The sequence below is a fragment of the Phocoena phocoena genome, chromosome 1, assembly GCF_963924675.1.
Source record: "Phocoena phocoena chromosome 1, mPhoPho1.1, whole genome shotgun sequence".
NCBI classification, from domain to species: domain Eukaryota; kingdom Metazoa; phylum Chordata; class Mammalia; order Artiodactyla; family Phocoenidae; genus Phocoena; species Phocoena phocoena.
Genome location: NC_089219.1, coordinates 118,774,476 through 118,846,564, shown reverse-complemented (window position 1 = coordinate 118,846,564; position 72,089 = coordinate 118,774,476). Strand labels below are relative to the sequence as shown.

The window sequence follows — 72,089 nt, the reverse complement described above, 5'->3', positions numbered from 1 at the left end:
CTGCATCCTGTACATTTTGGTTCATTGTGTTTTCATTTTCATTTGTCTCCAGGTATTATTTTAATTTCTTCTTTGATTTCTTCAGTGATCCATTGGTTGTTTAGTAGCATATTGTTTAGCCTCCACATGTTTTTTGTTTTTTGCAGTTTTTTTCTCATAATTGATTTCTAGTCTCATAGCACTGGGGTAGGAAAAGCTGCTTATATGTTTTCAATTTTCTTAAATTACCAAGGCTTGTTTTGTGGTCCAGCATATGATCCACCCTGGATAATGTTCCATGTGCACTTGAAATGAATGTGTATTTTGCTGTTTTTGGATGGAAAGCTCTGTAAAGATCAATTAAGTCCTTTGGTCTAAAGTGTCATTTAAGGCCTGTGTTTCCTTGCTGATTCTCTGTCTGGATGATCTGTCCATTGATGAAACTAGAGTGTTAAAATCCCCTATTATTACTGTGTCACTGTTAATTTCTCCTTTTATGCTTGTTAACATTTGCCTTATATACTGAATTGTTCCTGGGTTGGGTGTATATATATATATATATATATATATATATATATATATATATATATATTTAAATTTGTTATATCTTCTTCTTGGATTGATTCCTTGATCATTATGTTGTGTCCTTCTTTGTCTCTGGTAACATTCTTTTTTTAAAGTCTATTTTGTCTGATATGAGTATGGCTACTCCAGCTTTCATCTGATTTCCTTTCGTGTGGAATATCTTTTTCTGTCCTCTCACTTTAAGTCTGTATGTGTCTCTAGATCTGAAATAGGTCTCTTGTAGAGAGCATATATACTGTTCTTATTTTTGTATCCATTCAGCCAGTCTGTGTCTTTTGGTTGGGACATTTAATCCATCTACATTTAATGTAATTACTGATATGTATGTTCTTATTGCCATTTTGTTAATTGTTTTGGATTTGTTTTTATGGGTCTTTTTCTTTTCTCTTTTCTCCTCTCTTGTTATTTGATGTTTATTTTTAGTGTTGTGTTTGAATTTCTTTTTGTCTTTATATCTATTATAGATATTTGGTTACCATGAGGTTTTGATATAGCTCTCTCTCTCTATATATATATATATATACACACACACACACACACACACACACACACACACACACGATTGTTTTAAGTTGCTGATGTCCTAAGTTCAAATGCATTTCAAATAGTCTGCATTTGTACTATCATCCTCTCACAATTACTCATTTAGATATATATTTGTGTGTGGATGATTTTCTACCTTTACTGTATATTTGCCTTTACCAGTGAGATTTTTCCTTTCATAATTTTCTTTTTTCTAGTTGTGGCCATTTATTTTCCACCTAGAGAATTTCCTTTTAGCATTTGTTGTAAAGCTAGTTTGGTGATTCTGAATTTTTTTAGCTTTTGCTTGTCTGTAAAGCTTTTGATTTCTCCATCAAATCTGAATAAAAGCCTCACTGGGTAGAATATTCACAGTTGTAGGTTTTTCCCTTTCATCACTTGAAACATATCTTGCCACTCCCACTGGCTTGCAGAATTTCTGCTGAAAAATCATCTTATAACCTCATGGGGATTCCCTTGTGTTATCTGTTGCTTTTAATATTTTCTCTTTATCTTTAATTTTTGTCAATTTGGTTACTATGTGTCTCTGTATGTTCCTCCTTTGGGTTAATCCTTTATGGAACTCTCTGCACTTCTTGGACTTGGGTGACTGTTTCCTTTCCCATGTTAGGGAAGTTTTCAGCTATTATCTTTTCACATATTTTCTCAGACCTTTTCTCTCTCCCTTATCCTTCTGAGACCCCTATAATGCAATATTGATGTGTTTCACTTTGTCCCAGAGGTCTCTTAAACTGTCTTTTCATTCTTTTTTCTTTATTCTGCTCTGTGACAATGATTTCTACCACTCTGTCTTCTAGCTCACTTATTCATTCTTCTGACTCATTTTTTCTGCTATTGATTCCTTCTAGTGTGTTTTTCATTTCAGTTATTGTATTCTTGAGCTGTGTTTGGTTGTTCTTTATATTTTCTCTTTGTTAAAACTTCTTGTAACTTCTTGTTCTGTGCATCCATTCTTTTCCTGAGTTCTTGGATCATCTTTATGATCATTACTCTGAAGTCTTTCTCAGGTAGATTGCCTATCTACACATCACTTACTTGCTCTAATGGGGGTTTATCTTGTTCCTTCATCTGGAACATATTCCTCTGCCAACTCATTTTGTCTAAATTTCTTATTTGTATTTTTATGTATGTGGAAGGTTAGATGTTTCTCAACCTTGAAGAAGTGGCCCTCTATATGGGGTGTCCTACTTGCCCCAGCAGTGCACTCCCTTCTCATCACCCAAGGGCCAGGCACCAGCTGGTCCCAGTGTAGTTTCTGATCTACATTTGCAGCCATGTTCTTCAGTCTGCAGGATTGTAGTTTTCTTGCTTCTGTGTCTTCCCCAAGGTGAGTGAGGCTGGTCTAGAGGCTTGTGGAGGCTTCCTTCTGGGAGGTGCTGGTGGCTGCCCACTGGTGGGTGGAGCTGGGTCTTGGCTCTCTGGTGAGCAGGGCCATGTCAAGGGGGATGTCTAGAGGCAGCTGTGGGCTCAGGAAATCTTTAGGCAGCCTGTCTGTTGATGGGTGGAGCTGTGTTCTTGCCCTGTTGGTTGGCTGGCCTGAGGTGTCCCAGCACAGGAGCCTACAGGCTGTTGGGTGGGACCTGGTCTTGGTGCCAAAATGTTGGCTCCAGGAGACCTCATGCCAGTGTATACTCCCTGGTACCTCTGCCAGCAGTGTCCTGTCCTCACAGTGAGCCACAGCCATCCTCCACCTCCTCAGGAGACCCTTGAAGGCCAGCAGGTAGGTCTGGTCTAAGATCCTATGAAGTCACTGTTTTTGCCCTGAGTCCCAGTGTGCGTGAGAACTTGTGTTCTCCCTCCAAGAGTGGAGTCTCTGTTTCCTCCAGTGTTGTGGAGCTCATGCACTCCAGCCTCACTGGCCTTCCAAACCAAATGCTCTGGGGGTTTCTCCTTCCAATCCAGAACCCCAGGCTGGGGTGCCTGCAATGGGACTCAGAACTCTCACTCCTGTGTGAGAACTTCTGTGATATAATTGTTCTCCAGTTGGTGCATCACCCACCCAGGGGGTGTGAGATTTGATTATATCACAACTGTGTCCCTCCTACCATCTTGTATCTATTTTTTTCAAATGCCCATACATTCATCTTGGCTTAGAACTAACGTGTGAGATAGGATTTTTTTAATAATATTGTTTTACATGATAAGTAGTGAATTCTTACTCATAGGCCCCAAAGAAAACATAATTTTTTTCTTTCTAAAAGTTTCAGAAGTGAGAAAATGAGTGTTTTTGACTATGCATTTTTTCTAAATACAGAATGTAAATGATAGCCATAAATGGAAATCATTTTGCAATCAGAGAGAAAATATAGCACCGTTACAGCTACTAAATAGAATAAAGTGGAATAGAGTTACTTCCTTGCCCAAAAAAGAAAAGAAATCTAAACATTGCCTATATCTAAAACTGTATTTATAGTACCTATCCACATTTAAACCCATTCACGTGTCACTACCAAAGGAAAAAAAAATGTGTGTTTCTTGAACACCAAGAGTCTTGGGGATTTTTCTTTTCCACTACAAATCCTCCAGAAAACCTCTTAGAATTCCTGTCCTTGAAGAAGGAGTCAAATTAGACAGTGAGAAATAACCCTCAATGAAGGTGAGATGGGCCCTCTCTAATCTAGTAGTTTACTGTCCATTTCTAACAGTACCTGTCTATATTCTCATAGCTATAAAAAATGAGATTTATCAGGTAAAGAAAATCATTCAGATTTTCAGGTGCCAGATAAAAAACATGGTTATTCTCTGGAGTTTCTTTACTAGGAATAAGACTAGTATTACTAGGAAAGACTAATTTCTTTACTAGGAATAAGACTCATTCTACATTCTGGTGGTTCTCAGTAATTTTTAGCTGTTTTCCATGAGAAGGAATTGTATGTATCAGCACAAGGCAGTCTTCTGAAATGATGGTAACAGCAGACAGAGTCTCAATAAACTCTGGCTTGGTACTCCCAACACCATTCTAAATTAAGAGCATGACATTGTCATACAGCAATTTTTTAAAAAATAAATCAAGTAAGGCTATAAAACAGACATATCAAAGGGCAAGATATTTTTATTCAAATAAACCTGTTTAATGAATTGTTCAGATATTTATTTATGCAACAAGTATTTATCAAGAAACTTCTATGTGCCAAACATTGATTTAGTGGTGGGGATACAATAATGAACAATGAAAAATGACCCCACACAAGTCCCAACCCTTTTGGAGTGCATTCTTTGGTAGGGTTGACTGGCAATAAACGAGGTAAAGAAGTGAAAAACACATGATAGTAATAAGTGGTAAAAGAAAAAAAAATGTAGATGAGAAAACTTGAGGGCCATGATGAAATTTTAGATTAGGTGATCAGAGAGGACCTCATTGAAAAGTCAAGAAAATGAAATGAGAATCAAAACACTTCAGCTAACTTCATAATTACCCCCTCTCCCACCTTCAAGGACACAACTGCAAGGGAGAAGAAAACTATAACACAACATACTAATTTGAACTATGCACATGTGTGCACAATACAACTTAAGAAATAAAACCTTACAGATACTAATATAAAATCCCATATAATTAATGTTCTACCACTGTTTTATCCCACACTAAAAAGTAATCAGTATTCTTAATTTGGTGTTTATCACATCTATAATTTTTACTTTTTCTACATAGGATTGTATTTCTAAGCCACAAGTGAAATCAAACTGTATGCATCCTTCTGTAACTTGTCTTTATTCAACATTACATATTTTCAGGGTTATCTCTATCAACAAAAATATTTCTAAGTCATTAATTTTAAACTGCTCTATAGACTTTTGTGGAATGACCATCTATTCTCTTGTTAGTTAATGGTCATTTAACTGTTTATTTCTGATATAGAGAGTGCAGTTGACTTACTTGAAAAGTTAATATGTATCTCTACCTTATTGATCATTTTAATTTTCAGTATAGACAATCATGTCATCTATAATACTTTGTTACTTCCTTTCTGATCAATGTGTATCTCTACCTTATTGATCATTTTAATTTTCAGTATAGACAATCATGTCATCTACAATACTTTGTTACTTCCTTTCTGATCATTAGACATTTTATTTATCTGTCATGTTTTACTCTTCTGGCTAAAACTTCTGGTACAGTGTTGAAAAGAAATGGGCATAACAGTCATACATGTTTTGTTCCTATCTTTAAAAGAAATGCTTCAATATTTCATCATGTGATGTTATGGTTATTTGCTAGTTATGTTTGGTTTAGGAAGTTCTCTTCTTTTTTGAATTGAAGTATAGTTGGTTTACAATGTTGTGTCAATTGCTGCTGTACAGCAAAGTGATTCAGATTATACACATATATATATAATTTTTCATATATTTTTCCCATTATGGTTTATCACAGGATATCAAATATAGTTCCCTGTGCTATACAGTAGGACCTTGTTGTTTATCCATCCTATATATAATAGTTTGCATCTGTGAACCCCAAACTCCCAATTCATCCCTGCCCCAGCACCCCCCTGACAACCTCAGGTCTGTTCTCCATGTCTGTGAGTTTGTTTCTGTTTCATAGATAGGTTCATTTGTGTCATATTTAGGTACCACATATAAGTGATATGATATGGTATTTATCTTTCTCTGTCTGACTTATTTCACTTAGTATGATAATCTCTATGTCTATCCACATTGCTGCAAATGGTATTATTTCATTCTTTTTTTATGTCTGGGTAGTATTCCATTGTATATAGGCACCACATCTTCTTTATCTATTCATCTGTTGATGGACATGTGGGTTGTTTCCATGTCTTGCCTATTGTAAATAGTGCTGCTATGAACATTGGGGTGCATGTATGTGTCTTTTGAATTATAGTTTTGTCCAGATATATGCCCAGGAGTGGGATTGCTGGATCATATGGCAACTCTATTTTTAGTTTTTTAAGGAACATACATACTGTTTTTTATAGTGGCTGCACCATCTTACATACCCACCAACAGTGTAGGAGGGTTCCCTTTTCTCCACACCCTCTCCAGCATTTGTTATTTGTAGACTTTTTAATGATGGCCATTCTGACTGGTGTGAAGTGTTACCTCATTGTAGTTTTGATTTGCATGTCTCTAATAATTAGTGATGTTGAGCATCTTTTAGTGTGCCTATTGGCCATCTGTATGTCTTCTTTGGAGAAATGTCTATTTAGGTCTCCTGACCATTTTTTTTTGATTCAGTTGTTTGTTTTTTGCTATTGTTGTTGAGTTGTATGAGCCTTTTACATGTTTTGGAAATTAAGTCATTTTCAGTTGCATCATTTGCAAATATTTTCTCCCTGTCTATAAGTTATGTTTTCATTTTGTTTATAGTTTCCTTTGCTGTGCAAAAGGTTGTTTGATTATGTCCCATTTGTTTATTTTTGCTTTTGTTTCTATTACCTTGGGAGACTGACCTAAGAAAACATTGCTATGATTTATGTCAGAGAATGTTTTCCCTATGTTCTCTTGTAGGAGTTTTATGGTGTCATGTCTTATATTTAAGTCTTTAAGCCATTTTGAGTTTGTGTGTGTGTGTGTGTGTGTGTGTGTGTGTGTGTATGGTGTGAGGGTGTTCTAACTTCCTTAATTTATATGGGGTTCTCCAGCTTTCCCAACACCACTTGCTGAAGAGGCGTTTTTCCCATAGTATATTCTTGCCTCCTCTGTCAAGTGTTAATTGACCCTATGTGTGTTTGTTTATTTCTGGGCTCTCTAATCTGTTCCATTGATTCCTATGTCTGTTTTTGTGCCAATACCATGCTGCTTTACTTACTTTAGTTTTGCAGCATTGTCTGAAGTCTGGGAGGGTTATGCCTCCTGCTTTGTGCTTTACCCTCAGGATTGACTTGGCAATTCTGGGTCTTTTATGGTTCCATATAAATGTTAGGATTATTTGTTCTAGTTCTGTAGAAAAATGTCATGGTTAGTTTGATAGGGATTGTATTAAATCTGTAGATTGCTTTGGGTAGTACGACCATGTTAATGATGTTAATTCTTCCTATCCAAGAGAGTAGAATATCTTTCCATTTCTTTGAATCGTCTTCAATTTCCTGTATTAATGTTTTATCATGCTCAGATCTTTCACCTCATTGGTCAGGTTTATTCTTAAGTATTTAATTTTTGGATGTGATTTTTAGAAGGATTGTTCTTTTACATTCCCTTTCTGATATTTCATTGTTAGTGTAAAGAAATGCAATCAACTTCTGTATGTTAATCTTGTATCATGCTACCTTTTTGAATTTGTTTATCAGTTCTAGTAGTTTTAGTTTGGAGTCTTTAGGGTTTTCTTTATATAGTATCATGTCATCTGCATGTAGTGACAATTTTACCTCTTCCCTTCCTATTTGGATACCTTTTCTTTCTTTTTCTTGTCTGATTGCTGTGTCTCAGACTTCCATTACTATGTTGAATAGAAGTGGTGAGAGTGGGTATCCTTGTTCCATATTTTAGCAGGAAGGCTTTCAGCTTTTCACCATTGAGTATTAAGTTGGCTGTAGGTTTGTCATAAATAGCTTTTATTATGTTGAGATATGTTCTCTCTATATCTACTTTGGTAAGAGTTTTTAAAAACTTTTTATCATGAATGGATGTTGGATTTTATCAAGTGCTTTTTCTGCCTGTACTGAGATTATTGTGTGGTTTTTGTCTTGTCTTCATGTGGTTCATCACATTGGTTGATTTCAATATGTTGAACCATCCTTGTGACACTGGGATGAATCCAACTTGGTTGTGGTGTATGATCTTCTTTATATGTTGTTGGATTCAGTTTGCTAATATTTTGAGGATTTTTGCATCTATATTCATCAAAGATATTGGCCTGTAATTTTCTTTTTTGATAGCGTCTTTGGTTTTGGTATCAGGGTGAAGGTGGCTTCACAGAATGTTTTTTGGAGTGTTCCCTCCTCTTTAACCTTTTGGAAAAATTTGAGAAAGATCGATACAAGTTCTTTTTTTATCTGTTTGGTAGAATTCGCCTTTGAAGATATCTGGTCCTGTACTTTTGTTTGTAGGGAGTTTATTTATTTTTTTTATTACAGATCCTATTTCACTTCTAGTGATTGGTCTGTTCACATTATCTGTTTCTTCTTGATTCAATTTTGGTGAGCTCTTATGTTTCTAGAAACTTGTCCATTTCTTCTAGGTTGTCAAATTTGTTGGCAATTAATTGCTCATAATATTCTCTTATGGTTTTTTGTATTTCTGTGATATCGGTTGTTATTTCTCCTTTTTCATTTCTTTTGTTTATTTGGGTCCTCTCTCTTTTCTTCTTGTTGAGCCTGCACAGAGTTTTGTCAATTTTGTTTACCCTTTCAAAGAATGAGCTCTTGGTTTTATTGATTTTTTTCTATTGTTTTTTAAAACTCTATTTTCTCTCTGATTTTGATTTCCTTCCTTCTACTGACTTTAGGTTTTGTTTATTCTTCTTTTTCCAATTCTTTTAGGTGGTTATTTATTTGGCCTGTGTCGCTATGAACTTCTTTCTAAGAACTGCCTTTGCTGAAACCCATACATAGAGTTTGTATGGTTCTGTTTTCATTGTCATTTGTCTCAAGGTATTTTTTAATTTCTTCTTTGATTTCATCATTTACCCATTGGTTTTTTAGTAGCATGTTGTTTAGTCTCCATGTAATCGTCTTTTCTAATTTCTTTTTCTGTGGTTGATTTCTAGTTTCATACAATTCTGGTCAGAAAAGAGGATTGAAATAATTTCTATAGTCTTAAAAATGTTGAGGCATGTTTTATGTCCTAGTTTGTTGTCAATCCTAAAAAATATTCCGTGTGCACTTGAAAAGAAAGTGTGTGCTGGATTTTTTTTGTGTGTATGGTGGGGGTGTGGGGGTGTGGATGTAATGTCCTGAAAGTATCAATTAAGTCTAACTTCTATTGTGTCATTTAGGATCTCTGTTGCCTTACTGATTTTCTGTCTAGAAGATCTCTCCATTGATGTGAGCAGAGTGTTAAAGTCTCCTACTATCATTGTATTCCCATAAATTTTTTCCTTTATGTCTGTTAGTATTTGCTTTACTTATTTTGGTGCTCCTATATTGGGTGCATATATGTTGACAACTGTAATATTCTCTTTTTGTATTGATCCTTTTATCATTATACAGTGTCCTTCTTTATCTTTCTTTATGGCCTTTCTTTTAAAGTCTACTTTGTCTGAGTATTGCAACCCCCACTTCTTGTCATTTCCTTTTTATGAAATATCTTTTTACAACCCCAAATTTTCAATCTATGCGTGTCCTTTGTCCTAAAGTGAGTATCATTTAGGCAGCATATTGTAGGCTCTCTTTTTTTTTAAAATCCAGTCTGCCACTCTTTGTCTTTTGATTGAAGCATTTAGTCCATTGACATTTGAGGTAATTATCAATAGATACGTATTTGTTGCCATTTTATACCTTGTTTTCCAGTTGATTCTGTATTTCTACTTTTATCCTTTTTGTTTTTCCATTTGTGTTTTAATGACTTCCTTTTGTATTATGTTTGTGTGTTCTTCTTTTTGGTTTTTGTGAATCTGTTATATGTTTTTGATTTGTGGGTATGCTATTTTTCAAGTATGCTAACCACTTCCTATTTCTACTTGCTTTAAATTATAGTCATTTGGACTCAAATGCATTCTAAAAGAAAGAAGAAAAAAATCTACGTTTTCTTACTATCTTCCTCCAGATTATATTATTTTGATGTCTTGTTTTACATTTTCATGTTTATCCTTTTGCTGTTCATTGTGATCATCATTGCTTTCAAAAAATTTTTATTTAAGAAAAATCTGTATACTGGCTTATTTAAGTGATTTACTTTCCAATTGTGATTTTCTCTTTCCTATAGCTTCTTCTTTTCTGTTTAGAGAAGACCTTTCAATATTTCTTTTAGGATAGGTTTATTATTGCTGTATTCTTTTCATTTTTGCTTGTCTGAGAAATTCTTTATCTCTCCTTCTATTCTAAATGATAATCTTTACTGGGTAAAGTATCCTAAGTTTCAGATTTTTTCCTTTCAGGCCTTTGAATATATCTTGCCACTCCCTTCTGGCCTGCAACATTTCTGTAGAGGAATCAGCTGATAACCTTATGGGGGGGGTCCCTTGTAATTAACTCTTCTTTTATCTCTTGCTGACTTTAGAATCCTCTCTTTATATCTTTTGCCGTTTTAATTATAGCACATCTTGGTGGAGGTCTGTTTGGGTTCATCTTGTTTGGGACCCTCTGTGCTTCCTGTCCCTGGATATCTGTTTCCTTCTTTAGGTTTGGGGGTTTTCAGCCATAATTTCTTCAAATACATTTTCAATCCCCTTTTCTCTTCTTCTCCTTCTGGAATTCCTATTTCGCACAGATTGACCCACTTTATATTATCCAATAGTCTCCTATGTTGCTTTTGTTTGTTTGTTTTTGGCATTCTGTCTGCTGTTATTGGGTGATTTCCATTATTCTATATTCCATATCACTTATTCATTCTTCGGCATTATTCATTCTGCTATTCATTGCCTTTAGCTCAGCTTTCATTTCATCTCAGCAAAAGAGTTTTCTAATTCTTCTTTGCTCTTTATAGTTTCTAGTTCCTTTTCATAATAATCTGCATTTCTACTGATAGTCTTTCTTAATTCCTTCAGTATTTTCATTATCTCCTTTTCAAACTTGGTGTCTACCAAACTAAAGATGTCTGTTTCATTTTTTTACAAGGGAGTTCTCTTGACCTTTTAACTCAGAGTGGTTCCTCTAATTCTTCATTTTACTTATTTCTCTTCCTCTGTAATTTTAGGAGAAATGGTTATCTACTGTGGTCTTAGAGGGCTATTTATATGTGGGAGCATCCCTGTGTATCCTCTGTTGGTTTAGTATTTTGGTTCAAGGGCTGTTTTTAGTATGGTTGTCTGCCAACTCTTTCCTCAGTGTGTCATGGCCATTATCCCCTTGATAAGGGGAGTATGACTGGTGTTGTGGTGACCAGAGCCTACACTAGATGTTGATCAGGTCATCCTCTTTGCTCTGTGGTTGTCACAGCCCTGTCTCAGGTAGGGTCTGCTCCCTAATTGTTGGAGTAGAAGCCCCCAGATTCATTTCTGAGCCGTGTTTCTGATCTGCAGTGTGAGGTAAGTGGTATCGGAGGGCTCCCACTGGGAAAGAAACTACTGAGTATTCCTCCACCGGAGCTGTCCACTGGGGAGTGCACTCTGCTGTGCCACCTGTCACAAAGTACACTGTTGTTGGTGCTTCCCTTCGCCCCTCCTCAACGCCAGTAATTGGCCCTTGTGTCACTCAGGTATTGTTTTCACAAGGCCGCCAGTGAATATCCGCTGATGTCAAGTCCCTGGACTGCAGTCGTCGTGCACCTGGACCCACTATGGGAGGTATGGAAGCAGCTCAGACCCTGGCCCAGCCTAGCCCAGCCCCCATGTGCACACACCCACAATGTCCACACCTGCTAAGGCCAAATCCATCTCAGCCACAGGAGCACCTTTTGTCTGCTCTGATGCCCCGCAGGCACCTAGTTCACAAAGCCAGTGGTGGCTTGCACAGCTGTGGGGAGAGATTTCAGTTCTACTTCCTAAATTGTGTGGCCCCTGGGACTCAGCTATGATTTCAGCCCAGCCTCTCTCTGTGGGCCACCCGCTGGCACCTGCTTCAGGAGCCTGCTGAGGCGGCAGCTGGTACGTACACTCCCAGAGCCCACTGAGGTGGTGACTGGTGTGCAAAGAGGCTGCTGACGTGGGCTCCACCCCTCCCTTCATGTGCCACTTAACAGTGGTGCTTCACTTCTGTGGCAGGCCCTGGCTTCTTCCGTGTACACCCCTGGTTGCAGCCATACCATGCTCCAGCCCCTTCAGGCTGTCTCCGTGCAGCCAACCCCAGTCCTCTCCCTGGGTCTGTCCTCTAAACCCCGAGTTTCAGCACCCAGCCCCTGCCCTTACCAGGTGGACGCACATCTGCTGTTGGGAGCACAGGAGAGTGGCACAGACCATCTGTGCAGGTCTCTCTTGTTCTGCCTGCTGCAAACTTATTGTTGTGCTCTCCACTGAGCCTCTGAAGCTCTCCCTCTGTCCTGGTTGATCTCCCCACTGATGAGGGGGCTTCTCAGTGATTGGGAAACTTTCCTCTTTCTCACCTCCCTCACAGGGGAGCAGTTCCCATCCTGCTTCTTTTTTTTTCTTTCATCCTACCCAGTTATGTGGAGATCTTTCTTGTCCTTTCAAGTTTTTAACATCTTCTGCCTGTGTTCAGTAGGTATTCTGTGAGAATTGTTCCATATGTAGATGTATTTTCCATGTATTTGTGGGAGGAGGCAAGTTCCACATCCTTCTACTCTACCATCTTGATTTCAATTCCAGAAGTTTCCTTCTATTACTGATTTGTTAAGATGATTTTATTATACATGAGTGTAGAATCTTATTACATGTGTATCTGCATATACCAAAAGGATCACATTACTTTTCTTCCTTATTCTTTCAACATAATAAATTATATTATTAGCTCTACTGGTGCTGAGCTACCCTTGCATTTTTAGTACAATTACAACTTGGTCATGTTTAGTTGTGTTTGTTAATATATTGCTATATTCAATAATGAGATCTTTGTATTAAGTAAACTTAGCCTACAAATTTCTTTCTTTTTTCTTTTTTTAACATCTTTATTGGGGTATAATTGCTTTACAATGGTGTGTTAGTTTCTGCTTTATAACAAAGTGAATCAACTATACGTATACATATATTTCCATATCTCTTCCCTCTTGTGTCTCCCTCCCTCCCACCCTCCCTATCCCACACTTACAGGTGGTCACAAAGCACCGAGCTGATATCCCTGTGCTATGCGGCTGCTTCCCACTAGCTATCTACCTTACGTTTGTTAGTGTATATATGTCCATGACTCTCTCTCGCTTTGTCACAGCTCACCCTTCCCCCCCCCATATCCTCAAGTCTGTTCTCCAGTAGGTCTGTGTCTTTATTCCTGTCTTACCCCCAGGTTCTTCATGACATTTTTTTTTAATTCCATATATATATGATCACATATGGTATTTGTCTTTCTAGTTCTGACTTACTTCACTCTGTATGACAGACCCTAGGTCTATCCACCTCATTACAAATAGCTCAGTTTCGTTTCTTTTTATGGCTGAGTAATATTCCATTGTGTATATGTGCCACATCTTCTTTATCCATTCATCCGATGATGGGCTCTTAGGTTGTTTCCATCTCCAGGCTATTGTAAATAGAGCTGCAATGAACATTTTGGTACATGACTCTTTGAATTTTGGTTTTCTCAGGGTATATGCCCAGTAGTGGGATTGCTGGGTCATATGGTAGTGCTATGTGTAGTTTTTTAAGGAAACTCCATACTGTTCTCCATAGTGGCTGAACCAATTCGCATTCACACCAGCAGTGCAAGAGTGTTCCCTTTACTCCACACTCTCTCCAGCATTTATTGTTTCTAGATTTTTTGATGATGGCCATTCTGACTGGTATGAGATGATATCTCATTGCAGTTTTGATTTGCATTTCTCTAATGATTAGTGAAGTTGAGAATTCTTTCATGCGTTTGTTGGCAGTCTGTATATCTTCTCTGGAGAAATGTCTATTTAGATCTTCTGCCCATTTTTGGATTGGGTTGTTTGTTTTTTGTTATTGAGCTGCATGAGCTGCTTGTAAATTTTGGAAATTAATTGCTTCATTTGCAAATATTTTCTCCCATTCTGAGGGTTGTCTTTTGGTCTTGTTTATGGTTTCCTTTGCTGTGCAAAAGCTTTGAAGTTTCATTAGGTCCCATTTGTTTATTTTTGTTTTTATTTGCCTTTCTCTAGGAGGTGGGTCCAAAAGGATCTTGCTGTGATTTATGTCATAGAGTGTTCTGCCTGTGTTTTCCTCTAAGAGTTTGATAATTTCTGGCATTACATTTAGGTCTTTAATCCATTTTGAGCTTATTTTTGGTTATGGTGTTAGGGAGTGATCTAATCTCATACTTTTACATGTACCTGTCCAGTTTTCCCAGCACCACTTATTGAAGAGGCTGTCCTTTCTCCACTGTACATTAATGCCTCCTTTATCAAAGATAAGGTGTCCATACGTGCATGGGTTTATCCCTGGGCTTTCTATCCTGTTCCATTGATCTATCTTTCTGTTTTTGTGCCAGTACCATACTGTCTTGATTACTGTAGCTTTGGAGTATAGTCTGAAGTCAGGGAGCCTGATTCCTCCTCCGTTTTTCGTTCTCAAGATTGCTTTGGCTATTCGGGGTCTTTTGTGTTTCCATACAAATTGTGAAACTTTTTGTTCTAGTTCTGTGAAAAATGCCAGTGGTAGTTTGATAGGGATTGCATTGAATCTATAGATTGCTTTGGGTAGTAGAGTCATTTTCAAAATGTTGATTCTTCCATTCCAAGAACATGGTATATCTCTCTATTTGTATCATCTTTAATTTCTTTCATCAGTGTCTTATAATTTTCTGCATACAGGTCTTTTGTCTCCTTAGGTAGGTTTATTCCTAGATATTTTATTCTTTTTGTTGCAATGGTAAATGGGAGTGTTTTCTTGATTTCACTTTCAGATATTTCATCATTAGTGTATAGGAATGCCAGAGATTTCTGTGTATTAATTTTGTATCCTGCTACTTTACCAAATTCATTGATTACCTCTAGTAGTTTTCTGGTAGCATCTTTAGGATTCTCTAGGTATAGTATCATGTCATCTGCAAACAGTGGCAGCTTTACTTCTTCTTTTCCGATTTGGATTCCTTTTATTTCCTTTTCTTCTCTGATTGCTGTGGCTAAAACTTCCAAAACTATGTTGAATAAGAATCGTGAGAGTGGGCAAACTTGTCTTGTTCCTGATCTTAGTGGAAATGCTTTCAGTTTTTCACCATTGAGGATGATGTTGGCTGTGGGCTTGTCATATATGGCCTTTATTATGTTGAGCAAAGTTCCCTCTACGCCTACTTTCTGCAGGGTTTTTATCATAAATGGGTGTTGAATTTTGTCAAAAGCTTTCTCTGCATCTATTGAGATGATCATACGGTTTTTCTCCTTCAATTTGTTAATATGGTTTATCACATTGATAGATTTGCGTATATTGAAGAATCCTTGCATTCCTGGAATAAACCCCACTTGATCATGGTGTATGATCCTTTTAATGTGCTGTTGGATTCTGTTTGCTAGTATTTTGTTGAGGATTTTTGCTTCTATGTTCATCAGTGATATTGGCCTGTAGTTCTCTTTCTTTGTGACATCCTTGTCTGGTTTTGGTATCAAGGTGATGGTGGCCTCTTAGAAGGAATTTGGGAGTGTTCCTCCCTCTGCTATATTTTGGAAGAGTTTGAGAAGGATGGGTGTTAGCTCTTCTCTAAATGTTTGGTAGAATTCGCCTGTGAAGCCACCTGGTCCTGGGGTTTTGTTTGTTGGAAGATTTTTAATCACAGTTTCAATTTCAGTGCTTGTGACTGGTCTGTTCATATTTTCTATTTCTTCCTGATTCAGTCTTGGCAGGTTGTGCATTTCTAAGAATTTGTCCATTTCTTCCAGGTTTCTATTTTATTGGCATAGAGTTGCCTGCAGTAATCTCTCATGATCTTTTTTATTTCTGCAGTGTCAGTTGTTACTTCTCCTTTTTCATTTCTAATTCTATTGATTTGAGTCTTCTCCCTTTTTTTCTTGATGAGTCTGGCTAATGGTTTATCTATTTTGTTTATCTTCTCAAAGAACCAGCTTTTAGTTTTATTGATCTTTGCTATTGTTTCCTTCATTTCTATTTCATTTATTGCTGGTCTGATTTTTATGATTTCTTTCCTTCTGCTAGTTTGGAGTTTTTTTGTTCTTCTTTCTCTCATTGCTTGAGGTGCAAGGTTAGGTTGTTTATTCGAGATGTTTCCTGCTTCTTAAGGTGGGCTTCTATTGCTATAAACTTCCCCCTTAGAACTGCTTTTGCTACATCCCATAGGTTTTGGGTCATTGTGTCTCCATTGTCATTTGCTTCTAGGTATTTTTTTATTACTTTGATTTCTTCAGTGATCACTTCATTATTAAGTAGTGTATTGTTTAGTCTCCACGTGTTTGTATGTTTTACAGATATTTTCCTGTAATTGATATCTAGTCTCATGACATTTTGGTCGGAAAAGATACTTGATACAATTTCAATTTTCTTAAATTTACCAAGGCTTGATTTGTGACCCAAGATATGATCTATCCTGGAGAATGTTCTATGAGCACTTGAGAAAAATGTGTATTCTGTTGTTTTTGGATGGAGTGTCCTATAAATATCAATTAAGTCCATCTTGTTTAATGTATCATTTAAAGCTTGTGTTTCCTTATTTATTTTCATTTTGTATGATCTGTCCATGGGTGAAAGTGGGGTGTTAAAGTACCCTAATATGTATGTGTTACTGTCGATTTCCCCTTTTATGGCTGTAAGTATTTAGCTTATGTATTGAGGTGCTCCTATGTTGGGTGCATATTTACAATTGTTATATCGTCTTCTTGGATCGATCCCTTGATCATTATGTAGTGTCCTTCTTTGTCTCTTCTAATAGTCTTTATTTTAAAGTCTATTTTGTCTGATATGAGAATTGCTACTCCAACTTTCTTTTGGTTTCCATTTGCATGGAATATCTTTTTCCATCCGCTTCCTTTCAGTCTGTATGTGTCTCTAGGTCTGAAGTGGGTCTCTTGTAGACAGCATATGTATTGGTCTTGTCTTTGTATCCATTCAGCCAATCTGTGTCTTTTGGTGGGAGCATTTAGTCCATTTACATTTAAGGTAATTATCAATATGTATGTTCCTATTCCCATTTTCTAAATTGTTTTGGGTTCATTATTATAGGTCTTTTCCTTCTCTTGTGTTTCTTGCCTACAGAAGTTCCTTTAGCATTTGTTGTAAAGCTGGTTTTGTGCTGCTGAACTCTCTCAGCTTTTGCTTGTCTGTAAAGGTTTTAATTTCTCCATCAAATGTGAATGAGATCCTTGCTGGGTAGAGTAGTCTTGGTTGCAGGTTTTTCTCCTTCATCACTTTCAGTATGTCCTGCCACTCCTTCTGGCTTGCAGAGTTTCTGCTGAGAGATCAGCTGTTAACCTTATGGGGATTCCCTTGTGTGTTATTTTTCCCTTGCTGCTTTTAATATGCTTTCTTTGTATTTAATCTTTGACAGTTTGATTAATATGTGTCTTGGCATATTTCTCCTTGGGTTTATCCCGTATGGGGCTCTCTGTGCTTCCTGGACGTGATTAACTATTTCCTTTCGCATGTTATGGAAGTTTTCAACTCTAATCTCTTCAAATATTTTCTCAGTCCCTTTCTTTTTCTCTTCTTCTTCTGGAACCCCTATAATTTGTATGTTGGTGTGTTTAATGTTGTCCCTGAGGTCTCTGAGACTGTCCTCAGTTCTTTTCATTCTTCTTTCTTTATTCTGCTCTGCAGTAGTTATTTCCACTCTTTTATCTTCCAGGTCACTTATCCATTCTTCTGCCTCAGTTATTCTGCTATTGATCCCATCTAGAGTCTTTTTCATTTCATTTATTGTGTTGTTCACTATTGTTTGTTTCATGTTTACTTCTTCTAGGTCCTTGTTAAATGTTTCTTGCATTTTGTCCATTTTATTTCCAAGATTTTGGATCATCCTTACTATCATTATTCTGAATTATTTTTCAGGTAGACTGCCTATTTCCTCTTCATTTGTTAGGTCTGGTGGGTTTTTATCTTGCTCCTTCATCTGCTGTGTGTTTTTCTGTCTTCTCATTTTGCTTATCTTACTGTGTTTGGGGTCTCCTTTTTGCAGGCTGCAGGTTCGTAGTTCCCGTTGTTTTTGATGTCTGTCTCCAGTGGCTAAGGTTGGTTCATTGTGTTGCATATGCTTCCTGGTGGAGGGGATCAGTGCCTGTGTTGTTGTGGGTCAGGCTGGATATTGTCTCTCTAGTGGGTAGGTCCACGTCTGGTGGTGTGTTTTGGGGTGTCTGTGGCCTTATTATGATTTTAGGCAGCCTCTCTGCTAATGGGTGGGGTTGTGTTCCTGTTTTGCTAGTTGTTTGGCATAGGTTGTCCAGCACTGTAGCTTGCTGGTCGTTGAGTGAAGCTGGGTGCTGGTGTTGAGATGCAGATCTCTGGGAAATTTTCACCATTTGATATTATGTGGAGCTGGGAGGTCTCTTGTGGACCAGTGTCGTGAAGTTGGCTCTCCCACCTCAGAGGCACAGCACCGACTCCTGTCTGCAGCATCAAGAGACTTTCATCCACATGGTTCAGAATAAAAGGGAGAAAAAGTAGAGAGAAAGAATTAGTAGAAGTAGGAAGAAGGAGAGAAAAAGAGAAAGAAAGAAAGAAAGAAAGAAAGGAAAGAAAGAAGGAAAGAAAGGGAGGGAGGAAGGAAGGAAGGAAGGAGGAAAGGGAAAAAAGACAAAGAAAGAAGATACAGTAAAATAAAATAAAGCATAATAAAGTTATTTAATTAAAAATAATTAGGAAAAAAAGAGGGGGGGGATGGATAGAACCTTAGGACAAATGGTGGAAGCAACGCTATACAGACAAACACACAGAAGCATACACCCTCACAAAGAGAGGTAAAGGGGAAAAAATCATAAATCTTGCTCTCAAAGTCCACCTCCTCAATTTGGGATGATTCATTGTCTAAAGAAGGGAAGGGAGGAAAGAAAGAAAGAAGGTAAAGTATAATAAAGTTATTAAAATTAAAATTAATTATTAAGAAAAAAAGAAAATGGACGGATAGAACCCTAGGGCAAATGGTGGAAGCAAAGCTATACAGACAAAATCTCACACAGAAGCATACACAAACACACTCACAAAAAGAGGAAAAGGGGAAAAAATCATAAATCTTGCTCTCAAAGTCCACCTCCTCAATTTGAGATGATTCATTGTCTATTCATGTATTCCACAGATGCAGGGTACATCAAGTTGATTGTGGAGCTTTAATCCGCTGCTTCTGAGGCTGCTGGGAGAGATTTCCCTTTCTCTTCTTTGTTCTCACAGCTCGCAGGGGCTCAGCTTTGGATTTGGCCCCGCCTCTGCGTGTAGGTCACTGGAAGGCATATGTTTTTTGCTCAGACAGGACGGGGTTAAAGGAGCCGCTGATTTGGGGGCTCTGGCTCACTCAGGCCAGGAGAAGGGAGGGGCGCGGAGTGCAGGGCGAGCCTGCGGCGGCAGAGGCCAGCATGACGTTGCACCAGCCTGAGGCCCACCATGCATTCTCCCGGGGAAGTTGTCCTTAGATCCCAGGACCCTGGCGGTGGCGGGCTGCACAGGCTCCCCGGAAGACGGATGTGGATAGTGACCTGTGCTCGCACACAGGCCCCTTGTTGGTGGCAGCAGCAGCCTTAGCATCTCGTGATTTTAGCCGCAGCTCGCACCTGTCGCTGGGGCCTGCATTTTTAGCTGCAGCTCACGCCCATCTCTGGGGTCCGCGTTTTTAGCCGGATGCTCACGTGCATCTCTGGAGTTCTTTTAAGCAGCGGTCTTAAATCCCTCTCCTTGCGCACCAGGAAACAAAGAGGGAAGAAAAAGTCTCTTTCCTCTTCAGCAGCTCGAGACCTTTTCCCGGACTCCCTCCCGGCTAGCCATGGTGCACTAACCCCTTCAGGCTGTGTTCACGCAGCCAACCCCAGTCCTCTCCCTGCGCTCCGACCAAAGCCCGAGCCTCAGCTCGCAGCTCCACCCACCCCGGGGGGTGAGCAGACAAGCCTCTCGGGCTGGTGAGTGCTGGTCGTCACCGATCCTCTGTGCAGGAACCTCCCCGCTTTGCCCTCCGCACCCCTGTTGCTGTGCTCTCCTCCACGGCTCCGTAGCTTTCCCCCTCTGCCTCCCGCAGTCTCTGCCCGTGAAGGGGCTTCCTAGTGTGTGGAAACCTTTCCTCCTTCATAGCTCCCTCCCACTGGTGCAGGTGCCGTCCCTATTCTTTTGTCTCTGTTTTTTCATTTTTTCTTTTGCCCTACCCAGGTACATGGGGAGTTTCTTGCCTTTTGGGAGGTCTGAGGTCTTCTGCCAGCGTTCAGTAGGTGTTCTGTAGGAGTTCTGTTCCACGTGTAGATGTATTTCTGGTGTATCTGTGGGGAGGAAGGTGATCTCCGCGTCTTTCTCTTCTGCCATCTTCCCCTCCGCCCCTACAAATTTCTTTTAAAGTATTATATTTGTCTGGTTTTGATATAAAAGTTATGCAAGCTTCAGAAAATGATCTTGGAAAAGGTATTCCTTTACAAATGTCTGGAATAGTTTGTGCAGGATTGAGATGATCTGTTTTTGATGTTTGGAGGAAATAATCAATATTCCTGACATTTGGGGATGATATATATATATATATTTTTTTTTTTTTTTGCGATATGCAGGCCTCTCACTGTTGTGGCCTCTCCCATCGCAGAGCACAGGTTCCGAATGCGCAGGCTCAGTGGCCATGGCCCATGGGCCCAGCTGCCCCGTGGCATGTGGGACCCCCCCTGGACTGGGGCATGAACCCGCATCCCCTGCATCGGCAGGTGGACTCAACCACTGCGCCACCAGGGAAGCCCTGATGTACTTTTTAATTGAAATTTTTATTGAGATAATTGTAAGGTTGTAGGAAGGAGTAAGAAACAGTAGAGATCCCAGATACTCTTTTTCTAGTTTCCCCCACTGATAACATCTTGCAAAATTGTAATTCAATATCAACCATAATATTGACATTGATATAATCTTTTTCAGATTTCCTGTTTTGCTTGTATGCATTTATAAGCCTGTCTGTGTATGTGTCTATGTGTTTTTTGTTTCTATAGACAATTATTCATATTTATAGGTCTTATGTATCCACCACAATAGTCTAGATACAGAACAGTCCCATAATCACAAAGATCTCTTGTATTGCCCTTTTATAACCACACAGAAAACGAGTGTATTCTTAAAGCATGGTATTTCTTTAATCGTTGTAGGTCTATTCAGGTTTCCTATTCCTGCTTGTGTCCATTTTGGAAGAATACATTTTTTTTCTAGGAAACATTTTCCAAATATTTCAAACAATTTTATGTTTTTCATAGTTTCCTCTGATTTTAAAAAGCTCTACTTCTGTAGTTATGTTCCCCTTTTGGACTTAAATTGTCATTAGTGCCTATTCTTTTTTCATATATCCATCTCACCATAAGTGTGCCTGTTTTTCTTCAAGTGAATCAATTCTCATTTAGTTCTTCTCTTTTCCAATTCATTATATTCTGCTTTTTATCTTTTCATTCCTTCTACTTGTTTTGAATTTGTTCTTTTCTCTAACTTGAGTAGAATGAAGTCAATGTTCAGTCTTTTTTCTAAGCTATTCATGTAAGAATTTCTCTTAGTCATTCTCAGGTGAGTTTCACTCATTAATATGTAGAATTTTCATTGTTGTTTAGTTGCTAATATTTTCTAATTTTCAATATTAACCCTCCCTTGACCCATGAATTAAAAAGTGGTAAAACAGGAGGTTTCATTATCATTTTTTTTCTTTTGGTTATATTTTTGGAAATGATCTGTGGTCAGAGAAGATGGTTTGAATAATACACATTCTTTAATACTTGTTGAGACTTACTTTGAGGTCTAGTATTCTATTAGTTCATAAATTGTTACATGTTAATTTGAAAATAACATGGTTATCCAACTGGTGACTTGTGGATACATATTCATCAGATCAAGCTTATTAACTGTATTCTTATCTTCCATATGCTTACCATTTTTTTGTGATTAATAAAACAATAAGTGATGTCTATTATCTATTAAAATTGTGGAATTGTCAATTTCCCCCTTATAATTCTGTAAACTACGTTTTATATTCTAAGCATTAAAGGTACATATGGATTTATAACTATAATACCTTCACGGTGTTTTTTTCCTTGTCATTTAGTCCTTAAAAATGCATTTGCATTTTATGTGGTATCAATATTGCTATACAAGCCTACTGACTTTCATTAATATTTCCCAAGTGTATATTTTCTCATCCTTTTACTTTCAACCTTTACATATCCTCATGTTTTAGTAGTTGGCCATGTTTAAAAAAAAAAATTAACCGGCTCTAGTAATTGTTCCTTTAATTAGTTTATTCCATTTATATTCATCTTGGTCTATTTGAATATATATGTATATTTTTTTACATTCTTGTACCTTTTATTTTTTTAACATCTTTATTGGGGTATAATTGCTTTACAATGGTGTGTTAGTTTCTGCTTTATAACAAAGTGAATCAGTTATACATATACATATGTTCCCATATCTCTTCCCTCTTGCATCTCCCTCCCTCCCACCCCTCCAGGCGGTCACAAAGCACCGAGCCAATATCCCTGTGCCATGCGGCTGCTTCCCACTAGCTATCTACCTTACGTTTGTTAGTGTATATATGTCCATGACTCTCTCTCGCCCTGTCACAGCTCACGCTTCCCCCTCCCCATATCCTCAAATCTGTTCTCCAGTAGGTCTGTGTCTTTATTCCTGTCTTACCCCTAGGTTCTTCGTGACATTTTTTTTCTTAAATTCCATATGTATGTGTTAGCATACGGTATTTGTCTTCTTCTTTCTGACTTACGTCACTCTGTAGGACAGACTCTACGTCTATCCACCTCTTTAAAAATAGCTCAATTTCGTTTCTTTTTATGGCTGAGTAATATTCCATTGTATATATGTGCCACATCTTCTTTATCCATTCATCCGATGATGGGCTCTTAGGTTGTTTCCATCTCTGGGCTATTGTGAATAGAGCTACAATGAACATTTTGGTACATGACTCTTTTTGAATTTTGGTTTTCTCAGGGTATATGCCCAGTAGTGGGATTGCTGGGTCATATGGTAGTTCTATTTGTAGTTTTTAAAGGAACCTCCATACTGTTCTCCATAGTGGCTGAACCAATTCACATTCCCACCAGCAGTGCAAGAGGGTTCCCTTTTCTCCACACCCTCTCCAGCATTTATTGTTTCTAGATTTTTTGAAGATGGCCATTCTGACTGGTGTGAGATGATATCTCATTGTAGTTTTGATTTGCATTTCTCTAATGATTAATGATGTTGAACATTCTTCCATGTGTTTGTTGGCAGTCTGTATATCTTCTTTGAAGAAATGTCTATTTAGGTCTTCTACCCATTTTTGGATGGGGTTGTTTTTATTTTGTTATCGAGCTGCATGAGCTGCTTGTAAATTTTGGAGATTAATGCTTTGTCAGCTGCTTCATTTGCAAATATTTTCTCCCATTCTGAGGGTTGTCTTTCGGTCTTGTTTGTGGTTTCCTTTGCTGTGCAAAAGCTTTGAAGTTTCATTAGATCCCATTTGTTTATTTTTGTTTTCATTTCCATTTCTCTAGGAGGTGGGTCAGAAAGGATCTTGCTGTGATTTGTGTCAGAGTGTTCTGCCTATGTTTTCCTCTAGGAGTTTGGTAGTTTCTGGCCTTACATTTAGGTCTTTAATCCATTTTGAGTTTATTTTTGTGTATGGTGTTAGGAAGTGATCCAATCTCATAGTTTTACATGTACCTGTCCAGTTTACCTAGCACCATTTATTGAAGAGGCTGTCCTTTCTCCACTGTATATTCCTGCCCCCTTTATCAAAGATAAGGTGACCATATGTGCGTGGGTTTATCTCTGGGCTCTCTATCCTGTTCCATTGACCTTTCTGTTTTTGTGCCAGTACCATACTGTCTTGATTACTGTAGCTTTGTAGTATAGTCTTCAATCACGAAGCGTGATTCCTCCAGCTCCGTTTTTCGTTCTCAAGATTGCTTTGGCTATTCAGGGTCTTTTGTGTTTCCATACAAATTGTGAAACTTTTTGTTCTAGTTCTGTGAAAAATGCCAGTGGTAGTTTGATAGGGATTGCATTGAATCTATAGATTGCTTTGGGTAGTAGTTTCATTTTCAAAATGTTGATTCTTCCAATCCAAGAACATGGTATATCTCTCCTTCTATTTGTATCTTCTTTAATTTCCTTCATCAGTGTCTTATAATTTTCTGCATACAGGTCTTTTGTCTCCTTAGGTAGGTTTATTCCTAGATATTTTATCCTTTTTGTTGCAATGGTAAATGGGAGTGTTTTCTTGATTTCACTTTCAGATTTTTCATCATTAGTGTATAGAAATGCCAGAGATTTCTGTGCATTAATTTTGTATCCTGCTACTTTACCAAATTCATTGATTAGCTCTAGTAGTTTTCTGGTAGCATCTTTAGGATTCTCTAGGTATAGTATCATGTCATCTGCAAACAGTGGCAGCTTTACTTCTTCTTTTCCGATTTGGATTTCTTTTATTTCCTTTTCTTCTCTGATTGCTGTGGCTAAAACTTCCAAAACTATGTTGAATAAGAATCGTGAGAGTGGGCAAACTTGTCTTGTTCCTGATCTTAGTGGAAATGCTTTCAGTTTTTCACCATTGAGGATGATGTTGGCTGTGGGCTTGTCATATATGGCCTTTATTATGTTGAGGAAAGTTCCCTCTATGCCTACTTTCTGCAGGGTTTTTATCATAAATGCGTGTTGAATTTTCTCAAAAGCTTTCTCTGCATCTATTGAGATGATCATATGGTTTTTCTCCTTCAATTTGTTAATATGGTTTATCACATTGATAGATTTGCGTATATTGAAGAATCCTTGCATTCCTGGAATAAACCCCACTTGATCATGGTGTATGATCCTTTTAATGTGCTCTTGGATTCTGTTTGCTAGTATTTTGTTGAGGATTTTTGCTTCTATGTTCATCAGTGATATTGGCCTGTAGTTCTCTTTCTTTGTGACATCCTTGTCTGGTTTTGGTATCAAGGTGATGGTGGCCTCTTAGAAGGAATTTGGGAGTGTTCCTCCCTCTGCTATATTTTGGAAGAGTTTGAGAAGGATAGGTGTTAGCTCTTCTCTAAATGTTTGATAGACTTCGCCTGTGAAGCCACCTGGTCCTGGGGTTTTGTTTGTTCGAAGATTTTTAATCACAGTTTCAATTTCAGTGTTTGTGACTGGTCTGTTCATATTTTCTATTTCTTCCTGATTCAGTCTTGGCAGGTTGTGCATTTCTAAGAATTTGTCCATTTCTTCCAGATTGTCCATTTTATTGGCATAGAGTTGCTTGTAGTAATCTCTCATGATTTTTTTTATTTCTGCAGTGTCAGTTGTTATTTCTCCTTTCTCATTTCTAATTCTATTGATTTGAGTCTTCTCCCTTTTTTTCTTGATGAGTCTGGCTAGTGGCTTATGTATTTTGTTTATCTTCTCAAAGAACCAGCTTTTAGTTTTATTGATCTTTGCTATTGTTTCCTTCATTTCTTTTTCATTTATTTCTGATCTGATTTTTATGATTTCTTTCCTTCTGCTAGTTTGGGGTTTTTTGGTTCTTCTTTCTCTCATTGCTTGAGGTGCAAGGTTAGGTTGTTTATTCGAGATGTTTCCTGCTTCTTAAGATGGGCTTGTATTGCTATAAACTTCCCCCTTAGAACCTCTTTTGCTACATCCCATAGGTTTTGGGTCATTGTGTCTCCATTGTCATTTGTTTCTAGGTATTTTTTTATTTCTTCTTTGATTTCTTCAGTGATCACTTCATTATTAAGTAGTGTATTGTTTAGCCTCCACGTGTTTGTATTTTTTACAGATCTTTTCCTGTAGTTGATAACTAGTCTCATGGTGTTGTGGTCGGAGAAAATACTTGATACAATTTCAATTTTCTTAAATTTACCAAGGCTTGATTTGTGACCCAAGATATGATCTATCCTGGAGAATGTTCTATGAGCACTTGAGAAAAATGTGTATTCTGTTGTTTTTGGATGGAGTGTCCTATAAATATCAATTAAGTCCATCTTGTTTAATGTATCATTTAAAGCTTGTGTTTCCTTATTTATTTTCAGTTTGGATGATCTCTCCATAGGTGAAAGTGGGGTGTTAAAGTCCCCTACTATATATGTGTTACTGTCGATTCCCTGTTTTATGGCTGTTAGTTTTTGCCTTATGTATTCAGGTGCTCCTGTGTTGGGTGCATAAATATTTACAATTGTTATATCTTCTTCTTGGATCGATCCCTTGATTATTATGTAGTGTCCTTCTTTGTCTCTTCTAATAGTCTTTATTTTAAAGTCTATTTTGTCTGATATGAGAATTGCTACTCCAACTTTCTTTTGGTTTCCATTTGCATGGAATATCTTTTTCCATCCGCTTCCTTTCAGTCTGTATGTGTCTCTAGGTCTGAAGTGGGTCTCTTGTAGACAGCATATGTATTGGTCTTGTCTTTGTATCCATTCAGCCAATCTGTGTCTTTTGGTGGGAGCATTTAGTCCATTTCCATTTAAGGTAATTATCGATATGTATGTTCTTATTCCCATTTTCTAAATTGTTTTGGGTTCATTATTATAGGTCTTTTTCTTTTCTTGTGTTTCTTGTCTAGAGACGTTCCTTTAGCATTTGTTGTAAAGCTGGTTTTGTGGTGCTGAACTCTCTCAGCTTTTGCTTGTCTGTAAAGGTTTTAATTTCTCCATCAAATGTGAATGAGATCCTTGCTGGGTAGAGTAGTCTTGGTTGCAGGTTTTTCTCCTTCATCATTTTCAGTATGTCCTGCCTCTCCCTTCTGGCTTGTAGTGTTTCTGCTGAGAGATCAGCTGTTAACCTTATGGGGATTCCCTTGTGTGTTATTTTTCCCTTGCTGCTTTTAATATGCTTTCTTTGTATTTAATTTTTGACAGTTTGATTAATATGTGTCTTGGCGTATTTCTCCTTGGATTTATCCTGTATGGGACTCTCTGTACTTCCTGGACTTGTTTAACTATTTCCTTTCCCATGTTATGGAAGTTTTCAACTCTAATCTCTTCAAATATTTTCTCAGTCCCTTTCTTTTTCTCTTCTTCTTCTGGAACCCCCATAATTTGTATGTTGGTGTGTTTAATGTTGTCCCAGAGGTCTCTGAGACTGTCCTCAGTTCTTTTCATTCTTTTTTCTTTATTCTGCTCTACAGTAGTTATTTCCAGTATTCTATGTTCCAGGTCACTTATCCGTTCCTCTGCCTCAGTTATTCTGCTATTGAGCCCATCTAGAGTACTTTTAATTTCATTTATTGTGTTGTTCATCATTGCTTGTTTCATCTTTATTTCTTGTAGGTCCTTGTTAACTGTTTCTTGCATTTTGTCCATTCTATTTCCCAGATTTTGTATCATCCTTACTATCATTATTCTGAATTCTTGTTCAGGTAGACTGCCTATTTCCTCTTCATTTGTTAGGTCTGGTGCAATTTTATCTTGCTCCTTTATCTGCTGTGTGTTTTTCTGTCTTCTCATTTTGCTTATCTTATTGTGTTTGGGGTCTCCTTTTTGCAGGCTGCAGGTTTGTAGTTCCTGCTGTTTTCGATGTCTGTCTCCAGTGGCTAAGGTTGGTTTAGTGGGTTGTGTAGGCTTCCTGGTGGAGGGGACTAGTGCCTGTGTTGTGGTGGATGAGGCTGGATCTTTTGTCTCTAGTGGGCAGGTTCACGTCTGGTGGTGTGTTTTGCTGTGTCTGTGGCCTTATGATTTTAGGCAGCCTCTCTGCTAATGGGTGAGGTTGTGTTCCTGTTTTGCTAGTTGTTTGGCATAGGTTGTCCTGCACTGTAGCTTGCTGGTCGTTGAGTGAACCTGGGTGCTGGTTTTAAGATGGAGGTCTCTGGGAGATTTTCACCATTTGATATTATGTGGAGCTGGGAGGTCTCTTGTTGACCAGTGTCCTGAAGTTGGCTCTCCCACCTCAGAGGCAGAGCCCTGACTCCTGGCTGGAGCATCAAGAGCCTTTCATCCACATGGCTCAGAATAAAAGGGAGAAAAAGTAGAGAGAATTAGTAGAAGTATGAAGAAATAAAGGAAGGAAGGAAGTAAGAAAGAAAGAAAGAAAGAAGCAAAGAAGGAAAGAATGGAGGGAGGTAGGCAGGAAGGAAGGAAGCAAAAAAGAAAGAAGATACATTAAAATAAAATAAATTATAATAAAGTTATTGAATTAAGAAATAATTATTAAGGGAAAAAAAGGGACAGATAGAACCTTAGGACAAATGTTGGAAGCAAAGCTATACAGTCAAAATCTTACACAGAAGCATACACATATACCCTCACAAAAAGAGGTAAAGGGGAAAAAATCATAAATCTTGCTCTCAGAGACCACCTCCTCATTTTGGGATGATTCGTTGTCTAAAGGAGGGAAGGAAGGAAAGAAAAGAAAGAAAAGAAGGAAGGAAAGAAAGAAGGTAAAGTATAATAAAGTTATTAAAATTAATTATTAAGAAAAAAATTAAAACCAAGGACGGATAGAACCCTCGGACAAATGGTGGAAGCACAGCTATACTGACAAGATCTCACACAGAAGCATACACATACACATTCACAAAAAGAGGAAAAGGGGAAAAAATCATAGATCTTGCTCTTGAAGCCCGTCTCAATTTGGGATGATTTGTTGTCTATTCATATATTCCACAGATGCAGGGTACATCAAGTTGATTGTGGAGCTTTAATCCCCTGCTTCTGAGGCTGCTGGGAGAGATTTCCCTTTCTCTTCTTTGTTCTCACAGCTCACGGGCTCAGCTTTGCATTTGGCTCCGCCTCTGCGTGTAGGTCGCTGCAGGGCGTCTGTTATTTGCTCAGACAGGACGGGGTTAAAGGAGCCGCTGATTCGGGGTCTCTGGTGCACTCAGGCCAGGCGGAGGGAGGGGCACTACGTGCGGGGCGGGCCTGCTGCGGCAGAGGCCAGCATGACGTTGCACCAGCCTGAGGCCCGCTGTGCACTTTCCCAGTGAAGTTGTCCCTGGATCCCGGGAACCTGGCAGTGGCGGGCTGCACAGGCTCCGCGGAAGAGGGGTGTGGATAGTGACCTGTGCTCGCACACAGACCCCTTGGTGGCGGCAGCAGCAGCCTTAGTGTCTCCCGCCTGTCCCTAGGGTCTGTGCTTTTAGCCGTGGCTCACGCCCGTCTCTGGGGTTCGCGCTTTTAGCCGCGGCTCGCACCCGTCTCGGGTTCGTGCTTTTAGCCGTGGCTCGCGCCCATCTCTGGAGTTCCTTTAAGCAGCACTCTTAAACCCCTCTCCTCGTGCACTAGGAAACAAAGAGGGAAGAAAAAGTCTCTTGCCTCTTCGGCAGGTGCAGACGCTTCCCCGGACTCCTCCCGGCTAGCTGTGGTGCACTAACCCCTTCAGGCTATGTTCAAGCCGACAACCCCAGTCCTCTTCCTGCGCTCTGACCGAAACCCGAGCCTCAGCTCGCAGCCTCGCCCGCCCCGGCGGGTGAGCAGACAAGCCTCTTGGGCTCGTGAGTGCCAGTCAGCACCGATCCTCTGTGTGGGAATCTCCCCGCTTTGCCCTCCGCACCCGTTGCTGTGCACTCCTCCGTGGCTCCGAAGCTCCCCCCTCTGCCTCCCGCAGTCTCCGCCCGCGAAGGGGCTTCCTAGTGTGTGGAAACCTTTTCTCCTTCACAGCTCCCTCCCACTGGTGCAGGTCCTGTCTCTATTCTTTTGTCTCTGTTGTTTTCTTTTTTTGTTTTGCCCTACCCAGGTAAGTGGGGAGTTTCTTGCCTTTTGGGAGGTCTGAGGTCTTCTGCCAGCATTCAGTAGGTGTTCTGTAGGAGTTGCTCCATGTGTAGATGTATTTCTGGTGTATCTGTGGGGAGGAAGGTGATCTCCACGTCTTACTCTTCCGCCATCTTCCTCTTGTAGCTTTTTTAAAAAGTTGAGGCTATTGTTGTACAGTATTATATAAGTTTCTGGTATACAATGTAGTGAGTCATAATTTTTAAAGGTTATGTTTCATTTACTATTATAAAATATTGGCTGTATTCTCTGTTGTACAATATATCCTTGTAGTTTATTTTATACATAGTAGTTTGTATCTCTTAATCCTCTACCTCTATCTTGACCCTCCTCCCCCTTCCTTCTCCTCACTGGTAACTGCTAAAACTAGCAGTTCTCTATATCCACGAGTCTGTTTTGTTATAATCACTAGCTGTTTCTTTTTTAGATTCCACATATAAGTGATATCATATTGTATTTATATTTTCTCTCTGTATGACTTATTTCACATAATATAATACCCTCTAAGTCCATCCATCTTGTTACAAATGGCAAAATCTCATTATTTTTTATGACTGAGTAGTATTCCATTGTATATATCTTCCTTAGCCACATCTTCCTTATCCATTAATCTGTTGATGGACATTTTGGTTGCTGCAATATTTTGGCAATTGTAAATAATGCTGCTATGAACATTGGAAGTATAGTATCTTTTTGAATTAGTGTTTGGGTTTTTTAGATATTTACCCAGGAGTAGAAATGCTGGGTCATATGGTAGTTCTATTTTCAGATTTTTGAGAATATTAGAATATATTTTAAAAATTGAATTGGGGAATTTTTATTTATGTTTTTTTCTATCATCTTCTCCTTTCCATTTTATTTTTTTGGATGGCTTGTATTTTTTTATACCTCTGTTGGTTTGGAAATTGTATATTTTATTTCTGTATAGTAATGTTATGATTAAAAATGTAAAAAGTACATCAGATATGTTAACGTCTAAAGGGTCTATGTTTTGTTCTCTATTTTAGGGAAATTGGATGTAATGACTCAGAAAATATATAGAGCACCAACCTACTGACACATCATAAATGACTTGAAATCAGGATTTAGTTCATGTTTAAAATCTCCTTTTGTGTACTTCATGTGGGACAGAATGAAATGTTATATTAACTGAGAGTACATTAGGCTATAATATCACAATTCTGCAAGGGAAGCATCAGTATCTTTTATAATTAAGTTGAAGTATAAATTGAAGCAACTTGCCAGAACTCATGCTAGTTAATGGCTAAAATTTGATTCAATGTCTGCCCAGTCCCAGAGCCCACACTCTTCCCCCCACATGCTCACACTTGACCTGATGCTGCTCCTAGGTGATGGATGACTCAATATTCGGAAAACAGAGTGGGGAGAGTGGCCATGATGGAGAATACAGAAAGACCCTGAGCTCACTTCCTCTCAAAAGCACATGAAAATCACAACTATATGCAGAATAACCATCAATGAAAAAGAAGACAGGCACCTACCAGAAAAGATATTCTATAACTAAAGACATAAAGAAGGAACCACAATGAGACAGGTAAGAAGCACAAGCTCACGATATAATCAAATCACATAATGCCTGGGTGGATGACTCACAAACTGTAGAATTATATTGCAGAGGTTCTCCCACAGAAGAAACAGTTCTGAGCCCCACATTAAGCTCCCCAGGCCAGGGTTCTGGCACCAGAAAGATGAGCCCCCAGAGCATTTGGCTTTGAAGGCCAGCAGAGTTTAATTGCAGGAGCTCCACAGGACTGGGGAAAATAGATACATTACTCTTAAAGGGCACACACAAAATCCAGCATGCACTGGGACCCAGTGCAAAAGCAGTAATTTGATAGGAGCCTGGGTCAGACCTGCCTTCTGGTCTTGGAGAGTCCTGGAGAGGCAGGGGGCAGCTGTGGCTCATCCTGGGGACACAGACACTGGTGGCAGCCATAGTGAGGAACATTCAGCCACATTAACACTCCTGGATGCTGACATCTTGGATCATTAGTGCCAAGACCTGACCCCGCCCAAAAGCCTATAGGTTCCAGTGCTGGGACGCCTCAGAGCAAAACAACTAACTGGACAGGGACCCAGTCCCAGCCATCAGCATACAGGGTGCGTTAAGACTAAAGAGTCCACAGCAACCTCTGGAAATGCCCCTAGACATAGCCCAGCCCATCAGAGGCCCAAGACCCAGCTTTACCCACCAGTGGACAGGTACAGGCCTGTCCTGCCAGGAAGCCTGCACAAGCCTCTAGACCAGCCTCAACCACCAGGGGGCAGACACCAGAAACAAAACTATGATACCACAACACAGGCCCTACCCTACCCTGGGACCAGCTGGACCTGCCCACTAGCAAGCCAAAGCAAACTTCCAGACATCCTGCTGCATCAGGAACACCCTCTCCCTGCAACGATCTGAAAAAAGCTCTGGGGTCCCTGGGACCTGCAGCCAGACTCCAGAAACCAACTCCGCCTGCTAGTGGTCTGGCACTAACCCCAGGATGTGGCTTCACCTGCCAGTGGATTGGCAACAGCACCAGAGTCTTCGGGACCCTGCCTTGCCCACCAGTGAGCCAGCACTAGCTCCACAGCCCCCTAAGATTCCACAGCCAGTCACATTATGACCAGGCCCCACAAAACAACATCCAGCAGCACCTGCACAAGGCAGGTCCTGGCAACCAACAAGACTAGGGGCCAACCAAGCCTACCAGGCTGCCCACAAAGTCAGCCGCCACAACACAAGGACCTATGCAGACCTCTTAGGGGGAACCCCCAGCACATAGAGCTTGGGTGACAAGAGGGGAGTGCACTGCTGGGACTCACAGGATGCCTCCTGTGGAAGACCACATCTCCAAGGTCGAGAAACATAACTTACCACATACATAAAAATACAACCAGCAACTTAGACAAAATGAGGAAGGAATGAAGATAGAACTCCAGAAGAACTAGGTGGAGATGGGCAATCTACCTGAGAAAGAGTTCACAGTAATGGTCATAAAGATGATCAAAGAACTTGGGAGGAGAATAGATGCACGGAGAGAGAAGTTAGAAGTTTTAAACGAAGAGTTAGAAAATATAAAGAACAACCAAACAGAGATGAAGAATACAGTAACAAATGAAAAATAAACTAGAAGGAATCAATAGTAGACTAAATGATTCAGAAGAAAGAATATGTGACCTGGAAGACAGAAGTGGACATCACTGCCACTGAAAAGAAAAAAAAAATGAAAAGAAATGAGGACACTTTAAGAGACCTCTAGGACAACATCAAGTACACTAATATTTACATTAGAGATTCCCAGGAGAAAAGAGAGAGAAAGGGCCCAAGAAAATATTTGAAGACATAACAGCTGAACACCTCCCTATCCTGGGAAATGAAACAGTCACCCAAGCCCAAAAGTGCAGAGTCCCATAGAGGAACACACAAAGACACATTGTAATCAAAATAACAAAGATTAAAGATAAAGAGCCACAAGGGAGAACAACAAATTACAGGGCAACTCCCATAAGGCCAGCACAAAATCTATAGGCCAGAAGGGAGTGGCATGATATACATAAGGTGATGAAAGGGAAAAACCTACAATCAAGAATACTTACCCAGCAAGGCTCTCATTCAGATTTCATGGAGAAATTAAAAGGTTTACAGACAAGCAAAAGCTAGAAGAATTCAGTACCACAAAACCACTTTACAAAAAATGCTAAAGGAACTTCTCTAGGTGGAAAAGACAATGTCACATATAAAAACAAAATTAGGGAAGGACAAAGCTCACCAGTAAAGGCAAACATACAGTCAAGGTATAAAATCATCCACACACAAAACTAGTAGTGAGGTTCAAAGACAAAAGTAGTAAAATCATCTGTATCAACAAGCAGTTATGGGATACATGAAACAATTAGATGTAAAATATATCAAAAACAGTAATAGTGAGGGCAGGAGAATACAAATGAAGGGTATGTAAAACATCTTTGAAATGAACAGACCACCAAAAACAATCACATATATAGAGACTGCTATATAAAAAATCTCATCATAACTACATACCAAAAATATACATAGAAAACAAAGAAAAAGGAATCCAAACATAACACTAAAGTTGGTCAACAAATCATAAAAGAGAACACAAGAAAAGGGAAAAAAGATCTACAAAAACAAATCCAAAACAATTAACAAAATGGCAATAAAAACATACATATTGATAATTACCTTAAATATAAATGGACTAAATGTTCCAACCAAAAGACACAGACTGGCTGAATGGATACAAAAAAAAGATCTGTAAATATGCTGCCTACAAGAGACTCACTTCAGATCTAGAGACACATACAGATGGAAAGTGAGGGGATAGAAAAAGGTATTCCACACAAATGGAAATGAAAAGAAAGCTGGAAGAGCAATACTTATATCAGACAAAATAGACTTTAACATGAAAACTGTTACAAGAGACATGGAAGAACACTACATTATGATCAAAGGATCAATCCAAGAAGACATAACAATTATAAATATATATGGACCCAACATAAATATTTACATATAGGTCATTCTGGGACTCTCTAATGTGAATATTAGTACACTTGATGTTGTCCCAGAAGTCTCTTAAACTGTCCTCATTTCTTTTCATTCTTTTTTTCTGTTCAGTGGCAGTGCAACTTAACATACAAGGCAAATATTAACAGATATAAAAGGAGAAATTGACAGTAAGACAATAATAGGGGCCTTTAAAACCCACTTACATCAATGGACAGATCATCCAGCCAGAAAATCAATAAGGAAATGCAGGCCTTAAATGACACATTAGGCCAAAGAAGTTAACTGATATTTACAGAGCATTCCACCAGAAAGCAGCAGAATACACATTCTTTTCAAATGCACATGGAGCATTCATTCTCCAGGATAGATCACAAGCTAGGACATAAAGCAAGCCTCAGTGAATTTAAGAAAATTGAAATCATATCAAGCATCTTTTCTGACCAAAACACTATGATACTAGAAATCAACTACAAAAATAAAACTTAAAAAATAAAACTAAAACACATGGAGACTAAACAATATGCTACTAAACAACCAATAGATCACTTAAGAAATCAAAGAGGAAATCAAAAAATACTTAGAGATAAATGAAAATACTACAATCCAAAACCTATGGGATGCAGCAAAAGCAGTTCTAAGAGGGAAGTTTATAGCGATACGAACTTACCTCTCAAACAATCTAACCTTACACCTAAAGGAACTAGAGAAAGAAGAACAAACAAAACCCATAGTTAGTACAAGGAAAGAAATCATAAAGATCAGAGCAGAAATAAATACTGAAAAACAGTAGTAAAGATCAGTGGCATTAAAAGCTGTCTCTTTGAAAAGAAACAAAATTGATAAACCTTTATCCAGACTCAACAGGAAAAAAAAAGAGGGTCAAAATCAACAAAATCAGAAATGAAAAAGAAGTTACAAATGGCCATAAGAGACTACTTCAAGCAATTATATGCCAATAAAATGGATAACCTAGAAGAAATGGAAAAATTCTTAGAAATGTACAATCTCCCAAGACTGAACTAGGAAGAAATAGAAAATATGAACAGACCAATTACCAGTAATGAAATTGAATCAGTAATTAAACTAACAAACAAAAGTCCAGGACCAGATACCTTCATAGGTGAATTCTACCAATCATTTAGAGAAGAGGTACCACCTGTCCTTCTGAAACTATTCTAAAAGAACTGCAGAGGAAGAAACACTTTCAAACTCATTCTCTGAGGCCACCATCACCCTGATACCAAAACCAGACAAAGATGCCACAAAGAAAATTACAGGCCAGTATCAGTGATGAATATAGATGCAAAAATCCTCAACAAAATATAAGCAAACTGAATCCAACAATACATTAAAAGGATCATACACCATGATCAGCTGGGATTTATCCCCAGGATGCAAGGATTTTTCAATATCTGCAAGTCAATCAACCTGATATACCACATTATCATGTGGTTTTTATCCTTCAATTTGTTAATCTCAATAGACACAGAAAAAGCTTTTGATAAAATTCACCATCCTTTTATGATAAAAACTCTCCAGGAAGTGGGCATAGAGGGAATATACCTTAACATAATAAAGGACATATATGACAAACCCACAGCTAACATACTCAACTGTGAAGAGCTAAACACATTCCCTTTAAGATCAGGAATAAGACAACGATGCCCACTCTTGCCACTTTTATTCAAAAGTTTTGGAAGTCCTAGCCATATCAGAGAAGAAAAAGGAATAAAAGGAATCCAAATTGGAAAGGAAGAAGTAAAACTGTCTCTGTTTGCAGATGACATGATACTATATATAGAAAATCCTAAAGATGCTACCAGAAAACTACCAGAGTTCATCAATGAATTCGGTAAAATTACAGGATACAGAATTAATACACAGAAATCTGTTGCATTTCTATACACTAACAATGAAATATCAGAAAGAGTAATTAAGGAAACAATCCCATTTACTATTGCATGAAAAAGAATAAAATACCTAGGAATAAACCTACCTAAGGAAGCAGAAGTCCTGTACTCCAAAAACTATAATATGCTGATGAAAGAAATTGAGAATGACACAAACGGAAAGATATAATGTGTTCTTGGATTGGAAGAATCAATATTGTAAAAATGACCATACTTCCCAAGGCAGTCTACAGATTCAGTACAATCCCTAGCAAACTACCAATGGTATTTTTCACAGAACTAAAACAAAAAAAAAAATTTTAATTTGTGTAGAAACATAAAACCCTGAAATGCCAAAGGAATCTTGAGAAAGAAAAACGGAGCTGGAGGAATCAGGCTCATTGACTACAGACTATACTACAAAGCTATAGTTATCAAAACAATATGGTACTGACACAAAAACAGACACATAGATCAAGGAAGAGGATAGAAAGCCCAGAAATAAACCTATGCAGCTATGGTCAATTAATCTATGACAAAGGAGGCAAGGATATACAATGGAGAAAAGACAGTCTCTTCAATAAGTGGTGCTGGGAAAACTGGACAGCTACATGTAAAATAATGAAATTACAACATTCTGTAATAACCTATACAAAAAAAAAAAACTCAAAATGGATTAAATGCCTAAGAGTGGATACTATAAAACTCCTAGAGGAAAATACAGGCAGAACACATAAATTGCAGCAATACTTTTTGTATCCATCTCGTAAAGTAAAAGAAATAAATAAAAGCAAAAATAAACAAATGGGACCTAATTAAACTTAAAAGCTTAAAAGCAAAGGGAACCATCAATAAAATGAAAAGACAACCTACAGAATGGGAGAAAATATTTACAAATGATGTGATTGACAAGGGGTTAATTTCTAAAATATACAATAGCTTATACCACTCAATGTTGAAACAAAACCAAATACCCCAATCAAAAAAAAAAATGAACAGAAGACCTAAATAGACATTTCTCCACAGAAGACATACAGATGGCCAAAAAGCACATGAAAAGATGCTCAACATTGCTAATTATTAGAGAAATGCACATCAAAACTACAACAGGTATCACCTCACACTGGTCAGAATGGTCATCATCAAAAAGTCTACAAATAGGGACTTCCCTGGTGGCACAGTGGTTAAGAATCCACCTGCTAACGCAGGGGACATGGGTTTGATCCCTAGTCCAGGAAGATCCCACATGCCGTGGAGAAACTAAGCCCATGCGCCACAACTACTGAGCCTGCATGCCACAACTACTGGAGCCCGTGCTCTGCAACAAGAGGAGCCACTGCAGTGAGCAGCCCATGCACCGCAACAAAGAGTAGCTCCCGCTCGCTGCAACTAGAGAAAGCCTGTGCACACAGCAATGAAGACCCAACACAGCCAAAGCAAATTAAAAAAAAAGGTCTACAAATAGTAAATGCTGGAGAGGGTGTGGAGAAAAGGGAACCCTCCTATGCTGTAGGTTGGAATGTAAATTCGTAGAGCCACTATGGAGAACAGTCTGGAGGTTCCTTAAAAATATAAAAACAGTTACCATATGATCCAGCAATCCCACTTCTGGGTATATATCTGGAATAAGATGAAAACTCCAGCTGGAAAAGATACAAGCACCCCTATGTTCATAGCAGCACTATTCACAATAGCCAAGACATGGAAGCCACCTAAATGTCCATAGACAGATGAATGGATAAAGAATACATGATACACAGACACACACACACATACAATATACAATGGAATACTACTCAGCCATAAAAAAAGAATGAAATAATGCCATTTGCACCAACATGGATGGACCCAGGGATTATCATACTAAGTGAAGTAAGTCAGACAGAAAGACAAATATCACACGATATCACTTATACATGGATTCTAAAAATATGATACAAATGAACTTATTTATAAAACAAATAGGCTCACAAAGAAAACAAGCTTATGGTTACCAAAGGGGATAGCAGGGCTGGGGGAGATAAATTAGGAGTTTGGGATTAACAGATACATGCTACTATGTGTAAAATAAACAACAAGGAACTACTGTATGGCACAGGGAACTATATTCAATATCTTGTAATACCTATAATGGAATAGAATCTGAAATATACATATATATAAATAACTGAATTACTTTGCTGTACATCTGAAACACTGTAAGTCAACTGTACTTCAATTTAAAACAAAACATTCGGGAAACAGAACCAACTCTCAGTTAGGTGGGACGTGGTCACTCAGTGCCTTACACAGTAATATTTCAACTATGACACTCTGGCTTATTAATCTCTAATAAAAACTTTGTAGTCATCATTCTCAAAAAATGCTCTTTATTCATTCACATATTATTGCATTTAATGCTCACTTCATACCCATGAACAGAGGAAGCAGAAAGATAATACCTTCACAGATGAAGAGTTTGAGATCCATAACAAAGTCCTTCTTCGCAATTAACAGCAAGTGAACAGAAGATCAAAAACCAGCTCTGCTTTCAGCTCTCCAACTTTACCCTTCTTTCTTGAAGACAGTGTTCAGCCCTCATTTTCACATGTTTATTGTTATTAAAAATATCTTTAGCAACAAACTTAAAGTATAACCAAAAATCCATACTTTAGAAATGTAAAGAAATTATATTTACATATAATTTTTCACATTAACTCATTCAAACTGTAACTGTTATATTACAGGTGTTGGTTGAAACATCTAAGCATCTTAGCATTTTGTCTTCATATCATGCAAACTAAGTCCTAACCACTTTCGACCACTACTGATACCAGGAGACATTCCACCAGTAATTATTCAATTGGAAAATTTCATTGAAACAATCTGAATAAATCATTTTTGCTGCAAGATTACATCCACTAAAATGTCATGAAAACGAGTGGGTAAGAAACAAATTTGCAAATTGTGTTAAAGGTCAGGCCCACTATTAACATGGACTAAATCAATCTCAAAAGACATTTTTAAAATAAGAAAAAAATAATTCAAGTGGCCCAAATACATATACTTTGTTACTATGATTAATTACATGGGCATCTGTATTAGGATTGGTAAAAGCAGCATGTGGAAGAAGAAATAAGGTACAAGACCTAGGAAAACTACTTGAAAGGAACAAGGCTAAGATGGTCACTCAGAGAATGGGCAGTATTTCCTCCTGCTGGGGCAGGTGAAAAGGAGAACCAGTGTGTGTCTGTGTCACGATTATTCAAGTCTACACCTCATTCCATGAAGTGTAGCTTTGGCTGCAGTTCACAGAATAAACAAATTGTGACTAGCACAATTTTTTTTTTTTTACATCTTTATTGGAGTATAATTGCTTTACAGTGGTGTGTTAGTTTCTGCTTTATAAAAAAGTGAATCAGTTATACATATACACATGTTCCCATATCTCTTCCCTCTTGTGTCTCCCTCCCACCCCTCTAGGTGGTCACAAAGCACTGAGCTGATCTCCCTGTGCTATGCGGCTGCTTCCCACTACCTATTTTACGTTTGGTAGTGTATGTATGTCCATGCCACTCTCTTGCTTTGTCACAGCTTACCCTTCCCCCTCCCCATACCCTCAAGTCCATTCTCTAGTAGATCTGTGTCTTTATTCCCATCTTACCCCTAGGTTCTTCATGACATTTTTTTTCTTAAATTCCATATATATGTGTTAGCATATGGTATTTGTCTTTCTCTTTCTGACTTACTTCACTCTGTATGACAGACTCTAGGTCCATCCACCTCATTACAAATAGCTCAATTTCGTTTCTTTTTATGGCTGAGTAATATTCCATTGTATATATGTGCCACATATTCTTTATCCATTCATCCAATGATGGACACTTAGGACAATTTTGATATAACACCATTCTTAAGAATATATTATATTTTATCAATCTTTTTCTCACACGCACAAACACACACACAGTCATAGAGGTAATTCTGAAACAAAGAGAAAATCAGAACTCACAGTTTACCACAAATGCACACCATCCAACTCAGAAACCCAGGTGCTCCAGAATCCAGAGAAGGCATGAAAATGGTGCTCAGAGAGCACCATTTTCAGCTCTGGTTTTTGCTTTTTTGAATGGTGACCCTAATATCCTTTTCCAGTTCCAGTAAGTTTTGGTAAAATTTTTCAGCAGTGTCTTCATCTAGGTCTATCTGGAAAAGAAACAAAGATAGGGATGACTATGAAGGAAAAATGAAATGAATAGTATTTGAATAAAAGGGAGCCATTTAAATAACACAGGTAAGAGAACCCAAAATAGGGCCAGTTGGAATGGGCTGTGGTGGCAGCCATGTGGGGAATGTCAGGAATCCTGAGGACACATTAACTCTCCATCCAAACTCCAACACTCACCAAGCCAACTGATGCTTCCCTTAAATAGCAAGACTGAAAGATCTGAGCTTTGCTGTCTCCCCTAACTGCTGTGTACCTAGTAACAGAAGACACCAAACATCTGTGATATAAAAAAGGCCAAGAGAGGAAAATCAAGAAATTTTTTTTAAATTCCAACTGCTACTTACTTCCTAATATCCACATTCTTTAGTAAAAGAACCCTGATCTTAGCTGAGCTCACTGCCCTGCAGATGAAAGACTACATTTCCAGCCTACACTGAAGTTAGTGGTACCAGGTGACCATGTTCTGGCCAATGAGATGGAAGTGGAAGTGTTGTATGGTACCTATCCAGGACTCTCTTTAAAAGGAATGGGGCACCCCTTTCTTTCTCCCTTCTTCCATGCTGCTCCCCTGAGCTATAAGGATGAGGGCCACACCTCAGGGATGACAGAAGGAACCTGGGCACCTGACAATTTGCAGAGCTGCCAGGCCAGCCTAAGGTTGCCTCTCCAAACTACTTTACATGCGAGAAACCTAAGCTTTTATCTTGTTTAATCCACTATTATTTTACACTCTTCTGTTTTATGTAGAAAATCTAATTTTAATTTACACACTGTATGTAAAAGCAAACTTTCAGCCCCTATAAAGTGTTTGTTATCTCTTTCTAAGTCAACACAGAGCCTAAACTTAAAAAAAAAAAAAGCCTCTTTCTTCATGAAGCTAAAAGGCTAAAAAATGAAAGAAAACTTTATAACATTTTGGAAAAAATATTTCTATTCGTTCAATCATCTTAGTGTTTTTTCATGTTGTAACTGGAAAAGACATTATAGCTCTCTTTAGTTCAACCCAACCTTTAAACAGAGCAGAGAGCTGACTTTCCAAAATTAATCAAAGGTTAAAACATATTCTGCAGTGCTGGGGAAATGGCGGAAGAGTAAGACGTGGAGATCACCTTCCTCCCCACAGATACACCAGAAATACATCTACACGTGGAGCAACTCCTAAAGAACACCTACTGAATGCTGGCAGAAGACCTCAGACCTCCCAAAAGGCAAGAAACTCCCCAAGTACCTAGGTAGGGCAAAAGAAAAAACAGAGACAAAAGAATAGGGACGGCACCTGCACCAGTGGGAGGGAGCTGTGAAGGAGGAAAGGTTTCCACACACTAGGAAGCCCCTTCGCGGGCAGAGACTGCGGGAGGCGGAGGGGGGAGCTTCAGAGCCGCGGAGGAGAGCACAGCAACAGGGGTGCGGAGGGCAAAGTGGGGAGATTCCCGCACAGAGGATCGGTGCCGACCGGCACTCACCAGCCCGAGAGGCTTGTCTGCTCACTGCCGGGGTGGGCGGAGCCGCAAGCTGAGGCTCCGGCTTCGGTCGGAGCAGCGCAGGGAGAGGACTGGGGTTGTTGGCTTGAACATAGCCTGAAGGGGTTAGTGCACCAAGGCTAGCCAGGAGGGAGTCCGGGGAAAAGTCTGCACCTGCCGAAGAGGCAAGAGACTTTTTCTTCCCTCTTTGTTTCCTGGTGCGCAAGGAGAGGAGTTTAAGAGCGCTGCTTAAAGGAACTCCAGAGACGGGCGCGAGCCGTGACTAAAAGCGCGGGGCCCAGAGACGGGCGCGAGCCGCAGCTAAAAGCATGGACCCCAGAGATGGGCAGGAGACGCTAAGGCTGCTGCTGCTGCCACCAAGGGGCCTGTGTGCAAGCACAGGTCACTATCCACACCCCTCTTCCAGGGAGCCTGTGCAGCCCGCCACTGCTAGGTTCCCGGGATCCAGGGACAACTTCCCCGGGAGAACACACGGCTGGCCTCAGGCTGGTGCAACGTCACGCTGGCCTCTGCCGCCACAGGCCCACCCTGCACGCAGTGCCCCTCCCTCCCACCGGCCTGAGTGCACCAGAGCCCCCGAATCAGTGGCTCCTTTAACCCCGTCCTGTCTGAGCAAAAAACAGACGCCCTGCAGCGACCTACACGCAGAGGCGGGGCCAAATCCAAAGCTGAGCCTCTGGGAGCTGTGAGAATGAAGAAGAGAAAGGGAAATCTCTCCCAGCAGCCTCAGAAACAGCGGATTAAAGCTCCACAATCAACTTGATGTACCCTGCATCTGTGGAATACATGAATAGACAATGAATCATCCCAAATTAAGAAGGTGGACTTTGAGAGCAAGATCTATGATTTTTTCCCCTTTTCCTCTTTTTGTGAATGTGTACGTGTATGCTTCTGTGTGAGATCTTGTCAGTATAGCTTTGCTTCCACCATTTGTCCTAGGGTTCTATCCGTCCATTGTTTTTTTTAAATTTTTTCTTAATAACTAATTCTAATAACTTTATTATACTTTACCTTCTTTCTTTCTTTCTTTCTTTCTTCCCTTCCTTCCCTCCTTTAGACAACGAATCATCCCAAAATGAGGAGGTGGACTTTGAGAGCAAGATTTATGATTTTTTCCCCTTACCTCTTTTTGTGAGGGTGTATGTGTATGCTTCTGTGTAAGATTTTGTCTGTATAGCTTTGCTTCCACCATTTGTCTAAGGTTCTATCCATGCCTTTTTTTTCCTAAATAATTATTTTTTAATTCAATAAATTTATTATACTTTTATTTTACTGTATCTTCTTTGTCTTTTTTCCTTCCTTCCCTCCTTCCTTCCATCCTCTCTCCCTCCCTCCTTTCTTTCCCTCTTGCCTTCTTTCCTTCTTTCTTTGTTTCCTTCTTTCTTTCTTTCTTTCTTCCTTCCTTCCTTCCTTCCCTCCTTTCTTTCTTTCTTTCTTCCTACTTCTACTAATTCTCTCTACTTTTTCTCCCTTTTATTCTGAGCCGTGTGGATGAAAGGCTCTTGGTACTCCAGCCAGGAGTCAGGGCTCTGCCTCTGAGGTGGGAGAGCCAACTTCAGGACACTGGTCCACAAGACACCTCCCAGCTCCACATAATATCAAACAGCAAAAATCTTCCAGAGACCTCCATCTTAAACCCAGCACCCAGCTTCACTCAACGACCAGCAAGCTACAGTGCTGGACAACCTATGCCAAACAACTAGCAAAACAGGAACACAACCCCACCCATTAGCAGAGAGGCTGCCTAAAATCATAATAAGGCCACAGACACCCCAAAACACACCACCAGACGTGAACCTGCCCACTAGAGAGACAAGATCCAGCCTCATCCACCACAGCACAGGCACTAGTCCCCTCCACCAGGAAGCCTACACAACCCACTGAACCAACCTTAGCCACTTGGAGACAGACATCAAAAACAACGGGAACTACGAATGTGCAGCCTGCAAAAAGGAGACCCCAAACACAGTAAGATAAGCAAAATGAGAAGACAGAAAAACACAGAGCAGATGAAGGAGCAAGATAAAAATGCACCAGACCTAAAAAATGAAGAGGAAATAGGCAGTCTACCTGAACAAGAATTCAGAATAATGATAGTAAAGATGATCCAAAATCTTGGAAATAAAATGGACAAAATGCAAGAAACATTTAACAAGGACCTAGAAGAACTAAAGATGAAACGAACAACGAAGAACAACACAATAAATGAAATGAAAAAGACTCTAGATGGGATCAATAGCAGAATAACTGAGGCAGAGGAACGGATAAGTGACCTGGAAGATAAAAGAGTGGAAATAACTACTGCAGAGCAGAATAAAGAAAGAAGAATGAAAAGAACTGAGGACAGTCTCAGAGACCTCAGGGACAACATTAAACACACCAACATTCGAATTACAGGGGTTCCAGAAGAAGAAGAGAAAAAGAAAGGGACTGAGAAAATATTTGAAGAGATTATACTTGAAAACTTCCCTAATATGGGAAAGGAAATAGATAATCACGTCCAGGAAGCACAGAGAGTCCCATACAGGATAAATCCAAGGAGAAATATGCCAAGACACATATTAATCAAACTGTCAAAGATTAAATACAAAGAAAGCATATTAAAAGCAGCAAGGGAAAAATAACACACAAGGGAATCCCCATAAGGTTAACAGCTGATCTCTCAGCAGAAACTCTGCAAGCCAGAAGGAGTGGCAGGATATACTGAAAGTGATGAAGGAGAAAAACCTGCAACCAAGACTACTCTACCCAGCAAGGATCTCATTCAGATTTGATGGAGAAATTAAAACCTTTACAGACAAGCAAAAGCTGAGAGAGTTCAGCACCACCAAACCAGCTTTACAACAAATGCTAAAGGAACTTCTGTAGGCAAGAAACACAAGAGAAGGAAAAGACCTATAATAACAAACCCAAAACAATTTAGAAAATGGGAATAGGAACATACATATCGATAATTACCTTAAATGTAAATGGACTAAATGCTCCCACCAAAAGACACAGATTGGCTGAATGGATACAAAGACAAGACCAATACATATGCTGTCTACAAGAGACCCACTTCAGACCTAGAGACACATACAGACTGAAAGGAAGCGGATGGAAAAAGATATTCCATGCAAATGGAAACCAAAAGAAAGCTGGAGTAGCAATTCTTATATCAGACAAAATAGACTTTAAAATAAAGTCTATTAGAAGAGACAAAGAAGGACACTACATAACGATCAAGGGATTGATCCACGAAGAAGATATAAAAATTGTAAATATTTACGCACCCAACACAGGAGCACCTCAATACATAAGGCAAAAACTAACAGCCATAAAAGGGGGAATTGACAGTAACACATACATAGTAGGGGACTTTAACACCCCACTTTCACCCATGGACAGATCATCCAAAATGAAAATAAATAAGGAAACACAAGCTTTAAATGATACATTAAACAGGACGGACTTTACTGATATTTATAGCACATTCCATCCAAAAACAACAGAATACACATTTTTCTCAAGTGCTCATGGAACATTCTCCAGGATAGATCATATCTTGGGTCACAAATCAAGCCTTGGTAAATTTAAGAAAACTGAAATTGTATCAAGTATCTTTTCCGACCCCAACACCATGAGACTAGATATCAATTACAGGAAAAGATCTGTATAAAATACAAACACATGGAGGCTAAACAATACACTACTTAATAACGAAGTGATCACTGAAGAAATCAAAGAAGAAATAAAAAAATACCTAGAAACAAATGACAATGGAAACACAACGACCCAAAATCTATGGGACGCAGCAAAAGCAGTTCTAAGGGGGAAGTTTATAGCAATACAAGCCCATCTTAAGAAGCAGGAAACATCTCGAATAAACAACCTAACCTTGCACCTCAAGCAATTAGAGAAAGAAGAACAAAAAACCCCCAAAGTTAGCAGAAGGAAAGAAATCATAAAAATCAGATCAAAAATAAATGAAAAAGAAATGAAGGAAATGATAGCAAAGATCAATAAAACTAAAAGCTGGTTCTTTGAGAAGATAAACAAAATACATAAGCCACTAGCCAGACTCATCAAGAAAAAAAGGGAGAAGACTCAAATCAATAGAATTAGAAATGAAAAAGGAGAAGTAACAACTGACAGTGCAGAAATAAAAAAGATCATGAGAGATTACTACAAGCAACTCTATGCCAATAAAATGGACAATCTGGAAGAAATGGACAAATTCTTAGAAATGCACAACCTGCCAAGACTGAATCAGGAAGAAATAGAAAATATGAACAGACCAGTCACAAACACTGAAATTGAAACTGATTAAAAATCTTCCAACAAACAAAATCCCAGGACCAGATGGCTTCACAAGCGAATTCTATCAAACATTTAGAGAAGAGCTAACACCCATCCTTCTCAAACTCTTCCAAAATATAGCAGAGGGAGGAACACTCCCAAATTCCTTCTAAGAGGCCACCATCACCTTGATACCAAAACCAGACAAGGATGTCACAAAGAAAGAGAACTACAGGCCAATATCACTGATGAACATAGAAGCAAAAATCCTCAACTAAATACTAGCAAACAGAATCCAACAGCACATTAAAAGGATCATACACCACGATCAAGTGGGGTTTATTCCAGGAATGCAAGGATTCTTCAATATACGCAAATCTATCAATGTGATAAACCATATTAATAAATTGAAGGAGAAAAACCATATGATCATCTCAATAGATGCAGAGAAAGCTTTTGACAAAATTCAACACCCATTTATGATAAAAACCCTGCAGAAAGTAGGCATAGAGGGAACTTTCCTCAATATAATAAAGGCTGTATATGACAAGCCCACAGCCAACATCATCCTCAATGGTGAAAAACTGAAAGCATTTCCACTAAGATCAGGAACAAGACAAGGTTGCCCACTCTCACCACTGTTATTCAACATAGTTTTGGAAGCTTTAGCCACAGCAATCAGAGAAGAAAAGGAAATAAAAGAAATCCAAATCAGAAAAGAAGAAGTAAAGCTGTCACTGTTTGCAGATGACATGACAGTATACATAGAGAATCCTAAAGATGCTACCAGAAAACTACTAGAGCTAATCAATGAATTTGGTAAAGTAGCAGGATACAAAATTAATGCACAGAAAACTCTGGCATTCCTATACACTAATGATGAAAAATCTGAAAGTGAAATCAAGAAAACACTCCCATTTACCACTGCAACAAAAAGAATAAAATACCTAGGAATAAACCTACCTAAGGAGACAAAAGACCTATATGCAGAAAATTACAAGACACTGATGAAAGAAATTAAAGATGATACAAATAGATGGAGAGATATACCATGTTCTTGGATTGGAAGAATCAACATTGTGAAAATGACTCTACTACCCAAAGCAATCTATAGATTCAATGCAATCCCTATCAAACTACCACTGGCATTTTTCACAGAACTAGAACAAAAAGTTTCACAATTTGTATGGAAACACAAAAGACCCCGAAAAGCCAAAGCAATCTTGAGAACAAAAAACAGAGCTGGAGAAATCAGGCGCCCTGATTTCAGACTATATTACAAAGCTACAGTAATCAAGACAGCATGGTACTGGCACAAAAAACCGAAAGATAGGTCAATGCAACAAGATAGAAAGCCCAGAGATAAACCCACACACATATGGACACCTTATCTTTGATAAAGGTGGCAGGAATGTAAAGTGGAGAAAGGACAGCCTCTTCAATAAGTGGTGCTGGGAAAACTGGATAGGTACATGTAAAAGTATGAGATTAGATCACTCCCTAACACCATACACAAAAATAAGCTCAAAATGGATTAAAGACCTAAATGTAAGGCCAGAAACTATCAAACTCTTAGAGGAAAACATAGGCAGAACACTCTATGACATAACTCACAGCAAGATCCTTTTTGACCCACCTCCTAGAGAAATGGAAATAAAAACAAAAATAAACAAATGGGACCTAATGGAACTTCAAAGCTTTTGCACAGCAAATGAAACCATAAACAAGACCAAAAGACGACCCTCAGAATGTGAGAAAATATTTGCAAATGAAGCAACTGACAAAGGATTAATTTCCAAAATTTACAAGCAGCTCATGCAGTTCAATAACAAAATAACAAACAACCCCATCCAAAAATGGACAGAGGACCTTAATAGACATTTCTTCAGAGAAGATATACAGACTGCCAGCAAACACATGAAAGAATGCTCAACATCATTAATCATTAGAGAAATGCAAATCAAAACTACAATGAGATATCATCTCACACCAGTCAGAATGGCCATCATCAAAAAATCTAGAAACAATAAATGCTGGAGAGGGTGTGGAGAAAAGGGAACCCTCTTGCACTGCTGGTAGGAATGTGAATTGGTTCAGCCACTGTGGAGAACAGTATGGAGGTTCCTTAAAAAACTACAAATAGAACTACCATATGACCCAGCAATCCCACTACTGGGCATATACACTGAGAAAACCAAAATTCAAAAAGAGTCATGTACCAAAATGTTCATTGCAGCTCTATTTACAATAGCCCGGAGATGGAAACAACCTAAGTGTCCATCATCAGATGAATGGATAAAGAAGATGTGGCACATATATACAGTGGAATATTAGCCATAAAATGAAATGAAATTGAGCTATTTGTAATGAGGTGGATAGACCTAGAGTCTGTCATACAGAGTGAAGTGGGAAAGAGAAAGACAAATACCATATGCTACCACATATATATGGAATTTAAGAAAAAAAAATGTCATGAAGAACCTAGGGGTAAGACAGGAATAAAGACACAGACCTACTGGAGAACGGACTTGAGGATATGGGGAGGGGGAAGGGTGAGCTGTGACAGGGTGTGAGAGAGGCATGGACATATATACACTAACAAACGTAAGGTAGATAGCTAGTAGGAAGCAGCCGTATGGCACAGGGATATCGGGTGGGTGCTTAGTGACCACCTGGAGGGGTGGGATAGGGAGGGTGGGAGCGAGGGAGACGCAAGAGGGAAGAGATATGGGAACATATGTATATGTATAACTGATTCACTTTGTTATAAAGCAGAAACTAACACACCATTGTAAAGCAATTATACCCCAATAAAGATGTTAAAAAAAAAAACATTCTGCAATGCATTTCTATGAAATGCTAATAAAATACTTTGGTTTATAGAATTAAACATTTTCTCCCCTCGGTAAACCAGTTATTCCTTCGAGATCAATAGATAGTAAGTCCAAACTAATTCTGAGGGCCTAAAAGTAAGCTCATTAGTTTACAACAGAGTTCCCAAAGTGTGTTCTTTGGGATGATGTTAAGCATTATGTAAAATTTAAAGAGAAAAGAAAAAGTTGTATAATCAAGAATAGCTTGCAAGCAGCAGGATGAAACACGTCACGCATATTTCTTAACTGTATCAACTTCTCAAAGCCTTTACTGGGTTAATGTGCATTGTGCATGTCTCTGAAAGAGGGACATATAATATGAAGCATTTCTCAAATTTACTTGGCTGACAAACTGCTTTCTGCAAATCTTCTCAAGGAACTATCCCACAAAAGGTATTTTGGGAAACACTGGAGGTTCATAGGTTCATTTTCAGTAAACGTATACCACGGGAAGCAGAGATCCTGGTTCCCCTTAGACCTCAAGCTACTGACATAGACAAGATCACTGACAATTTTGACTCTGACTTAGCTAACTTATTTGCTTCAATCTAAGTTTATTTTATGCCGATTCCTCCTCACAATAAGATAGGCAGTGAAAAATGGGAAGCTAAAGTAAACCTTACTCATGACAAAAATACAACAAAATTAGGACTTCACTGGTGGCGCAGTGGTTAAGAATCCGCTTACCAATCCACCTACCGATGTGAGGGACACGGATTCGAGCCCTGGTCCAGGAAGATCCCACATGTCTCAAAGCAACTAAGCCCGTGCGCCACAACTACTGAGCCTGTGCTCTAGAGCCCGTGAGCCACAGCTACTGAGGCCCGCGCACCTGGAGCCCGTGCTCTGCAACAAGAGAAGCCACTGCAATGAGAAGCCCGTGCACTGCAAGGAAGAGTAGACCCCGCTCGCCGCTACTAGAGAAAGCCCACGTGCAGCAACGAAGACCCAATGCAGCCAAAAAACAACAACAACAACAACAACAAAATTAATCCTTACAGGGTCGAAATAAAACTTTTTTCATTTTTCTAATATGTAACTATGTTTATTTTTATTATTTATTTATCTAGCTGTGCCGCATCTTGGTTGCAGCAGAAAGGATCTTCGTTGCCGCGTGTGGGATCTTTAGGTGCAGCATATGGGATCATTTTTAGTTGTGACATGCGAGACCTAGTTCCCTGACCAGGGATCGAACCCCGGCCCCCCTGCATTGGGAGTGCTGAGTCTTAACCACTGGGCCACCAGGGAAGCCTCCTGTAACTATGTTTAATTTCATTTTAGGTTACACAGAGTCTACAAAACACAGCATTCATTTTTTTCCCAAACTCCATCCCGTACCTCTTCAAAACACCAGTCTATTAAAGCTAACAGTTGTCATAAGTGGAACTGAACACTCAAAGGGAAGCTAACTTCACTCAGAAAGATGCTTTATATTTCATCCAACTTGTGACACATTTCTTGAGCACCTGCCATGTGCAAGGGAACATGCTAGGAAAGGGGGTGCAATCCCCCCCTCCTCATGGAGCTTATCCTTGGACAAGGGGGCCCGCTACTGAATGAATACTACACAGAACTGGCATAAGAGGTCAAAAAAGCCTAGCATGAAAGCATCTGACCTGATGTAAAAGGTCACGTGAAAGCTGTGATCTTAAACAGTAGAAATGAATCAGTAGAAAGAAGGGTAAGAGCAGTTTAGGTGGAGAGAAGGTGTGCCATGGCTGAGAGGCAGGAGAGAGCAGAAAGAAATGAAAACAGGCCCATGTGATACCAGCGAGCGGAGACGGAAGCCCCAGGAGAGAGAAGCTGGGCAGCTGGTAGGGCTGGTCAGGAACCCAGCAGCAACCTCTTCAGTGAAACAAAGGAAACATTTACCTTTTTGGACGTTACGTAATTGCTTCCAAAGCCAGTGGTGGCACTCAGATATTTCACCAGAGGATCGAGAGACTCGGGCTTTTGGTGGAAAAGCCAGACCTGGAAAAGAAGAGGGTGTCAGTGATTCTTCTCTTCTGCCCAAGGTGAGTGAGGCTGGAGGGGATGTACAATCAGCACTTTACAGAGCCCCAGACAAATTCTAAAAGTCCTCCTGAACAGCATCAGCTCACTGTGATGCCTTCATGAACCACTACTATAATTCGAAGGAAGACAGTAGGGAAGCCTGCTTAATAGCATCCTGTGAAATTTTTATTTAAAGCAAAAAACCATATTTTAGCTGTCTCTTCTCTTAATCCCCAGATTAAAGTTCATGGCATGTGGTCTGGAGCTTATTCAGAGTGGATACTCAGCTCACGCCACAGTAAAGTATGGGTCACTGATGTGATATTCTATTAATAGATAAGCACACACACGTACAACTTTCAAAAGATGTACGTGGTAAAAAGTCTTCCTCCCCAATTTTCTAGCCACCCAGTTCTCCTCTCTGGAAGCAAACACTCATGCTACTGTTTTGTATATTCTTCTAAGGAAATCTATTTGCTTAAAAACATACATATCCATTTCTCTTATGCAAACGGAAGCAAAATATACACACTACTCCACACTTTGCATTTTTCACTTGAATAGGCCTTGGAGATACTTTCAAATCAGTATATGAAAATTTTATTCTCTTTTAAAGTAGCACAGTATTCCATTTCATGGATGTGCCATACTTTATATAATCAGTTTTCAACTGCTAGACCTAGAGGTTCTTTCCAGTTTTTGCTATTACAAACCTCACTGTGATGAATGATGAATACATCATTCCATATAAATTTGAGTACATCTATAAGATAAATATCAAAGATGGAACTGCTGGGTTAAGGGTATGTGTGTTTATTATTTTGAATGATCTTGTCAAAGAGTCCTTGATAGAGGCTATAGGAGTCTACTCTCCCCCAGCAATGTAGAAGAGTGCTTATTTCCCTAGACCACTGTCAATATAGTACATTATCAAACTTTCTAATCTTTGCTAATCAGAGTTGAAAAACAGTTTTCCATTATAGTTTTAATTCGCATTTCTCTTAGTAGGAGTAAGATTAGGCATCTTTTCATATGATTAAAACAGTTTCAAAACTCTCTGTTCATGTCCTTTGCCTATTGTTCCAATAGGTTGTTTCTCTTGATTTGTTGAAGCTCCTTAGATATTAAGAAAATGTAACCCTTTATCTATGGTATGAGTAGCAGGTGTTCTTCCACTTTGTGGTTACTCTTTCGAGTATATGTGTAGTGAGAATTTTAGTCATGTAAAATTTTTTTACTTTTATTAAATCAAAATTTTCAGTCTTTTCTTTTATGGTTACTGGGCGTAGCTAAGCCTCCACACTCTTAAATTATTTTATAACTTCCCCGTTTTTTCTTTTTTGGCAGCACCAAGCAGCCTGTAGGATCTTAGTGCCCCACCCCCCGTATTTTTTTCTAGTAACTATATATTTTAATTTTTATGGATCTTTTAACTTACCTAGAATTTTATTTGACAGTAAGGTAAGAAGAAAAGATCCTATTCTATTATTTTCTGAATAAACCATCTTTTCCCCATTGTTTTGGAAGGCCATCATTATCATATACCAAATCCCAGTATGCTATGGGCCTATTCTCAACTTTCTATTCTGTTCCATTGATCTGTCAGTTCACATGCCAGAACTATACTTTTTTCATTAAGATGGTCTTCTTTAAAATCTCAAATGCTGAAATACACAGAATCCTTTACAATAAGCCTTCTCTCATTGACTCCTATAATTCCTATTTTATAGTTAATAGTAAAAGGCTTAGATGAGTGAAAAACATGTGCCCAAGGGTTCACAGCCAGAAACTGGAGAAATGGAATTTGAACAGAATTACTATAATTCTATAGTAATAGAATTATATATAGCACATTCTTAACCACTGTGCTTTAGGCCACTCAGGTTCAAACCATTTAAGGAGATAAAACTTATCCAAAGATTGAAGAGATTCTTGCTACACATGTGGTGTGCTCAAACCCTCATTTGCATCCACCAGCATATATAACCATCACTAAGTGGTAATTACGTCCTACCCATCCACACTGAAGGAAATTACAGCAGGGTCACAACAAACTTTTAAAACTGTGACACTGGGGTCATGCTGCTCATCTCATCCAAATCCAACCTATCCTTCAGAGCCCGGATTAAGCCCCACTCAGCAAGCAAAGCCTCCTCCGACTAGTCCAGCCCCACTGTGATCCTCCTTTCTGATTATTCCTCCAGTACTTGCCACCAGATGACAGAACGTCTTACTTTCTTGTCTATTTTCTCTATTCATTCTTTTTTTCTAAACATGACTCTAAGCTCCTTAGGAACTTCTAACTATTTTGACTTCTAACTAGATTTTGACTTCTATTTCCACACCACCGACACTCAATATATACTTGACCTCTAGACTTGATTTTCAGTGACATAAATGTGCGGAATGAGTGCCCTAAAGGACTATTCATTATCTTAAATAGTTTGACATATACATTAAGAAATCATTAAAATGAGTTTAAAAGTACTTGCTTCTACTGTGTGTCTCTACAATCAATGCATTTGCTTCTGCAATGTTTACCAAAAGAAGAGTGCCAAGTCAATTCCCTTAACGTTTGCCTTAATTTCAATTCAGCTACGATTTAAGAATCTGTTAAGTATGAGCACTACAGTGCTAGGCTCTCGGGTTTTCAAGATGCCTAGCAAAGACCCTGAGGGAGCTAAATGGAGTGAGGGAGACACACATACACACAGAACTGACTTTCATACAATAGAATTTCAACCAGATGGTGTAAAGCACAGAGGACAAATAAATTTCATCTTGTATGATGATTCTGATCCATTAGTAGTGGATGTCTTTGGGCCTTGAGTTGAAAAACACTCAGAGACATCATTTATGTAAACAGAACAGAGTATTATGATCCATTACTAATGTCTGCCATTGATGAGGAAACACATGCAATCCACACATGTGCGATTTAAGGAAACGAACTTGTTTTCTAATAAAGTAACAACTCGATTCTCGAATATTAACAAAGAGAACCTTCCCATAAGGAAATGGAGCTGGACGTCTTTGCCTCTACTCTTGACCCATGAAACACACCTTCTCCACAGGAAATCTCACACTGACTGCCCAGCCACCGTCTTGCTTTGCCTGCCGCTGCAGTATTCCACGCTGTGCTCTCCTCCAGCTGCTCATGTATTTTGCTTCTACAGAAGTGCTGTCCCCACAACCATGGTATCCAGTGCCATGAAACATACTAAACTTTCAAAGTTCACGCCTAATGCTCAGAACTTAGTCCTAAACAGGACCTTGATTATTCAGAGCTTGTTCTCTTATCTTTTCTGTTAAGATTGTTTCTAAACCAGTGAACTTACAGTCTACATCTGTGAATACATTGTATTCACAATATATTAAAACTCTAGTAACATACCAATGCTTCTGTTCCATTGTATGGTGTCAACGTGAAAGCATTTGCGAAAAAGCGGAACTAAGAAAAAGAAAACCATAGTCATTTCGTGGTGGTTTAGAGTCACAAAAGCATTATTCATTTAAATATTAATAAAAGACAACTTGCATTTCTTATTATAGAGCATTTTTTAAGTTTCAAAAGATAAAGAAATCTAAATAAGAAATATCACTTAATCTCCATTACTCCAATCAACCACTGTTAACATGAAGGCATATTTCCTTCTCATCTTTTTTCTCCGCCTGCTATAATGGAGGGATATTTTTTTCCTGAGCTCTACAAGGGAGGGACATTTCCTAAAAGCAACATTTTCTAATGTGTGCTGGAGAACACTGGTCCTGCAAGATGCTCAAAATACAAAACAAACAAGCAAAAACACGATTCTATGATCATACAATGCACAATCATACACTTTTGGGGAACTTTTAATGCATCTGACTAGATTAAAAGCTCAGAGAAATCCAGTTTGATATCGTTTAACTCATTATTGACCAGGGGATTTTTGCAGAAACTAATGCCCGTAGCCAGCAATTTGTTATGAATATTGAAACGTCTCTAGTCAATGACGCTTGGGTAACAGAAGACGTATTAATATGTCTCTGAGACGTATATAACATATTACTGAGACATAATATACGTCTCAATAATATGTGAACACAGGTTTCCCAAAATTATATAATCATAGAACTCTTGGGATCTATGGTACATGACCAAAGAAACATTCCCTTATAGAAAAGTGGACACTCAGATGGTGGTACAGTCAGAATATCAGGTAGTATGAAGCAGAGAGATTACATGCTAAGTAACGCCAAAACCCTTGAATGAAATGGAATTCTGCCACCTTTAGATTCAATTTCTTATTTCCCAACCCTTAAACACAACTTTTTGGTTCCAACTCGAACAGCTTAAGTAAACTAAGACAAGAAGTGTTCATCACTTACCAGCCATATGATTGGCATGATCAACATCCACACAAAGGGAGGCATAATTCCATATGTCAAATTGGTCAACACCGTACCTGGGCACGCTACACTGGAATACAGACCCTGGGAACACAAAGAGGGGTAGCAATTAATTTTAATTCAATATACTTTGAGTCACCTATGTGCTAGTTAATAAAGGAGATACACAAATGAGCCAGCAAGCCAGGGCATCAAGGATTTATGCTCTAAGTTGTCCTTGAAGCTGGGTAGACCATTTCAGTTTAAGAATCATGTACTGAGAACTCACTATGAGAGGCACTCAGGGTGCAAGAAATAGTAAGATAAAGTCTCTATTCTCAAGAAACTTAGAGAACAAAGAATAACCAAGCTTGAAGCTGGCCGAGAAAAGTAGGACCTGGTTACCTGAGTTTTCCATGTTATTAGCTTAATTGAAGATCAGCTGACCAATCAAAATAAGCTGTGACAAAGCGAGAGAGTGGCATGGACATATATACACTACCAAACGTAAGGTAGATAGCTAGTGGGAAACAGCCGCATAGCACAGGGATATCGGCTGGGTGCTTTGTGACCGCCTGGAGGGGTGGGATAGGGAGGGTGGGAGGGAGGGAGACGCAAGAGGGAAGAGATATGGGAACATGTGTATATGTATAACTGATTCACTTTGTTATAAAGCAGAAACTAACACACCACTGTAAAGCAATTATACTCCAATAAAGATGTTAAAAAAAAATAATAAGCAGTTAAGATAAAAAAAGACATACACAGTAAAGTCTTTGCCTGCAAGAAGTTTCTGATCTAGTAAATACAGACAACTAAACCTCAACTGTGTCTGTTTCCCTGCAGGTATAGAAGGTCCATATCTCCAGCTTGAGTTGGGAGCTCCTGGCATCAGAGAGGAATGAGGGCTGTGTGTGGTTCCACAAAGACCTCCTCCAACTGAAGATCTCTAAATCAGGTTCTTAGCCCAGGACTCATCATTTTAGAAAGATCTGTTCTATAAAGAGAGCCCCAGTTAACATACGACACGTATTAGTAATAGAAGAGGCCCTGGGTGGTCTTTAGTAATCCTTGGAGCACTGGGATTTGTTTTACTAGTTTATTTGGTTTAATTTTCACTGCATTTTACCTTATTTTGATGTTGACCATTTTAATTCATATTTTTATTACTTTTAATCTTATTATTTTTCTTTTAAACAAAAATAGAAAATGCCAGTGTAGCACAGTCAGTTCAGTGGACAGAAAGTACCCTGAGCATCAAAAGCTGGAAGGTCTTCTTCCTTTATTCAGTGCTGCAAGGGCCTGGAGGTACCTGACACAGATAATCCAGCCCCCGAGAGTCCCCCTGATTTACCAACAGTCCTCTGAAAAAAGTCAGGAGTCTTAGAGACCAAAAATTCTTCCCAAGAATATTTTGCCCCAAAGATAGCTAAGGAAAATTTCTTATTCTGGGAACTAGCCAGGAACAGTTAGGGTCTTTTCAGCCCTAAATGAAGACATCTGTGAACTAAAATCCAGGGCTTCCAACACATACAACTTTCTGACATTAAGCAACAAAAGAAACAAGCAAGGAGGCCGTCTTATCTAAGACTACAGTCACCCCACATGTTTAATCCTAGGGAATGTGTGTGACGACCCTGAGTACTTCCACAAGGCCTGTGTGAGGGGCCATTCATGGATGGTTAGTCTTTCAGGTAGCTTGTACAGACCTAACAACATTTCCAGTCATACAAGCCTTCAAAGGGAGGTAGTTCTTTATTAGCTACTTCTCTATTCATAAAAGCCAAGGAGAAAAAGCACAGGCTGCAAAACAATCACACAGATTTTAGGAGGTGGCAGCATTAGCTAAATCTCCCTTTTCTGTAAAAGATGAAATCCCAAAACTTATTTGACAGTTGAGACAAGCAAAATCCTAGAGCTTATTATGAAAAGAGAAGCTAATCCACTCTGACCTTACCCCTAAAAGGGAGTTTCCAGAGGACAAGCAGCTGTGACAAGTTTTTAAACATCTCAAGAAATCTGAGGAGGAGGCTCACAACTGGACCAACACACTGAGCTCAAATAATAACAAGAAGAAGAACAGTCAACACACAAACACACATAAGCACATACACACACAGGTGCAGACCACGTGACCACAGACACCCACACCCAAGCACACACACCACATATACAATCACGTTCATATACACATGCACACACCAAAAAAACCCACACGTGTGCATGTGGATAGGCACACTCACACACGTATGCATGCACACAAGCACACACCCTCCCACCCCCCACGCATTCGCGCCCACATGTGTGCAGACACATGCACACACGCACGCAAGCACACACACACACATATTCTGAGCACAAAGCATGGCTGTGACTGCTTCATACTAATCCCATCATTCAAGCCTCCCAACAAATCTGAGGCAGGCACTATTATTATCCCTGTTTCTCAGATAAGGAAACTAAAGTACAAGGAGATTAAATAATTTGTCCAGGTTTACAAAGCTGGTGACAAAGCAAGGATTCAAATGCATTTCTAGAGAATATGCTCATAGCTTCTACTTTTATACCACCCTCTTCACTAAGAGGCTTGATTCCAAGAGCCAGTTCTCAGAAGTGAGAATTCCACCTGATGAAGGTCTCCACTGCAGAATCAACCAGGTCTAGACCATTACGTAAGGCTTAGATTGCTGTACCTAAAGTGTGATCAAAGAACGTCCCTTAAGGGCAGATAGTTTCTGCACTGTCTTTTTATTTTTCCTTCCTCCTCGATTCTGAGCCTGAGCCAGTACCCTAAAAATGGTCAGTCTTTTGTAAATATTAGTGGAATTAAATTTCTCCCCAGTCCCACACTCAAAAAACACAGTCAAAGCAAACAAAGGAAAATGCCCATGGGAAAGACCAGAGATTTCCAGTTAAGATTTTAGACCTGGGCAAGAGAGACACACAAAGAAGCACTAAGTTCCAGACCACAGAGGACACAAGGAGCCAGCATGACTGACAACAGCTGCTCTCAAAACCCGGGTCCTCACAGAGACAGAGCTCTGCAGCCTCACCAAAGGTCACCAGTCTCCAGAAGGCTTTCTAAGTACCAACTGTCCTATAACATCAGATATAATAAACACTGGGTGGCAGCATGGCTTAGTGGGAAAAATCCAAGCTATGAAGTTAGCCGTGGGCTCAACTCTGAGCTCTACCCTTTACTAGCTGCGTGACTTCTGGGTAAATGACTTAAGGGCTCCAATCTTTCGTGTCCTCATATGAAAATGGGAATACTCAGCCCTACCTTACTATGATGGGAAAGGTATTAAATGACATACATAGATAAAAAGGACGGCACCTAAAACATAGCAAATGCTTAACAGTAACTACTGACATTGTTAGTAGTATCATTCTGTTATATAAGATATAGCTCTTGAAGAACTATGGAATGGTGAGTGAACCCCCATATATCTAAAAGGTCAGGAGCTAATTATCTCGGCCCTAAAACTTTCCTATACACCAACTATCAGTCTTCATCATGTCTTATCTTGTCCTCATAGCAATCCTGCTCAAGAAACAATATTTCATCTTCTAAACTACAATAGTTACTAGAAAGCCAGCCATCTTACTAGGAAATCAGTGGTAGTTCAGAAATCACTGCCCTGCCATTTCCATATCACTGAGACAGGCCTCACCCGCTGGTTGAAGTTCCTGTTCAAAGCCACACTCAGAAGGTCAATAGCATATTTGGAAGAGCTGTAGGGCTCCTGGCCTTTGCTGTGCTGGATGTCCTCAAGGTTGAAATTAGATTTCACTGCATTACGAGATGATGTCCAGATGAGCTGAGATGGACTGTCACTATGACACAGGAGAGATTCCAGTTCCCGAATCTGAATGAGGCATAAAAGAAACAAAAAATGTATCAAAATATACTGGGCGAGTACAAGATAACAATTTTGAAACCAATATAAATGTACACTAGAATTGAACAGGTATGTCATTGGTAGAGTGGGACACAGGTACACAAGAGAAGAGACTAGACTGATCTATGTGGTAAGGGATTAGAGTCAGAGACATCAGTGTGAACTCATGATTAGCTTAATAAAGATTCAGATGGTTACATACAAAATATTTACAGATATTTATACATAAATGGGTTAGTATGCACACAGATACATCCTTGCTCTGTTAGCTGAGAGAGCCTAGAAGCAAATGCTATCTCAACAGCAATAAGCACCCAGACCTTGGTTTCTAATACCATTCTCCAATAAAAGGAAACAGATCTCCTTAGGAAAATGGCTGATTCTAAGACCGGGATAGGAAATACGTAAGATGAGTCTTAAACATCATGTGATGCCAGAAAGGATGTGCTCAAAACAAAACCAGAAAAGCCATAATGATGAGGGCACGTCGAAGATATAGAGGTTCCACAGGACAGAAAGCCTAGAAATAAACCCACGCCGCTATGGTCAATTAATCTAAGACAAAGGAGGCAAGAATATACAATGGAGAAAAGACAGTCTCTTCAATAAGTGGTGAGGGGAAAACTGGACAGCTACATGGAAAAGAATGAAATTAGAACATTCTCTAACACCATACACAAAAATAAACTCCAAGTGGATTAAGGACCTAAATGTAAGACCAGATAGTGTAAAACTCCTAGAGGAAAACATAGGCAGAACACTCTTTGACATAAATTGCAGCAATATCTTTTTGGATCCACCTCCTAGAGTAATGAAAATGAAAACAAAAATAAACAAATGGGGCCTAATTAAACTTAAAAGCTTTTGCACAGCAAAGGAAACCATAAACAAAACAAAAATACAACCTACAGAATGGGAGAAAATATTTGCAAATGATGCAACCAAAAAGGGATTAATTTCCAAAATATACAAACAGCTCATACAGTTCAATATCAAAAAAAACAAACAACCCAGTCAAAAAATGGGCAGGAGATCTAAATAGACATTTCTCCAAAGAAGACATACAGATGGCCAAGAGGCACATGAAAAGATGCTCAACATCGCTAATTATTAGAGAAATGCAAATCAGAACTACGATGAGGTGTCACCTTATACCAGACTACAAATAATAAATGCTGGGGAGGGTGTGGAGAAAAGGGAACCCTCCTACACTGCTGATGGGAATGTAAACTGGTACAGCCACTATGGAGAACAGTATGGAGGAGCTCTACTAAAAATAGAGCTACCATATGATCCTGCAATCCCACTCTTGGGCATCTGGAGAAAACCATACTGCAAAAAGATACATGCACCCCAATGTTCACTGAAGTACTATTTATAATACCCAAGACATGGAAGCAATCTACATGTCCATTGACAGATAAATGGATAAAGAAGATGTGGTATATATATATATATATATATATATATATATATGCGCCACAATGGAATATTACTCAGCCATAAAAAAGAACGGAATAATACCATTTGCAGCAACATGGATGGACCTATCATACTAAGTGAAGTAAGTCAGAGAAAGACAAATATCATATGACATCACTTATATGTGAAATCTAAAAAAATGATACAAATGAACTTATTTATGAAACAGACTCACAGACACAGAAAACAAACTTATGGTTACCAAAGAGGAAAGGTCGGGGGGGAGGGATAGATTAGGAATTTGGGAATAACATATACACACTACCATATAAAAAATAGATAACCAACAAGTATAGCACAGGGAACTATACTCAATATTTTGTAATAATCTATATGGGAAAAGAATCTGAAAAAAAAGATATGTGTGTGTGTATATATATATATACACACATACATGTACGTATAACTGAATCACTTTGCTGTACACCTGAAACTAACACAACATTCTAAATCAACTGTACTTCAATAAAATTTTTAATAAGTAAATAAATTTTTAAAAAAGATATAGAGGTTCCAACTGAAAGAGCTCCCAATGGCCCAAACTAAAATAATTTGAGCAAGAAAATAAAGTAATATTTATAATACAAAGGAGAAAAATATATATCCATGAATCTGCATGGATATAACAAATGATTTTTTTCAGTTTTACTGAGGAATAATAGGCCAATAAAGAAGTGATTGGATAAAGATTTAAGTGGAGGAGAATAGACAAATCTCCCTTGCAGAAAAATTCCAAATAATTCATATAGCTACTCTACTCTTAAGGGGGTCAAGCACAACCCCTTAAGTGTGGGCTACACATAGTGACTCTTCCAAAGAATACAGTATGTAAAGGGAGAAAGAAACAAGTAACTTAATAGTGGAAAAACCTGACAAACACTGATTCAAGTCAGGGGATCAAAAAGAACATCAATATACCTAGAGTCTGTCATACAGAGTGAAGTAAGTCAGAAAGAGAAAAACAAATACCATATGCTAACACATATATATGGAATCTAAAAAAAGAAAAAGGCTCTGATGAACCTAAGAGCAGGACAGGAATAAAGACACAGACATAGAGAATGGACTTGAGGATATGGGGAGGGGGAAGGGTAAGCTGGGATGAAGTGAGAGAGTGGCACTGACACATATACACTACCAAATGTAAAATAGATAGCTAGTGGGAAGCAGCCGCATAGCACAGGGAGATCAGCTCCGGTGCTTTGTGACCACCTAGAGGGGTGTGATATAGGGAGGGTGAGAGGGAGGGAGATGCAAGAGGGAGGAGATATGGGAACATATGTATAACTGATTCACTTTGTTATAAAGTAGAAACTAACACACCATTGTAAAGCAATTATACTCCAATAAAGATGTTTTAAAAAAAAAAAAGAACATCAATACTGATAAAACATATTGATTGGATGTGATGAGAATGGCACTCCATCTCTGTGGTCTTCTTCCTAAAAACACATTTTCTCAAATCTAACCATGAGGAAAACAGACAAATCCCAATCAAGGGACCATGTACAAATACCTGAGCAGTAATCCCAAAACTATCAAGGTCTTCAAAAACAAGGAAAGTGTGAGAAACTATCACAACCAAGAAGAGTCTAAGGAGATTTGACTATTAAATGTAATGTGGTATCCTAGAAGGGGTGCTAGAACTGAAAAGGGACATCACACAAAATTAAAGAGTTCTGAATAAGGTATGGACTTTCATTAATAGTAATGTATCAATATTGGTTCACTAATTGTGACAAATCTACCATACTAATGTAAGATGTCAATAATAGAGGAAACCGGGCATAGTGTATGCAGGAACTCTCTTTGCAATAATTCTATAAGTCTAAGATTATCCTAAAACTAAAGTTTTATTAAAGAAAAATCTAGGAAAGCTTCCAGATGTGCAATGAGCATTTACATTAAACACAATCAAGAGAACTCATGAACATGAAATTAAATCAGTTACCTGGTTCCACAACTGTAATACTGCACTGTGCCTGGAACTTTACAGAAATTCTCTCTACTCTTTTAACAGCCCTAAAAGTTTGGTCATTTATAATCAAACTGGGGATGGATCCATTTGTATAATGCATTTACATCTGGACATAGAATCCAAGTTTGTGATCCATAAAAAGTTGTAAGATTCCTAAAACTAATTTGGAGAGAGTGGAAGGCATCATAAACCTTCCTATCATTTTACTTGATAAGTCAATCCCCAAACCCCTGCTGATAGGCCTACCTATATAAGGCTACACAAGGATAAGTCATGTCACAAGGACACCTGTAATAACTGTGCCTTTGGCCACAACTCTCCTCTGACATTCCCCCAACCTGGATTACCCCAATACTAGATATCCTTAACAACTTAATTTTTTAAACAATAGATTCATCAAAAAATTAACAGACTATTAACAGCAACAATTAACTTACCCTCTATCATTGCCAATTAATTTAATAATTTGAAAAGAGAGCAAAGAGGAGAGGATTATGAAAAGATAAAGGAAATATTAGATAATGAATCCCTGTAGAGTTATAAAACATGACCATATAAGAATTCAATCCCATCCTGAACTATATCCTAATTTTTGTCATTGAAAAGGTAATACCACATTTTCTTTTAGGATTCATGTTTCATTCTAAAGGATCTAGAATGAAACATGAATCTCCCACTCATCCCTGATGCTCTGGCACCCCAGTTCAAAGGTATCCACTGTTCTCAATTTCATCTGTATCATTCTAGAAATAGTATATACATGTATATACAATGTGTAAAGATACATATTTTTGTTTGTTTATACAAATGAGATCACACTATACAAATTACAACCTGCTATTTCTTCTCAATAATGAAATACTAGAGGCTATCCCATGTAAGTGCAAAATATTTACCTGATTTCTTTTAGTGGTTTCACAATATTCCAATGTTTATGTATATCTTAAATTATGTATATACAGGCTAGTCCTCAAGGAGGTCCAATTTTGAGGGAAATTAGGTTTAAGGTGAAAAAAGTGATCATGAATATAAAAGTGTCAGAGATACAAGTTCTATGCAAGCAAACCCAGCATTAGAAGGAGTTCTTCTAGCACCAAGGAATTAAAAGCAACTGGCAACAGCTCTGGCCTTTACTGAATCTAGATATTAAAGCTGTCCTATGAGATTAAACCTGAGGCCAAAGCACAGAACAATCTAGACAAGTTGCACATCCCTTGCTTAACTTTATAGTTGCCTGAAATTGTGACACACCAGACTGGATGCTTAAAAAAAATCACAAATCAAGATAGTAAAAGATTAACCATGAAGTAGTGTTTAATAATGGCTTCCCTGTCACCCCATCCTATCTGATGCAAAGCCCAGTTTCAAAGACCATTTAGAACGGTACTGGTGCACTTACTCAGTTCTGTACATTGTTTCTGAAGGTGCTTGTGTGTTTATACCTTACTTTCTCTCCGATCTCTAAAGCTGATGTCAAAAGAAAAAATATACCAGTAGGCTGCGTTAAGCAATGTCTTCAAAGAGTAGAGTGATCACCCTATTTAAACACGTGAAGATTTAATGCTAGCCATAAACTAATGAGCTTAACAAAACAGCACTGTGATCTATCTGTGCAAGTGTTTAGCATCACAGTACTAAGTGTTGGCTTATTAAGCCCAAAGCCTTTTTACCAGAATAAAGTGGCCAAAGACATTGGTTGCAAACACCTCCTGGAGGCCATCGGCAGTAATCTTTTCACTCTGGGTCAGCACTCCTTCAGCTGTAGAGAATATATGAATCGCTTTTCTGAAACAGTAGAAGACAATTGCATGACTTTTTAAAGCTTTTTTAACTGAAGATACTAAACAGACACCCCCTCCTGCCTTCCCCCACCCTAAAACTACATTTTCCTTGATTCTGTAATAACAGGAACAAAAATACCTATTTCTCAGAGTGGGTTATCATGAGTACTAAATCAAATGCAAAAATGCTTTCTTGCCCCAATTCACAGAAGGACTTACATAGTTATAGCTCATACTACCAATAGGAACCTGAGTCTCTCAAAAACCTGCTGCAAAAACTCTCGTCACCTCTTTCCAAACCAGGTTACAAGTCAGCTGCCCTGGGGAAATAATAGCTACGCCAAGAAGAAAAAGTCATCCCCTGAACACTGACTTTTAACTGCAGAACAAAGTTAAACAGGCTGTTATATTATCAGGAATTCTTGAAGCATCGAATATACTAATTGATTTGCTGTGAGATCTACGTCGTAGGTCAAGACCAGCGTGGAATTTTGTGTGTAGGGCTGTGTTTAATGGCAGAGAAGTAAAACAAAAGTAGCAGTATAGGAAATAGCATGCAGTGAGAGTAATATCTGTTTATGAATAAGTACCCTGGGTCACAAAATAAGATTTATTTCTTACTGTGCGTTGTGGTTAATTAAACATTTTTGGAAGCCACTCTAATAATGCATATAGAGAATCTCCCAGGAAGGTATTTAGGTCTGTACATTTCCCCAGCCTACTGGTCAGGGCACCTGGCATACAGCTGAGAAATGCTTCTCAAGTTGCCTTCCTGGGTATTAGAGTCTCACTGACAATTCTGCCTAGTTCTGAAATGTTCTTGCTAACAGACACAGTCAGGCAGACCAAAATTGACCTGCCAAAACGTCCAACCACTCAGAATGTCCTGGGGACCAAGAACACAGTAAGAATCATGACTTGCAACATTCCTCACAAAGAGGAAACCTTCTTTCATGACATGGCTGCAACACGCCCTTTCTGTCTTCATTCTTCTCAACACCCCCTCATCTCAAGTTATCCCACTGAGGGCAAAACTAGGCAAAGTAATAAACACCTTCCCTCTAATCAGTTCACCTAGAAGACGGAAATTACCTTGAAAAGAGGCCACAGAAAAGTGCTTTGATATTTAGCTGTGGATTAGGCATGATCCCAGCATTTAGATATACATAGTCAAATCTCTGAAACCTGCAAGGAAAACCAAGAAAAGATCATTAGTTATCTCTTTGAGCAACTAGAATAAAGAAGGCCTATGAAGGACAGAAAGTACTTTCTGAACCAAAAAGATGGCCATAGCAAGCTAAAGCATCAGTATTACTTTCTCAACAGTTTTTCTTTAGCCATGGTAAATATTTGAGTATTCTTTTTTTTGATGGTGGCTTCAAACAGAATTTGGAGAGCTATAACGGGCTTTGAAGTCCAATCTTCTCTGATCAATGCTCCTTCTAGCTTAGTCCTCCCAACAAGGCACTGAAGCAGCTTTCTATTAAACCCACTCTCCTTCTGCTCTTAGAAAGTTTTTTTTAATTCACATCTTCCCTCATTGACAAGTGAAATCTATATAATCTGATCCATCAGTGCTGGAATCTGAACGCCAAGATATCCACTAGAGCATTAGATCCATGTGGAACCCTCTCCTTGTTCATGGCCAGGTGCCCTGTGTCATAAAATGATGAAAGCTCACAAGAATACAGTGAGATTAGAGAAGCTGAATGGGAGTAAGGTGCTTCCGATAGGCTCCCTCCAGGACACGTGTGAAATGCTGACTTGCGAAGCCTTTTTCACCAACATAAACCTTGATCTAAGTGTATTCTTTTTGAACTAGATTCAAGGTAAGTAGAGCCTGTGCTCATTACACTTACAGACACCATGAATATTCAAAATGTCGCCTAGAATTCTGTGCACCACACTGTCTCCATGTCCTCCGTATAACCCAGGACAACACGGGCCACAGCTACTAAAGCTGGTACCTCAGGATCATACATGGTTACCAATACACACCACACACGACATTTCCTGATCATCCTATAAGTAATCAACAGCTGCATGGCTCTACTTATAAACTGTTTAAATTGCTCATACTGATACCATCAGGTTATCCACGTGAGAGCCACAAAGACAGTATGGGTCCAGCTATTGCTAGTTGTTCCATTATCTAACTTGCAAACTTTCATCTAAGTATACTAACAAATCTCGCTGGGAATGGAGAGGAAATGTTTAGCAAAGAGTGGAAATGGCACATTTCCAAATTCAGGTCTGGCTGCAGTTAAACGGCATAGTACCCTTGAAAGCTTAAATGATTGACACAAGTGCTCTATTCTGGATAAAACGGAACCACTATTCCTTATCAGTTTTCAGTGGCACAAATCTAATAGAACAGAGTATCACAGGTGGAAAGACCAGCATCAGGAACGGTGCTGCTTCAGCCAACTGGAAAGGGCCCTTCTCAAGCTCTCTTAGCCTCTAAATTTAGGTCCACAGTCGAAGATATCCATTTGGGCCATGAAGTGCAAGACATCCTTCGTATAAGCAAGAGATCTATCTGGACACTGTCATATATTCCCAAATTTGTCAGTATCACTACAACCATCATTTCCTAAATTCGGATAATACCACCCACCTCAAAGAGAGCTGTTTTGAGGATTAAATAAATACATCAACGCTGCACTTAAATGCTGACAGGCAGCTGGGACAACTCATCATCTTAGTGCTACCTTCTTCCCCACAGCCTCCCCCCCTTACGTTTGGGTCGAATTACTAAATATCTTACTAAACACTAAATTACTAAAACTGTGATAACCTATCCTGAGCCTTTGAAGGCAGTTGAGAATAGTCAGTACTATGAATGTCGCAACATGAAATCTCAAAACTGTACTGAAATGGGCTACGACTAACTGAGGATGAAGGTTCTATTCTGCTAAACAAGGAAATAACTAAATCTATACAAAACAGGATGAGAGAGCCAACTGGCTGAGAAGGTTTGGGGACAGAAAGCCTGCAAACACGACTTGAAACTCATAACTGCTCTCCCGACTTGAGGGTTTTTAAATCAGCAAAGACACTGACTGTATAGTTTCACAGACTTGGAGACAAGTTATGGAAAAGTAGATGTGAAACCTAGAAAAGCTCAGTTTTTAGAAAGATAGTGTGACAGAAAATTCTAGGAGCTCAGCAGTAGAGGAGAGCAAACCCTCATTTACAAAGGGCTAAGGCTGCAGGGAAAACTGTGCCCAAGAAAACCAGTTTCACTTTGTAACTTGTACATGTGGAACAGGGTAATGCAAATTGCTATCAATAAACATATATAAAATGCAAACTATTGGGCTTCCCTGGTGGCGCAGTGGTTGAGAGTCCACCTGCCGATGCAGGAGACACGGGTTCGTGTCCCAGTCCGGGAAGATCCCACATGCCGCGTAGCGGCTGGGCCCGTGAGCCGTGGCCGCTGAGCCTGCACGTCCGGAGCCTGTGCTCCGCAACGGGAGAGGCCACAATAGTGAGAGGCCCCCGTACCGCAAAACAAAAACAAAACAAAAGCAAACTATTATTCTTCAGCCAATGCTTTAACCAAGAAGGTCTTCCTTATGTATACTGAAGTTCATTTTATTGTCCAAGGAAATAAAGCAGCTCTTGCTTTGTAAGGGCCTCAATTACAAAAATATAATTAATAATTTATTGATTAAATTAAATGACTGATTAAATTTAATTATTCCAGATATTGCTAGGACTCAGCATGGACTAGTGCAGGGTTCTTGACTTTTTGATCATAAATTCCTCTTAGAATTTAATAAAAAGCATGCCCTCTCTCTCCAGAAAAATGCATTGTGCACCCATATGCAATTTGTTGTACACACTTTCTGGGAATTTATACATCCAAGGACTCTATCCCTTCATATACTAAATATTTATCAAATGTTTATTACATGCCAATTACTGTCCAGGTATGAACACATTTTTAGTGGCCTGGGGAAGTTTCTTCACTTGTCAGTACCTGCCCTACCACTTAATGAAGTTCTTATGTGAAGGAAAGATGCAAAAAATGCATTCAAACATCAAAGGAGTTACACTAACATAAAGCTTCACAACTGACCACATGTCAAAATACACTGATAAATTAATCTTCATGGAATCGTCATGATTTTGACTGAGAATGAAATTTTGCTACTGAGGCAAGGCAACAACGGGTCACTCTGTACAGATTTCCTCAGCGTAACTTCTTTTTATACTGCACCTATTTCTTTTTTAGGTTTTCCTATCCTTTCTTATTCTATTAGCTGTTGTGTTGTACAATCACATGAGAGAAAAGCCATCCACAAGAGGCATACCTTTGCTTGAGCTCCTTGGAGGCCTGGAACACAGACGGCAGGCTGCTGACATCCACCTGCACAGTGGAGACCTCGGCGGTGGGGTGGGAGGCCAGCAGACCAGTGCGGACGGCTTCCGCTTTGCTCATGTTCCTGCACGCCAAGCACAGGTGAAGCTCATGGTCTTCCTCCAGCAACCGCCTGCAGAGGGCTAGGCCAACGCCACTGAAAGGACAATTCAGATACAGAATATGCATTCAATGAGATGGTGCCAAATAGAAGCATTTCTCCCTGGCTCAGAAGACTGATTTTGTCAGCTTGAGCCCCAACCAGGAGCCCAGGTAGACAGAAAGAATTCAAAAATTATGTATATATGTGCCACATCTTCTTTATCCATTCATCCGATGATGGACACTTAGGTTGTTTCCATCTCCGGGCTATTGTAAATAGAGCTGCAATGAACATTTTGGGACATATATACACTACCAAACGTACGGTAGATAGCTAGTGGGAAGCAGCCTCATAGCACAGGGAGATCAGCTCGGTGCTTTGTGACCACCTGGAGGGGTGGGATAGGGAGGGTGGGAGGGAGGGAGACGCAAGAGGGAAGAGATATGGGAACATATGTATACGTATAACTGATTCATTTTGTTGTAAAGCAGAAACTAACACACCATTGTAAAGCAATAAAAAAAATAATAATGTTGTAATAAAAAAATGTAAAAGAAAAAAAAATTATGTAAAGAAGGGGGAACCCTCCAACTCTAATAGTCACTGGCTCAGGACGCTGTCCCGTTTGTGTCTCTTTCATTCTGCAAAAGCTCAATGACCCAAATAACTCGACTACAAATCAGAGTTCTCCTTTAGCATTTCTTTTAAGACAGGGTTTATCCTGCCAGTGGTTTTCATTTTACACTGATTATGACACTCATGAAAGTGATTCAGTACATCACCAGCAAATGTGGAAAAGAACATCTTATTAGTGTTTTCCGGTGTGTATGTTTTACTCCACTGTCTAAGTTCCTCGAGGGCAAGGACTCTACTATCTGTTGGTATCATGGCCAGTAGCAGGAGCACCAGAAATTCCTGATAAGGAATGGATGAATCTTTCAAGGAAAAGGTATAAGTAACATGGCAGGAGATATAAGTCCCTCTCAACTGCTACGATTGTATAAACAACAGGAAGAGAAAGAACTCTACATGATTAAGTAGAAGATAGGAATGGGACATATAAGATGGGTACCAGGAGAGAGAAGCAGGGATGAGTACAAGTGTCAAAGATAAATGACCTCCTTCAGAAAGAGCATTGTGAAACCACATAATGGGGACAGCATTCAGACCAGGTTGGCTGATAACAATGAAAACTGGGGTAAATGGGTTTTCTTCCAAGACTTAAGCTGATTCCAGGCAAAAAGCCTAGTACCATCAGTAACCTGAGCATCAAATATAGTTATGTTTATTCATCCCCACCTGAGAATAGGCCTTTACTACAAATATACAACTGCACGTATCACAATATTTGTAAAAGAAACAAACACACAAAATCAAGTCTGACTTATTTAAGCAACTTCCACATAGGAAGCACTGAACCAGTTGTTAAAGTTACTCAGGTGAGGGCACGCTAAAATCTGCCCATTACAGACACCTGCCAGGTTTGGCTTAGTCAACATGGACATGGCCAGAAAACTGAAAGTGAACTAATTTTAAATGACATTTAACATATCCTCAGTCTTAATCCCCCCAAAACTCTAAATGCAGCAATTAGAAAAATGGTTTGGTTACTTTCATCCTCCACACACTGTTCACTTAATAGCAAATGAGAAGTAAAACAGGCACTAGAAGAGGCTGAATCCAAATGCCCAACCCTGGAGTAATTACTCATTGGCAGTATGGTTATTTGCACTCCTTCCATGCCTTAACAGGAAAAAGTTGCTTTTCTCTGAGTTTCTGAAGGGTATATATACTAGGTGTCTAGCACGGTGTTACATGGAATGAGATTTTTCCCCTCAGTGTTCTAACGCTCGTGGACGCTGAAATTTACCAAGGGCCAGAAGCCTAGCACAGAAAAAACAGCTGGAGTACAAAATATGGCAACCTGGTCACGATTAAATTACCAGTGATGAGAAAGTCAAAGACGGGAAGGAGGCGAGGTCTGCGTGGGAAGAGCCCTTTCCCTGGATACAGACAGTATCGTCACTGAGAGACTCATCTCTTAGTGGCGCTCTAGTTTTCTTTCCGTTGTCATGTTTAATTCAAAGCACCAGTTACTGAGCCCCTCACTGGGCCGACAAGTCCGGTACCTCGCGCAGTGGGGGACCCAGGGAAGAGCGGGCCAGGGTCTCGGCCATAGTCCCCACCGAGGCAGGGTCAGCGACGGGAGCTGCCAGGGTCGGTCTGTGGCAGGTCCTCCCGGCCCGGTACTTCCTGCTCCCTCGGACCCCCCCACTCCACCCCGCCGCCGCCGCCGCCAGTATCGCGATGGAGCCCTCACCTGCTCGCCCCGGTGACCAAAACCACTTTCCGCATGGTCGCGCACCCTATCACCACGCACCCTGAAGCAGGTACCGCGCAAGGCTTCTCACAAGTATTATACTTTGACCCGTATCCCCGCCCCGGCCGCGCCCCCAGCCCTTCAATCAGGGCCCGGCGGGGCCCCGCCTCCCTTTGCGTCATCTACTTCGCGCTGGGCCCCTCCTCCATCGCAGCCCGCCTTCCGCTCGCGGCGCGGGGGCGGGGATGGAGTGAGATAGGCCGAGGGGCGGAGCCGCATGTCGCCCAAGGCCCAAGCCAATCCGGGCTCTCCCCGCCCCAGACCCTGCTCGCCCCGCCCCTCGGCGGAGCAGGTGTCCCGCCCCAGACCCTGCGCGCGCCGGTGGCGAAAGGCGTTTGTCTTGCTTGGGTTGTTCTCCCAGCAGAGCGATAGGGTCCGGACTTCGTGGTATACACAGGGTCGATACCCTGGCGCCTCCGATTGGCGCTTCACTGCAGGAAGACCTCAGGATATTTGCACCAGAGCTCCTTATTTTAGAGGAAAGGTTTGAACCTAGGAACTGAAGTTTGGGGACTATCATCTACTTAGTTTTCCATCCAGGCACTGAGCCACTTAACAGCCCAGCTGCCCCAGGACTCCTCCTCCTCTAAAAAACTCATCTTCGCGAAAATGAACATTTGTTTTATTAAGAACTTTACGTAGAATCATGCATGAAGTACCAATTTTCAAAACTTGGAATATGGTATGGAACCAGAGAATCTCAGAACTCCGTAGGACGCAATGGGTCGTGTACTCTAACCTCCTATTTCATTGTGTTTCAAACTCTTTGTGGTAAAAGACCCGCTTTGTTTTTCAAAGCCATCCCAGATGGGTACTTTTGTAATATACAATAAAAATAAATTACTAGAAAAATGAAATAAAATGCAAAAGGCATACAAGCCCCAATTTTTTTTATTAGCTTCAACAGATGATACTC

The 72,089-nt window shown here is 39.3% G+C and overlaps 1 protein-coding gene across 1 annotated transcript; it reads right to left on the bottom strand.

Annotated features, from left to right (window-relative positions):
• Positions 1-39,846: 39,846 nt before the first annotated feature.
• On the bottom strand, positions 39,847-71,148 carry HSD17B7 (hydroxysteroid 17-beta dehydrogenase 7). The gene is made up of 9 exons (XM_065881385.1): positions 71,114-71,148; positions 68,644-68,847; positions 65,417-65,509; positions 64,214-64,328; positions 58,856-59,050; positions 55,182-55,286; positions 54,205-54,261; positions 50,688-50,786; positions 39,847-40,161 (listed from the first exon to the last, which is right to left on the bottom strand). Exons 1-9 carry the CDS (start codon positions 71,146-71,148, stop codon positions 40,060-40,062), a joined length of 1,005 nt encoding a protein of 334 aa, XP_065737457.1. The 3' UTR covers positions 39,847-40,059.
• Between the last annotated feature and the right edge of the window lie 941 nt (positions 71,149-72,089).

Excerpts from the sequence above, each read along its gene's own strand:
- HSD17B7 (XM_065881385.1), bottom strand. The coding sequence starts at position 71,148 with ATGCGGAAAGTGGTTTTGGTCACCGGGGCGAGCAG. Across the intron at positions 64,329-65,416 it reads TTCTGTGGCCTCTTTTCAAG|AAAAGCGATTCATATATTCT; the intron begins GTAATTTCCGTC and ends CTACTGTTTCAG. Across the intron at positions 55,287-58,855 it reads ACAGGAACTTCAACCAGCGG|GGTCTGTATTCCAGTGTAGC; the intron begins GTGAGGCCTGTC and ends TTGTGTTCCCAG.